Genomic DNA, 72,089 nt, shown 5'->3' on the forward strand with positions numbered 1-72,089 from the left:
TTGAACTCTTTAGATGTTATTAATTGATCATCTAATACAAAAGTGGTGTGGTCAATCATTCTGTCATCTATCTCTGCATTCAAGATTGTGATTAATTTGTCTTGTGCATCAGGCTCTTCTTCTCTATTAGGTACCTATAATTTTGATACAAATTCATTCTCCCCTGAGTTACTTTTTGCACATTCCTCTTCTTCACCTTGGAATTCCTCTAACCTTTGTTTTTTTCTCCTATAACCTTCTCTCTGAATCTTCCATGACATCAGCCAATTCTTCCACTTCCTTATTTCTACACAGATCTTCCATATCATTAGTAAAATGGATATAACCTTTCAGAGCCTGCCCTTTCCTACACATGTTTATATATCCCTCATGATCATAATTCTTCTTGGGTGTGTGTAACAACAAATTGTATTCATCTGCTAACTTTCTGTCAATGGCTTCATAAGCCCTAGTTGATACAATCCTGAAATCTCCAAACTCCAAACTCCTTAGAAAAAAGGTCTATTTATGTGCATCCCCAAATAGACGAGCATTGGAAACACTAAGCTATCTAACAATTTCTACAAATGCAATACGATTAGGTGCGGGTTTAGGCAATACATATGGTGAACCCTCAAAATTGAACACTCTAACAAAAGTGAAATTGGCACAGGAAAACCAATCACCCCAATTATGATTCACCTTGGTATTATGGTGCTCAAATGGCCAAAGAAACTTCTTAATGGTTTTTGAAAAAGATCCCCAATAGTCTCACTATACATTGTGAACAAAGGTTTGATAAAAAATTCTTCAAACTTCACATAATGGGAACCCACATACCTAGAATCACATAAAGAAACCCATAGTTGCATAGGTTGCTCCTATTTGTCCTTTCCAAACTTGTTTACTCTCAAACCCTCTGGCCATAGTCCTTTGAATTTACCATAAAATAATATTATCCACATTAACAGAGAATAATGCTTGAAATGCTTGTCAGGACTATTCTTCAGGTTCAAAAAACCCTCATGCAATCTATCAGCCAGATATGTATCAAAATCAAACACTCTTGGCTCATGCCTCTGGACATCAGCTGTCAAAACCAATAGTCCCATTCTTGCTACGTCTGGAGCCTTGACTCCTCCAACCTGTCCACAAGCAATGTAGGTATATTGGAAATATTTTTTGAAAATGTTGATATCATAAGGTGGACCATCTTCCTCCAACAGTCTTCCTTTCTCATTCTTATGAAACACCAAATTCCACCCTTGATATGTGGTATCCATCTTTCTGTATTCCTCATCCAAATCATTGAAAGACAGAGGCACCTCCACCTCAGAATTCAAACCAAAAAATTCTTGAATTGTCATTGCTACGAAATGAATAAAAATAGTCCCGTCAGGTAATAGGATGCATCATTTATTGGCATCATAATTTATGACCAGGAGCTTGAGCAAGTCTATGTTTACAAATACATTAGAGACCATGATTTTCCCTAGACTAGGGCTCCATGGGTTAGATATAGGCATCAGGTTGTTTCTCCTTATGTAATGAAATAAGAATAGTTCATGTCCTCGCACTATGGTCCATACATTGCCTATTTCCTTATACCTATCCTCCAGCTGATCATGAATTGGCAAATTTATCTTTGACCTTCTAGACTTAGCTCCCAGAGAACTCATCTATTAGATCATGTCCTGATTTAGCTTCCTCTGCTTCATAGCCTCTCCTGCCTTTGATTGTTTCAACATGTCACTAGATGTTTCTGTAACCTTCCTTTTTCCCTTCGCACTTGAACCCTCCATTTTGCAAATCCTTTGTTCTACACTCTGTAACTTCAATTAACACTTCAGAGATAACAAAATTCTTATGGATTACTTTATGAAAGATAATTTACATGAGACCCCATATATCAGTTTATATCCATCATAGTTAACATCTGAAAAAATTCCAATTAGATTTGCTTCGTGCGATTTTAGGACTACCCGTTGGATGCATTAAATAATGGTTGTCATGTCTGTTTTCACACCAGATTTCTTAAAGGCTAATCGGTGTAACTCTTCCTGAGAGCTTTAATTATTTGGAACCACTCGTAATGTACACTTCTTTAATTTCCCTTTTGTCCTTTTGATTGGCGTAAGTTGCCTCAATAGATCCACCTTTCTTTCCTCTATGGCATCCTGCCCATCAAAAATTGGCATAACTCACGAAACCCTTATCCGATAGTATAAGCTACCCTGATGAGTTCTCTTTTATGGTTCACACTTATTTCCTCTCAATTGCTTCATCAGGTGTCAAAAGAACCTAGTTGATGTTTTATCGATTTCCCGATGACACCGTCTTTTATTTTTGCAAAATCCTTCTACCACTCTCCTCTATCGGCATAGCTTTTCCCGACGAAGTCTCTACTTTAAATTCTTCATTGGTCATTGGGAGAGCATGTAAACATCTCTCACCAATGCATATAAGTTACCTCGATAAGATTCTGAACTCCACACTCAACACTTCTTTATCATCATAACTCCAGCCGATATTGTCGCCCGCCTAGCTCTCCTTTATCAGGTATCAGTGTAGCTATTTTGGTTCCCTCCCAAAAGTTAACATTTCTCTAATGAAACCATCCTATTTTCGATCCTCACCTTTTTCCTCTCAGCTCCCCTATTCATCCTATCGAACATTGGGGTAACCCCATATTCTTATTTCCCGATACTCTGATAACTAAAATGTTTCATCCATGCTCTTCCTTATCGGTGAGGGTTATACCAATAGCTCCATAAGCTATCAGTATAACAACTTCCTCGTACTTCTGATATTAAATTATTTTGCTGATGGATATATCCTCTTACTTACTCCTTGGTATAAGCTACCCCGATAACAACATCTCACTTCTTTTGCACTTGGCTATGCAGTCTTGTCGGGATAACCTATGTCGATAATTTAAATTTTACAAATTTTGAAATTTACCATAAATGTTAATGGCTCCAATTCTTCATATAGGGTGTATGTAAGCCAAAGGCACTTCTAATTTCATCATACTAACTCCTCTTATATCTGCCAGAATGCTGATATGATGGACTCTTTATGCAGTCTTTACTAAGTGCATACCCTTAGTGTGTCCAAGTGATACCTTGACACTCCTGAAACAACTGATCCTTAGATAACTTTACTCATGATAATAAGGTTCCTGCACATGCAAACCAGCAATAAATGCTCATATGATAGGAAAAAGGGCCTCCATATAGCACAAAATATTTTGTAAAAATATGTGCTAATAGTGGCTCTTTCTAGGGATGTATGTTCTCTTTAAGGACATAGCAAGATCCTAGTTATCTCTAAAAAACAAACCAAAATGAAAATTGAAAACAGAAAGCAAAAAGAAACTTAAACTAATATGATACAAAAATACTCCCTGCTCATCAAGAGAAGAAATGCTTAAGATACTGAGCATGAATCGGGAACTCATGCACCTAACCATCCATATCTTGCAATTAGTAATAGTTTTCTCCACTTTTTTTTGAAATGATGAAGGGTCCTAGCCAAAACGCATCGAATTTTCCATGATTCCCTTTATCCTGATCCTTGGTATTCCACTTTAACACCCACCTTCTTCAAATGACCTGTCATAGGCTTTCTTGTCATTTAAAGCCTTTAACATTTGTTGTCTTTGTAGATTTCTTTCCTAAGCCTCTCTTCTACATTCATCCAACTCAGCTAAAGCCTTTAATCTATCCCCCATAAAGTCTACTTCTTCTAAAAATTCCTTTGTAACAAATTTATAAACTAGGAGCAAATTACTCAAGGGTAATCTTGCTTCTTTTCCGTATACAAGTGGTGCAGGAGCACCTAGGACTTAGGATAAATAGTCCTTCTTCCATTTTGGCTTGTACTGACCTTAGCCAAGTGAGATTTCCAATAAGGACTCTAGGAGGGTCCAATGTGTGTGATTAGAGTCCAAGTTGAGTCAAGTGTATGCCTAATTTAGTTAGGTTCTTTCTAGGTTTGCACTTTGTGAGTAGGTGTTAGTTTGAGTAGTCAATGATGCCTTCAAGATGGTCAAAATAGGAATAGGTTGATTAAAGTGTTAGAGGGGTTTAAAATAGTCTTAGGAATGTTGAAAAAGACATGAATGATGATATGTGATAGGTTGCCTAAGTTAGAAAGGCAAGATATGTAAAATTGTAAAAGTTGTTGTCATGACAACTTTGGTCCTAAAAGAGCTTAGTGGTGGAGTTAGGGTTAATACATTGACCTAAGATGGCTCCACACATGGGTAAGACTATTTAAACCCTCTCTTTCATGGATACCAAGGTTGGAAGGATTGATTTTTGTGAATGACAATCTAAAACCACTCATTTTCGAACTTTTATTACTGTTTTGTCTCATTTTGCATCAAAGAGTGAATACAAATGGATTGAATCCATTGATCCAAACTTGGATAGTTGTTATTTGGTGTGTTCTAGTGTCACTCGGTTCATTTAATTCTCTATAGATAGATTTAATTGGTTCTTTTACTATTTTGGCTTGTAAATAGTATACCTTGAAAAAAATGGTTGCCCCATAAAATCCCATGGTGTAATCATCACGGCCTATTGGTACATAGTAGGAAACCAAATGTACATTGTAAATATGTAGGGAGGAGTTCTGGAGATGAATTTTTCTATTTTTGCCACCTTGCCCTAGGCAAGTCTTGTTGCAACCCGGCTAGGAAAGACAAGGTAAAAAATGATGAAAGAGTGCAGGGGTGAAACCAAAAACATAACCTAAGAATTTGGAATTTATCATGAGGTACATACAAATTTTCAGATGAAAGGAGAAGCCTTGAAAAATCCATTTGATGACCTTTTCACCAAGTTGAACAGTCTCAATCCTAGAAGCCTCTAAAACCCTAGCAAAACCTCATTTTTGGGTTAGGGAATTGTACGGACACTTGGGGGTCTGAAACAAACAAAATATCTTGGGGCTAAATGAGTGTTTGAAGAATCATAAAACTTTTTGTGGGCTCTTTTGGACTGGTTCACTCAAAACCCTTAAAAACTTGATTTAGGAGGCCTAATTGGGGCTCATCCTTGCAGCCCTATTTCTAAGCAATTTTATGAAATCAGTAAGGGAGTTGAAGATTGAAAAACCCCAAATGGATCTAGTTGATCTCATTTCATGGTAAATACCACCTCCACACCTCTGCAATGTCTCATAATAGTATGGGGGTTAAAAGTGAGAAGTTGACAAGTTGTTGTCAAGATTGCAAGATTGAGTATATGAGAAGCATATTGAATTGGCAGAGTCCCTAGTCAAAACACATGTTGAAAAAACCTTAAGATTGGAAAAGAGAGAGTCCTAGTAGATATTGAGAAGGACTTGGAGGTCTTTAAGCACAACTAGACCTGGTGAGGTTGGTGGAATTGAGCAACACCAACTAGGTGAAGTGTGAGCAAACTAGGAGATCCCTATCAAATTGCTATCAGAGCCTATAAGATTTGGGCTAGGGAAAGTTGATGTCCTTAGAAATGGAAGATTCTGTTGGAGAAAACATGGTGACCAATGCAAAGTTGGCAAAGAAAGTGGATGATCAGGAGGAAGAGAATAGACTCATGAAGGAAAAATTGGCAGAATTGGAAGCTAAGCTTGATGAAATTGAAACCAAGGGAGATGGAGTGTCGATAAAGGTTGAAGGAGTAGGAGGGAAGGGTACACAAGTGTCATAAGTAGACAAAGTACCTGAACCTGATCCTATTTTGGAACAGGAACCTTTCCTTAAAGCATTGAAATCCTTGAGTGGTAAATCACTAGAAGGATTGCCATTGTTCACTGGTAAGATGGAAGTAGAAGTTGTTCTAGAATGGATAGAGGGAATGGAGAACCATTTTGAATGTGAAGGTATAATTGAAGCTCAAGGAGTCAATGTGGCCAAGTCTAGGATGAGGGGAGCCACTCTCACATGGTGTAAATTTGTGCAGGATGAGAGGAAGAAAGTGGGTAAAAATCCCATCTCTTCTTGGAAAGGGATGTTAGTGAAAATAAAAGAATCTTATCTCCCTGATGACTATCAAGTGTAGATCCATAAGAAAAGACAAAACCTTAGACAAAAATATATTTATGTAAGTGGCTATATGGAGGAGTTTCATAAACTGTCTTAGATCTCATGTGGTGGAAGAATAAATCCTTAAGGTAGCTAGGTACCTGATGGACTAAGATGGAACATCTAAGAAGAAATCAATCTATTGAGCCCAAAGATAGTACATCAAAGCTATCATCTTGACCTTAAAGTGGAAGAAAAGCTAAAAAGGAAACATGATTCAAGTGGTAGTAGGGGCAGAGGTAGAGGAAAAGAAAATAGAGGCCATAGGGGAGGCTTTGGAGAAAGAAATTCAAAGAAAAGAACACAAGGTGAGTCTAAACTCACTGAGTAGCAAGAAGTTGGTTCAAATAGAGGAGGATCTAGTAGAGGAAGGGGTTCAAACATTGGTTTTAGAGGAAGGTCTAGTGGACAAGGTAGAGGTTCATCCTATTTTGCAACAATGAAATGTTACCATTACAATCATATTGGTCATCCATCATATAGGTGTCTAGAGAAGGGGTCATCATCATAGATTAGTGAGAGGAGAGTGAACTATCTTCAAGAAGGGACTTCAAGCAGCAAGACTTCAAAGGTTGCCTTAGAATCAGAGGTAGGTGACAACCTCATGATAAGAAGAACTTTGATAAAAGAACATGTCAGAGAAGAGCCTAGCCAAAGGAGATCATTATTTAGGATCAAATGCAAGATTATGGAAAAAGTTTGCAAAGTAATAATTAACTCAGGGTCAACAGACAACATTGTGTCAGAAGAGGTAGCGAGTAAGCTTAAACTACAAAGGATACCTCACAACAACCCATATAGGGTCACTTGGTTGAATAAAGGCCAACATGTCCTAGTGAATGAACAAGCATGGGTGGATTTTACCATTGGGAGGTATAAAGACAAGGTTCTATGTGATGTCCTACATATGGATGCATGCCATCTTCTATTAGGAAGACCATGGCAATTTGATAGACAAGTTATTCATGATGGATCCAAGAATGCATATTTGTTCAAGAAAGATGGAGTTACATTCAAGATACAATCTATCCTCGAAGGAGGTGAAAAGAGAGAAGCATGTCCTTATTTCCTTTTGGTGAGTGAAAAATAGTTCTTAGAAACACTAGAGGAAGGTGATGGTATAGGGTTTGCATTAGTGATGAAACCTAAAGAGGAAGACAATAAGGAGAAACCATATTTGCCAATAGAGGTACAAGATCTATTGAAATAGTTCAAAGAGATAGTGAGTGATGGACAACCAGCCACCTTACCTCCTAAAAGAGCCATAAGCCACTAAATTGACTTCATACTTGGAGCATCCCTACCCAACAAGGCGGCCTACAAAATGACTCCAAAACAAAATGTTGAAATTGCTAAACAAATTCAAGAGATATTAGACCAAGGCCTAATTAGGAAAAGCACTATCCCTTGTGTTGTACCTACTATATTAGCCCCAAAGAAAGGTGGTACTTGGAGATTGTGCACTAACTCTAGGGCTATAAATAGGATCACCATTAGATATAGGTTTCCAATTCCTAGAATAGAGGACCTAATGGATTGTTTAGGGGAAGCCAAATACGTTACCAAGATTGACCTTAAAAGTGGATACCACCAAATTAGGATTAAGGAGGGTGATGAATGGAAAATGACATTCAAGACAACAGAGGGTCTTTATGAATGGCTTGTAATGCCATTTGGCTTATCAAATGCCCCAAGAACCTTCATGAGACTCATGAATGAGGTGTTGAAGGACTTCTTAGGTAAATTTGTGGTGGTATATTTAGATGATATTCTCATTTTCAGTAAGAATAAGGCTGATCATATTAACCATTTGCAAATTGTGGTACAAAGATTGTATGAGGAGAAACTAACCATGAAATTGGACAAGTGTGAATTTTTGAACCAGGAGATGGTTTACCTTGGGTTTGTGTTTTCACATGGAAATCTCAAAATGGATACTAGAGAGGTTGAAGCCATAGTAAATTGGCCTACTCCCAAGTCAACAACAAAGGTGAGAAGCTTCCATGGTCTAGCTCAATATTACAGGAAATACATTAGACAATTTAGTGCTATATGTGTACCAATGTTGGACACTATTAGAGGTGGAATGAAGGAAAAGTTTCAGTGGAATGAACAAGAAAATAAAGGTTTTGAAAACTTGAAAGAAAGGATAGCCACTCAACCAGTTTTTGTGTTGCCTAGCTTTGAGAAACTCTTCACAGTGGAATGTGATGCAAGCAATATTGCAATAGGTGTTGTCCTAAATTAGGAAGAAAGACCAGTAGCTTTCCATAGTGAGAAGCTAAGTGATGTTGAGAGGAAATACTGCTCATATGACTTGGAGTAATATGCATTAGTGCAGGCTTTGAGGAAATGGAGACACTATCTCCTTCCTAAGGAATTTGTAGTCTACACGGACAATCAAGCTTTAAGCTTTCTAAACTCACAAGAAAAACTCAATCACAAGCACATGAAGTGGGTAGAATATATGCAAGGCTACACATTTACAATTAAGCACAAAAAGGGACAACTAAATAGGTTTGTTGATGCATTGAGTTAGAGACTCTTGACAGTCCAAGAAATTCAGTTGAGAAGCATAGGTGTTGACAGTTTTAAAGACCTATACCCAGATGATGAAGATTTCTCCAATGCCTACAAGGTATGCAAAGAGTATCAAAATCATTTTCATAGTGATTTTTCTGATTATACCTTGCAAAATGGGTTATTTTTTAGAGGAGGGCAACTTTGTGTGCCTAGAGGGTCAATAAGAGAAAATCTCATACAAGAGAAGCATAATGGCAGCCTTAGTGGTCATTTTGGAGTCAACAAGACTCAAGAGTTAGTCCTAAGGTATTACTATTTTCCTAGGATGACTCAAGATGTTAGGAAGGAATGAAAAAACAAATAAAGGTTTTGAAATCTTGAAAGAAAGGATAGCCACTCAACCAGTTTTGGTGTTGCCTAGCTTTAAGAAACTCTTCACAGTGGAATGTGATGCAAGAAATATTGAAATAGGTGCTATCCTAAGTCAGGAAGAAAGACCAGTAGCTTTCCATAGTGAGAAGCTAAGTGATGTTGAGAGGAAATATTGCTCATATGACTTGGAGTTATATGCATTAGTGTAGGCTTTGAGGAAATGGAGACACTATCTCCTTCCTAAGGAATTTGTAGTCTACATAGACTATCAAGCTTTAAGCTTTCTAAAATCACAAGAAAAACTCAGTCACAAGCACATGAAGTGGGTAGAATATATGCAAGGCTACACATTTACAATTAAGCACAAAAAGGGACAACTAAATAGGGTTGTTGATGCATTGAGTCGGAGACTCTTGACAGTCCAGAAAATTTAGTTGAGAAGCATAGGTGTTGACAATTTTAAAGATGTATACCCAGATGATGAAGATTTCTCCAATGCCTATGAGGTATGCAAAGAGTATCAAAATCATTTTCATAGTGAGCTTTCTGATTATACCTTGCAAAATGGGTTATTGTTTAGAGGAGGGCAACTTTGTGTGCCTAGAGGGTCAATAAGAGAAAATCTCATACAAGAGAAGCATAATGGCAACCTTAGTGGTCATTTTGGAGTCAACAAGACTCAAGAGTTAGTCCTAAGGTATTACTATTGGCCTAGGATGACTCAATATGTTAGGAAGGAATGAAAGAACAAATAAAGGTTTTGAAACCTTGAAAGAAAGGATAGCCACTCAACCGGTTTTGGTGTTGCCTAGCTTTGAGAAACTCTTCACAGTGGAATCTGATGCAAGCAATGTTGCAATAGGTGTTGTCCTAAGCTAGGAAGAAAGACTAGTATCTTTCCATAGTGAGAAGATAAGTGATGCTAAGAGGAAATACTCCTCATATGACTTGCAGTTATATGCATTCGTGCAAGCTTTGCAGAAATGGAGACACTATCTCCTTCCTAAGGAATTTGTAGTCTACATAGACAATCAAGCTTTAAGATTTCTAAACTCACAAGACAAACTCAGTCACAAGAACATGAAGTGGGTAGAATATATGAAAGCCTACACATTTACAATTAAGCACAAAAAGGGACAACTAAATAGGGTTGTTGATGCATTGAGTCTGAGACTCTTGACAGTCCAGGAAATTCAGTTGAGAAGCATAGGTGTTGATAGTTTTAAAGACCTATACCTAGATAATGAAGATTTCTCCAATGCCTACAAGGTATGAAAAGAGCATCAAAATCATTTTCATAGTGAGTTTTCTGATTATACCTTGCAAAATGGGTCATTGTTTAGAGGAGGGCAACTTTGTGTGCCTAGAGGGTCAATAAGAGAAATTCTCATACAATAGAAGCATAATGGTAGCCTTAGTGGTCATTTTGGAGTCAACAAGACTCAAGAGTTAGTCCAAAGGTATTACTATTGGCCTAGGATGACTCAAAATATTAGGAAGTATGTGGAAACTTGTATTGTTTGTCAAAAGGCCAAGGGCACATCTTCAAATGTCGGTTTATACTAGCCTCTTCCCATACCAAATAGACATTGGGAGTGCATTAGTATGGATTTTGTAGTGGGTTTGCCAAGGACAAAGAAAAAATTTGATAGTATTTATGTCATAGTGGACAGGTTTAGTAAGATGGCCCACTTTGTGCCTTGCAAGACCACTCATGATGCATGTCATATAGCTCATTTGTTCTTCAAGAAAGTGATAAGAATACATGGTTTACTCATGAGAATTGTTTCAGATAGGAACTCAAAGTTCATGAGTCATTTTTGGAAGACACTTTGACAAAAACTTGGTACCAACCTATCCTTTGGATCACCCTACCATCCACAAATAGATCGGCAGACCAAAGTGGTTAATAGGAGCTTAGGAAACCTATTGAGGTGCCTTACCAAGGAGTATGGTCAGACATGGGATCAAGTGTTATCACAAGCTGAATATGCTTACAATGACACTATAAATAGAACCAGAAGCAAGAGTCCTTTTTAGGTGGTCTTTGGTCTTCACCCAAGGGGTATTATAGAGTTAAGGGACTTAGGAAATGTAGCAAGGAGTGGATATGCTGAAGATTTTGCTCAGTCAATGAAAGAGGTACATGAATCAGTCAAGCAAGCATTGATGGAGAACACATGTAAGATCAACCAAAAGGTTGATGAGAGAAGGAAGAACCTACAATTCCAAGTAGGTGATCTTGTCATGGTGCACCTTAACAAGGCAAGGCTACAACAAGGAGTTCCTAATAAGTTGCAGATGAGGGTTGGGTCCATGTGCTATTCTAGCCAAGTATGGAGAAAATGCATACAAGGTGGAACTACCCAAGGATATAGCATTTTTGCCAGTCTTCAATGTGGCAGACTTAGCTGCTTACAAAGGACCAACTCCAGGTTCAGATTATAGTCACTCAGAGGTATTAGATGATGTAAATAACCTTCAAGTACTAGCAAAACCAAATCCAAAGGCTGAGAAGTTAATGAGTTCAAGGGTCGCTAAAAAGACTAGACACCAAACTTATTGGGAGCACCTTGTTAAGTGGCATGGGATGGATGATGCAGAGGCTACATGGGTGTTTGAGATAGATTTCAAGAAGTTTGGCTTTGATCGGAAATTGATCCCAAAATAGGTAAATTGACTTCTTTTTGTTTAAGAGAATGGTGCAGGAGCACCTAGGACTTAGGCTAAATAATCCTTCTTCAGTTTTGTCTTGTACTTACCTTAGCCAAGTCAGATTTCCAATAAGGACTCCAGGAGGGTCCAATGTGTGTGATTAGAGTCCAGGTTGAGTCAAGTGTATGCCTAGTTTAGTTAGGTGCTTTCTAGGTTTGCACTTTGTAAGTAGGTGTTAGTTTGAGTAGTCAATGATGCCTTCTAGATGGTCAAAAGAGGCATAGGTTGATTAAAGTGTTAGAGGGGTTTAAAATAGTCTTAGGAATGTTGAAAAAGACATGAATGATGATATGTGATAGGTTGCCTAAGTTAGAAAGGCAAGATATGTAAAATTGTAAAACTTGTCATGACAACTTTTGTCCTAAAAGAGCTTAGCGGTGGAGTTAGGGTTAATACATTGACCTAAGATGCCTCCACACATGGGGAATACTATTTAAACCCTCTCTTGCATGGATACCAAGGTTGGAAGGATTGATTTTTGTGAATGACAATCTGAAACCACTCATTTTCGGACTGTTATTACTGTTTTGTCTCATTTTGCATCAAAGAGTGAATACAAATGGATTGAATCCATTTATCCAAAATTGGATAGTTGTTCTTTGGTGTGTTCTAGTGTCACTCGGTTCAATTCATGCTCTATAGATAGATTTTATTGGTTCTTTTACTATTCTATTTTCAAATAGCCAGTTTTTGCTTGTAAATAGTATACCTTGAAAAAAATGGTTGCCCCATAAAATCCCACCGTGTAATCATCACGGCCAATTGGGACATGGTAGAAAAACCCAATATACATTGTAATATGCAGAGAGAAGTTCTAGAGATGAAGTTTTCTATTTTTTCCACCTTGCCCTAGGTGAGTCCTATTGCAACCTAGCTAGGAAAGACAAGGTGAAAAATGATGAAAGTGTTGGTATTATGGATGTGTTGCATTGGTTTTGTCATTGATGTCAACACTTCTCAACACTTATCAACACTAGAGATATTTGGTTATGTTCACCGGCATGTTCAGTGGCATGCACAGTCACCGGTATTTTGTTCACCAATAGGTTATATTGTTCACCGGCATTGAGGATGATCTATTATCATCTAGAGATTACTTGGTTATGTCAAAGACATGGTTTGGACACTTGGTTTTGGTTATTTGATTATTGGTCTAATCGAGTTTGCATATTTGTTGTTACCGGCAAATTGGTCTAGGTTATGGACCAGCAAGCGTTATCTATTCCAGATCAGCACAGCACGTTATGGAGATGATTTATTGATTGGTTATTATTGTAAATGCATTGAGCCGACATGATCCATCATATATTGATTCATTTGTAATTGATTTAATTGTAATATTCTTAGTGAGCTGACCTAAACATTTGGTCTTAGGTCTTGGTATATATGTAAGATCTCATTTGTGAGATTGATATAGGGAATGTAATAAGATATTACAAGGTTGTGATATTTAGTATATGTGAATATAAGCAAAGCTATACACATAGACATCATTTGAAGATTCAAGGAAGGTATGAAGAAGACAATTAGAGCTTAACTGGTATTGAATCCCGTATATGAAGATGCTATTTTGAGCAGTACATTATCATTGGAGTTAACCATCCAATTGTAATCAGTGTGACTCCCCTCTTGTGAATGAGCAATGAGCTCTAGGCAGTTGGCCTTTCTGCATGTGCAGACCCTATTTGTACACACATACTATCTACAGTAGTATCATCTGATTATGGGTAAGGTTTTCCACCATGGTTTTTCCCCTTATAGGGTTTCCATGTACAAATATCTATGTTATGTGTTGTGGATGTTATTTGTCTTTCTGTTTCATGCATTAAACTTTACCAATACTGTTATTAACTGTTAAACTGCCAACCAACATTAATTTTCATTTACCGATTTTATGCATCAAGTTTGATTAAGTTATATTTGGGTTGAAATCAATAGACAACTAGTTCACCCCCCCCATCCCCTCCCCCCTCTCAGTTGCTTGAGGGTCCTAATAGAAAGAGTGTAGGGGAAAAACCAAAAACCTAACCTAAGAATTTGGCATTGATCATGAGGTCCATATAGAGTTGCAGATGAAAGGACAAGCCTTGACGAATCCATTTGATGACCTTTTCACCAAGTTGAACAGTCTCAGTCCTAGAAGCCTCTAAAACCCTAGCAAAACCTCATTTTTGGGTTAGGGAATTGTATGGACACTTGGGGGTCTAAAACCAACAAAATCTCTTGGGGTTCAATGAGTGTTTGAAGAATCATAATACTTTTTGAAGGGTCTTTTGGACCAATTCACTAAAAACCCTTAAAAATCGGATTTAGGAGGCCTAATTGGGGCTTATCCTTGTAGCCCTATTTCTAAGCAATTTTATGAAATCAGTAAGGGAGTTGAAGATTGCAAAACTTCAAATGGACCTAGTTGATCTCATAACAATATGGTGGTTAAAAGTGAGAAGTTGACAAGTTGTTGTCAAGATTGCAAGATTGAATATATGAGAATCATATTGAATTGGTAGAGTCCCTAGTCAAAACACTTGTTGTAAACACCTTAAGATTGGCAAAGAGAGAGTCCCAATAAAGATTGAGAAGGACTTGGAGGTCTTGAAGAATATCTAGACCTGTTGAGGTTGGTGGTGTTGGTATTTTGGCATGGTTTTATCATTGATGTCAACACCTACTAACACTTATCAACTCTGGCACTTTGGAGAATCAACAACATTCACCGGCAAGCAAATGACTCATGCACAGTCACCGGTATCTGGTACACCGATAGGATATAATAATCACTAGCACTTGGAATGGCATGGAAAACACTTGGTTATTTTGAAGACATCATTTTGAAACTTTGTCTTGGAAATTTGATTATTGGCATATTCATATTTGCATATTTGTTGTTACTGGCAAATAGGTCTAGGTTATACACTGGTAGGTTTATCTTTTTCAGATCAGCATGACATGCTATGGAGATGATTTATTATTGTTGTAAATGCATTAAGCTGACATATTGAATCGGTTATTGCATCAAGTATTAATATCTTTTAGAGCTGACCTACTAAAATTGGTCCTAGGTTATGATATAAATGTAAGATCTTATTTGTAAGATTGGATGTGGAATGTGAAGAAGAATTGTGAGAAGGTATGTGCAAGAATAAGAAGAGCTATATGCACAGACATCATTTGAAGGTGAAGCAAAGTTTTTGTGAAAGCATATCAGAACTACACAGGTATTGAATCTAGTATATGAAGATGTTATTTTGAGCAGTACATTCTTATTGGATTTACCCATCCAATTGTAGTCAATGTGACTCCTATTTTGTGTTTGAGCAATGAGCTCTAGGCACTTGGCCTTTCTACATGTGCAGACCCCATTTGTATACACTTACTATCTGCAGTAGTATCATTTGATTGTGGGTAAGGTTTCCCACCATGGTTTTTCCCCTTATAGGGTTTCCACATACAAATATTGGTGTTAAGTATTGTGGATGACTTTGTCTTTTTGTTTCATGCATTGATATTTACCTGTATTGCAATAAACTGATAAAACTATCTACCGGTATAAAAGACTAGTTTTTCGGTATTAAGCAATAAGTTGGTTAAGTTTTTTTGGTTTGAATTTATTTGACAAATGATTCACCCCCCCCCCTCTAAGTTTCCTCTGGGACCTAACAATTGGTATTAGAGCCTAGTCCTCTTTTGAAGAAGTTTAACAGCTTGAGGAGATCCAATGACTACTAACTATTTCAGGAAGGACAGTCCTAAAATTGATGGAACCAACTATGGTATATGGAACATCAGAATGGAGACACACTTAAATTGCATTGCAAAGGACATCTAGGAAGTTACAAAGAATGGCTATACTGCTCCTACTCCCAATCAGCCTAATCCACCTACCTTAGCGAAAGATGAAGAAAATGATTGTAAAGCAAGAGAAGCACTTTTGAGCACATTAATAGATCAGCAAATCATGGGATTATTAGATAGATCCACTACTAAAGCTATTTGGGATCATTTAGAAACACTAAAGGAAGGAGATTCCATAGTCAAAATTGCAAAGCTTGAAAGCTTCTGGGTCAGTTATGAAAATCTGAAAAATGGAAGAAGATGAAAGGATTTTTGCTTTTATGGAAAGAGTTAATGAAATTTTTTTGGGTACTAAATGTTGTGGAGGAACCTTAAATGAAGAAGAAATTGTTTCAAAATTTTTAAGAGGATTTCCACTGGCATATAAAATGAAAGTCACTGCTATAAATGAGTCAAGAACAATTCCTAATACATCAGTAACTAGAGATACATTAATTGGAAAACTTTCAGCCTTTGAAATTGAGGAATTTGGTCCTATAGCTACTATAAAGATAGATTTAGCCTTTAAAGCATCAACATCATCTGCATCATCATTTGACAAATCTAATTGAAAAGCCTTTTATGCAAGAGAACTTGAAGAAAGTAGGAAAGAAAATGAGGAACTTGAAGAACTTAAAGCACTATTTGCAAGGAAAATGCCTAAAGGTCCAGTTGGAAGTAAGTATGAAGGTTAAGCTCCCTTTAAATGTTTTAATGGTAATAAGATTGGTCACGTGGCTTTAAGATGCCCTGATAGACATGCTAGACTAAGAGATGAAGCTAGAAGAACATACAAGCCTAACCCTGAGTATCAGAGATACAAATTTAAGAAGAATAAAGACAAATCTTGTTATCTTGCTGATGAAGGAGTGACTGGTGATTCTGATGAGGATCCGGTAGACAATGGATGGGTTTTTGTTGCTTTAATAGAAGACCAACTGGCACCTACCATACAACCAGTAGAGCAGGACTTGGCAACTAAAGTTGAAGTAAAGGATGAATGGATCATTGATTTGAGATGTTCACATCATATGACAGGAGATAAAGGTAAATTCTTGAACTTTCAAGAATATAATGGAGGTCTAGTGAGATTTGGAGATGATAAAGCTTGTCTGATCAAAGGAAAAGGTACAATATCTCTTGATGGAAAGCATAATACTGACAATGTTTACTATGTTGCAGGTTTAAAGCATAATCTTTTGAGTGTTGGTCAATTAGTTGAGAAAGGATTTCAATTACAATTCAAAAATGGAAAATGTAAAATCATGAATAGAACTGGTTTAGAAATTGCAACCGGTAATCAAACTAGAGGTAATATCTTTCATTTGAATAATAGTGAAAAGACATGCTTGATTGCACATATTGATGAAAGTTGGCTATGGCATAAGAGACTCTGTCATGTAAACTTTGATTGCATGGTAAAAATCAATACTACTAAGGCAGTTAGAGATTTACCTAAAATTATCAAACCTCACAATACAGTATGTAACGAATGTCAATTTGGAAAACAAGTTAGAGCCACCTTCAAAAGTATTCCAAAAAAATCCAATAATGCACTTGACTTAATTCGCACTAATTTATGTGGTCCAACTAGAACTAAAAGTTTACAATGTGATAAATATTTCATGCTAATCATTGATGACTATTCTAGAATGTGTTGGGTTACTTTTCTCAGAGAAAAATTAGAAGCACTTGGGAAGTTCAAACTGTTCAAAGCAATGGTAGAAAATGAAACCTATAAGAAAATCAAATGTCTAAGATCAGATCAAGGAGGAGAATTTACATCTAAGGAATTTAATGCATTCTATGAAGTGAATGGATTCAGAAGACAGCTATCAGCACCTCGGACACCATAGCAAAATGGAGTTGTTGAAAGAAAAAATAGAACTGTCTTGGATGCTACTAGAAGTATGTTATTAGAACCAAATCTACCACACGTATATTGGAGAGAGGCAGTAAGTACAGTAGTCTATACATTCAACAAAGTTCACATCAAAGGTGAAACCAGTAAACTCCTCATGAACTATGGTTTGGTATTACTCCTACTCTTAAATATTTCAGAATATTTGGAAGTAAATGCTATATTAGAAGGGATTAGTATATTGGAAAATTTGGTCCTAGAAGTGATGAAGGAATATTTCGCTAAGGTAGGTGGATTAGGCTGATTGGGAGTAGGAGCAGTATAGCCATTCTTTGTAACTTCCTAGATGTCCTTTCCAAGATGAAGAAAATGATTGTAAAGCAAGAGAAGCACTTTTGAGCGCATTAACAAATCAGCAAATCATGGGATTATCAGATAGGTCCACTACTAAAACTATTTGGGATCATTTAGAAACATTGAAGGAAGGAGATTCCACAATCAAAATTGCAAAGCTTGAAAGCTTTCGGGTCAGGTATGAAAATTTGAAAATGGAAGAAGATGAAAGGATTTTTGCTTTTATGGAAAGAGTTCATGAAATTGTTTTGGGTACTAAATGTTGTGGAGGAACCTTAAGTGAAGATGAAATTGTTTCAAAAGTTTTAAGAGGATTTCCACTGGCATATAAAATGAAAGTCACTACTATAAATGAGTTAAGAACAATGCCTAATACACCAGTACCTAGAGATACATTAATTGGAAAACTTTCAGCCTTTGAAATTGAGGAATTTGGTCCTGTGTCTACTATAAAGATAGATTTAGCCTTTAAAGCATCAACATCATCTGCATCATCATTTGACAAATCTGATTGAAAAGCCTTTTATGCAAGAGAACTTGAAGAACTTAAAGCACTATTTGCAAGGAAAATGCCTAAAGGTCCAGTTGGAAGCAAGTATGAAGGTAAAGCACCCTTTAAATGTTTTAATTGTAATAAGATTGGTCACATAGCCTCAAGATGCCCTGATAGACATGCTAGACTAAGAGATGAAGCTAGAAGAACATACAAGCCTAACCCTGAATATCAGAGATACAAATTTAAGAAGAATAAAGACAAATCTTGTTATCTTGCTGATGAAGGAGTGACTAGTGATTCTGATGAGGATCTGGCAGACAATGGATGGGTTTTTGTTGTTTTAATAGAAGACCAACCGACACCTACCATACAACCAGTAGAGCAGGCCTTGGCAGCTAAAGTTGAAGTAAAGGATGAATGGATCATTGATTCAGGATGTTCACATCATATGACAGGAGATAAAGGTAAATTCTTGAACTTTCAAGAATATAATGGAGGTCTAGTGAGATTTGGAGATGATAAAGCTTGTCTGATCAAAGGAAAAGGTACAATATCTCTTGATGGAAAGCATAACACTGACAATGTTTACTATGTTGCGGGTTTAAAGCATAATCTTTTGAGTGTTGGTCAATTAGTTGAGAAAGGATTTCAGTTACAATTCAAAAATGGAAAATGTAAAATCATGAATAGAATTGGTTTAGAAATTGCAACCAGTAATCAAACTAGAGGTAATATCTTTCATTTGAATAACAGTGAAAAGACATGCTTGATTGCACATATTGATGAAAGTTGGCTATGGCATAAGAGACTCTGTCATGTAAACTTTGATTGCATGGTAAAAATCAGTACTACTAAGGTAGTTGGAGATTTACCTAAAATTATCAAACCTCACAATACAGTATGTAACGAATGTCAATTTGAAAAACAAGTTAGAGCCACCTTCAAAAGTATTCCAGAAAAATCCAATAATGCTCTTGACTTAATTTGCACTGATTTATGTGATCTAGCTAGAACTAAAAGTTTACAACATGATAGATATTTCATGCTAATCATTGATGACTATTCTAGAATGTGTTGGGTTAGTTTTCTCAGAGAAAAATTAGAAGCACTTGGGAAGTTCAAACTATTCAAAGCAACGGTAGAATATGAAACCAGTAAGAAAATAAAATGTCTAAGATCAGATCAAGGAGGAGAATTTACATCTAAGGAATTTAATGCATTCTATGAAATGAATAGAATCAGAAGACAACTATCAGCACCTTGGACACCACAACAAAATGGAGTTGTTGAAAGGAAAAATAGAACTATTTTGGATGCTGCTAGAAGTATGTTATCAAATCTAAATCTACCACATGTATATTGGAGAGAGGCAGTAAGTACATCAGTCTATACATTCAACAAAGTTCACATCAAAGGTGAAACCGGTAAGACTCCTCATGAACTATGGTTTGGTATTACTCCTACTCTTAAATATTTCAGAATATTTGGAAGTAAATGCTATATTAGAAGGGATGAGTATATTGGCAAATTTGATCCTAGAAGTAATCAAGGAATATTTCTTTGTTATTCATCTAAAAGCAAGGCATATAGATGTTATAACAAAAGATTGCAGAAAATTATTGAGAGTACAAATGTGAAGATTGATGAACAATTCGGGGGAACTTCAAGGTATATAGACTTTGAACTGGCAACAAAAATTATAACAAATGAACCTACACTAAATCCACCGGTATAGAATAAAAATCCAGCTACACCGGTATCATCTGAAAATTCCACAATAACTGAGGAATAACACCAAACAAAGACACCCCGGTATGTAAGACTGGATCATTATGAAGATTAGATAATTGGAAATAAGTATAAAGGGGTTATGACAAGAGGAAGATTGGCAAATGAAGAGGTATGTCTTATTTCTCAAATTGAACCATCATTAGTTAATGAGGCATGTGAAGATAAACATTGGACTAAAGCTATGGAAGAAGAATTAGAACAAATTGAGAATAATAACACTTGGACATTAGTTCCCCGACCTAAAGATAAAAATTTAATTGGAACCAAATGGGTATTCAGAAACAAACTTAATGAAGATGGTAAGGTAATCAAAAATAAAGCAAGACTAGTGTGTAAGGGATATTCTCAGAAAGAAGGAATTGATTATAATGAAACTTTTGCACCGATAGCCAAAATTGAGGCAGTCAGATTTTTTTTTTCTTTTGCAACACATAAGAACTACAAAGTATATCAAATGGATATAAAATGTGCATTTCTGAATGGAGATCTTGAAGAAGAAGTTTACATTGAACAACCTGATGGATTTTCTTTCACAGATAACAAAGATATGGTTTGTAGGTTAAGGAAAGTTTTGTATGGATTGAAACAAGCTCCAAGAGCTTGGTATGCAAGATTGGATAAGTATCTTTTGAAGATTGGTTTTTCTAAAGGTAATGCTGAAAGAAACTTATATTATAAAGTGACTAATGATGACATCTTGGTTATAGAATTTTTTGTTGATGATATAATCTTTGGAGGAGAAGATGAACTATGTAAAGAATTTTCTATTGAAATGCAGCAAGAATTTGAAATGTCTATGATTGGAGAAATAAAATTCTTTTTAGGATTGTAGATTTCACAGACTGACAAAGGTATATTCTTGAGTCAATTCAAGTACTTGAAGAAGTTACTAAAGAAATTTGGGATGGAGAACTCTAAATTGGTAAGCACACCTATGACTACAAGTGACAAACTATCACTAAGGGATGAATCTACACCTATTAATCCAACTAGGTACAAATCTATGATAGGAGGTTTACTGTATTTGACATAAAACGGACCTAATATCATGAATGCAGTATGTATTGTTTCAAGATTTCAGAGTAATCCTAGAGAAAATCATGAATCGCAGTAAAAAGAATTTTTTGGTACTTACAAGGCACTACAAATCTTGGATTATGGTATCCTAGAGATGAAAACTTTGAATTATGTGAATACATAGATGAAAATTGGGCAGGAGATGTGGATGATAGAAAAAGCACCACCGGAGGTGCAATTTTTCTTGGAAACAGACTAGTTTCTTGGTTGAGTAAGAAACAAAGTTGTACATCCTTATCAATAGCAGAATTAGAATGTGTTGCAGTAGCAACTAATTGTACACAGGTACTATGGCTTAAACAAATGTTGAAAGACATAAAGGTAAGATGAAAGGAACCTATTATTATCTATTGTGACAACACTGCAGCAATTGATATATCTAAGAATCTGGTACTACATTCTAAAACCAAACATGTTTCTAACAAACTAAATTTTTGAAGGGAAAATGTTGAAGAAAAAGAAATAAAACTGGTTTATGTGAATACTAAAGAGCAGATTGCAGATATTTTCACTAAACCTCTGCCTAAGGAGACTTTTGAATATCTTAGAGATCAGCTTGGGGTCATACCTCCACCGGTAGATACTTAGAGAGTTGATGTTTGTCATCAACCAGGAGAATTAACAGAGAAATGTTTTACTCTGGCTTTGATGAGGAAGCTACTTCTCAAGGGGAGTAGTGGTATACTAAACTGGTTGGTATTTTGTATATGAACTTGGTTTTATAGTAACTTTGGCATTTGATGTCAAAGGGGGAGAGATTGGTACGGAAAAACAAAAGGAAACATATGTCACTCTCAGGGGGAGAGATTGTTACTTTGGGAGAGATTACTTGTATTTTGGTATTTGGCATTTCTATTTTGGCACTTTGATGGTTTTTCCATCTTGTGTTACCATCAATGCCAAAGGGTGAGATTGTTAGTATTTTGGTATAGTTTTATCATTGATGTCAACACCTACTAACACTTATCAACTCTAGCACTTTGGAAAATCAACAACATTCACCGGCAAGCAAATGACTCATGCACAGTCACCGGTATCTGGTACACCAATAGGATATAATGATCACCGGCACTTGGAATGGCATGGAAAACACTTGGTTATGTCAAAGACATCATTTTGACACTTTGTCTTGGAGATTTGATTATTGGCATATTCATATTTGCATATTTTCTATTACCGAAAAATAGGTCCAGGTTATACACCGACAGGTTTATCTATTCTAGATCAACATGGCATGCTATGGAGATAATTTATTATTGTTGTAAATGCATTAAGCTGACATGTTGAATCAGTTATTACATCGGGCATTAATTTAATTGTAAATTGATTTTATTGTAATATCTTTTAGAGCCGACCTACTAAAATTGGTCCTAGGTTATGATATAAATGTAAGATCTTATTTGTAAGATTGGATGTGGAATGCAAAGAATTGTGAGAAGGTATATGCGAGAATAAGTAGAGCTATACATGCAGACATCATTTGAAGGTGAAGCAAGGTTTTTGTGAAAGCATATCAGAACTACACTGGTATTGAATCTAGTATATGAAGATGCTATTTTGAGTAGTACATTCTTATTGGATTTAACCATCCAATTGTAGTCAGTGTGACTTCTATTTTGTGTTTGAGCAGTGAGCTCTAGGCGCTTGGCCTTTTTACATGTGCAAACACCATTTGTATACACTTACTATCTACAGTAGTATCATCTGATTGTGGGTAAGGTTTCCCACCATGGTTTTTCCCCTTATAGGGTTTCCACGTACAAATATTATTGTTAAGTGTTGTGGATGACTTTGTCTTTTTGTTTCATGCATTAATATTTATCGGTATTGCAATAAACTAATAAAACTATCTACCGGTATAAAAGACTGGTTTACCGGTATTAAGCAATAAGTTGGTTAGGTTGTTTTGGTTTGAATTTATTTGACAACTAATTCACCCCCCCCCCCCAACTCTTAGTTGCCTCCGGGACCTAACAGGTGGAATTGAGCAACACCAGCTAGGTGAAGTATGAGAAAACTGAGAGATCCCTATCAACAAGCTCATATGGAGCAAATCCTATGGACTTATTTATTGTCACTCTATCAGCCCATACTGCTAATATCAACTTCGAATCCCAAGCTCTTTTTTTATCACCCAACATTCTTTTGATAATCTTCAACAAGTTTTTATTGCTGGATTCTTCTTGTCCATTTCCTTGGGGATGGTAAGGTGATGAATAGGACAAAGTGATTCCATAATTTTCATGAAACTCAGAGAACTCCTTGGATTCGAAGCACATCCCATTTTCTACCACAATATTCCAAGGTACTCCAAATCTGGTCAAAATGTTTTCTAAAAGAAACTTTGTTACCACTTTGCTTGTAGCCTATCTTGTGGGAATAGCTTCAAACCACTTAGTAAAATAATCAGCAGCCTCCAAAATCCATTTATGCCCACCACTAGATTTATTTTCTATTTCCCCTATGAAGTCAATACCACACATCTGGAATGGTTCTTCTACATATATAGGTCTGAGAGGAATAGCTCCATTATACTTGAGCTTCCCTGAAAAACTTTTGACAAGTTTCACATTTTCTGATATAAGTATGACAATCCTTGAAAACTTCAGGCCAATAATAACTGGTATTAAGAATTTTATGAGCAGTGGTTTTAGCTAAGAAGTGGCCTCCACATACACCTTCATGTAAGTCTTTTAAAATGGCAGATGCTTGACACTCATCTAGACATAATAAAAAATACCATCTCTATTTTTTCAGTATAGATCTCCATTAAGTAATACATACCTAGATGTTCAAAGCTTTAAAGTTATTTTTTGACTATCATTTAACTATCTGGACATTTCATGTATTTCAATAAATAAACAATATTTGTATACCAAGGACACCTTTCAATGCTCATTTGAGCATCTTCCAACTCCATTTGATTTACTTGTGCTTCTTCAAGATTAGATTTTGCCATCAATTTTGCTAGACCCTGACCTCTTACCAACTTTGTGATTTGTAGATCAATATTGAATTCTTGGATCTGGTTTATCCATCTGTATCTCCTTCCAGTAGTTTCTGATTGTCTGAAGATTTCTTTAACAACAATATTTGGTACATAGGCAATAACCATGGCACCAACTAGATAGGGTCTAAAAGATTTCACAGCTTTCACAAGAGCATAGGCTTGTTTTTCATTTAAATCATAATTCAACTCAGATGCTTGCAATGTTTTGCTAAAAAATGCCACTGGTTGTTCATGACCCTCATCATTCTTTTGTAACATGACAGTAGTAATAGTATGGAATTCAGCAAATGAAAACACTTGAAAAGGCTTAGAGAAATCAGGTGATTTTAATATAGGGGCTTCCTTTATGGCTTTTTTTATTTTTACAAAGGCTTCAAGAGTTTCATTAGTCCATTTTATTTTAGCACCTTTTTTCAACATTTAATCAATAGGCTTTATGATTTCAAAGAAATTTGAAACAAATCTTCTTACAAAGTTGATTTGACCTAAAAAAGATTGAATTGCTTTAACTATTTTTGGGATTTGAATTTTATCAATAGAAGCAATCATTTCTGGATCGATTCTCACACCATCTTTTGAAACAATATGATCTAACAATTTTCCTTCAATAACCCCAAAATGACATTTTTTAGGATTCAAAGATATGCCATATTCTAATGCTCTAATAAAAATCTTTCCTAGATCATTACAATGATCTTCTACCTTTTCAAAATAAGCAGTCATATCATCCTGGTAAACTTCCAAGATATAATCAATCATACCCTCAAAGGCCACATCCATAGCCCTTTGGAATGTAGCTCCTACATTTGTCAATCCAAAAGGTATCCTAGCATAGACATAGGTACCCCAAGATGTAGTGAAAGCAGTTTTGAACTTTTCTGCTTCCCTAACTTTGACTTGATTATATCCTGAGAAGCCATCCATCATAGATAACAATTCATTTCCTGTGACTTTCTACAAAAGAGCCTCCATGTTAGGTAAAGCATAATTATCTTTTAAAGATGAAACATTTAAATTTCTAAAATCTATACACAGTCTAATGTCACCATTCTTTTTTCTGACTGGGACCAAATTAGATACCCATGTTAAGTGCTTTATAGGCTCAATAATACCAGCATTCCTCATTTTCATCAGCTCCTCCTTCATCTTAGGAGCCAAAGTAGGGTTTATCGGCCTTTATTTTTGTCTGAAAGGTTTTGCATCAGGCTTCAAGAGTATCTCATGCTAGAACAAATCTTCCTTGTATGCTTTAAGGTCATCATATGACCAAGCGAAGACGTGCCTGTACTTCCTTAGCAGATTAATCAATCCTGTTCTAATTTTTGGTGTGATCCTTTTTCCAATATATACTTCTCTTGGGTTGCTTTCACTTCCCAAGTTTATTTTTTCAACATCCTCACATCCTCCTGAATTAGGTCTGAAATTTACTACATCTTTATCATCAAACATTCTTTCAAGCTCTATCAATCCTTTTGGAATTTTATTTGTTTTTAGCTGCAATACCTCTTTCCCAAGTATAGTCCCTCTGCCATTAATTTCCTCCACGAGTCCATTCCAATCAATCTGCTGGTTTGCATACTGATCTTTATAAAAGAGAAATCTTAGCAGATCCTTGTCATCATCAAACACTTGCCAACTCTTAACATTATCAGGAACAGATGGTGTTGTTTTACTTTCAACTTGTGTAATATCATCAAAAGGGATATCATTATGTTTAACTGCCAGGATAGTCATAAAGTCCGCTAAAATATTATTGGACCTTTCAGACTAATTAATGGAAAAAGCATCAAAAAGTTTAATATAATCCCAAACCTCATTCCTATAACTTCTTAATTTTGTATTTTTTGCAACAAAATTGCCTCTAACTTGTGAAACAACTAACTCTGAATCACCATAAATTGTTAGTAACTTAATGCCATGCCTGTTTGCTAATTTTAGTCCTAATAAGAGAGCTTCATATTCAACAATATTATTAGTAGATTCAAAAGCCAATGAGAAAGAATATTGAAAGGATTTTCCATTAGGTGAAATAAATACAACTCCTGCTCCATTTCCATCCTTACTACAGGCACCATAAAAATATAATTTCCAAATCAAACTTTCATTGTGTTCAATAGCCTCTGCAATTTTTTCAATTTCTAAAGGTTTAGAAATACTTACCTGAAAGTTGTCCATATGGGAATGATAGAAGCAAGTTACTTGATCTAGATCCACTTCCTCTATGAGATAGGGAGATCTTGGTTCTATGTTGATTCGTACCTCTGCTCCTTTGACCGGGATTGTAGCATACGATAGATCTAATTGCACATATCCACCTACCAGGTTTGACCACTGTCTAGATAGCAGCATTCCATAGTTCACGAGCACTTGCATAGCTGTTACATTTATTTTATAGGTAGTATCTGGACAAGCTAGAAACTTGAACTCAATATCCTTCATGATCCCGACCATTGGGACTGACCTATTATCCATTGCATAGCATTTTCCAAAATGGGTATCTACCTTTATTCCTAGCTCTTTCATGACATCCTCTGGTATAATATTTACTGTTGCTCCTAAGTCTATCATGCAATTTCTTACCATCTATTGTTTATAAGTAGTGCTAAATAATAAGGATCTACTCGTGTGAGATTTTTGGTAACAGATGTGCCAAGATATACCACAGGAGGATCTTCTTTTGATTTAGGATCTTCCCTACTCACTTTTCCAACATTAGATATAATTTTTAAAGTCTCATTCTTGTAATCTGGAAATTTCATTACTTCTAGCAAAGGCATAGATATCTTCACCTAGGATAGTGCTTGAGACATGAATGAGTTACAATTTGAATTGGGCTTACTTACTTGTTACCTCTCTATAGGATTAACGAGCTTTGTCATTTCCATTTGTTTATTCTATTCTAGTTCTTTCCCTTTCTTGGCACTTGCATCCTTTCCCTTGGCTACGTCATTATTAGTCCCACCTAATTTTGTGACCTTGGAAAAAATACATGTTGGCTTACCCTGCTCATTGTTGACATTCCTATTTCTCAGCTGGTAATTGTTTTTCACTTGTTCTACAGTTGCAATAGTGAAAGATTTCTTCTCTTCTTCAGTCAAGTTTCTCAAAGAAGGCACTGCTTCCTCCTGAAACAATTTTCTCAAGGTAGGGTTATCTTCATCCTCATCAGAAAAAACCTGTTGTATGCTATATTGCAAATTCTCTCTTTTTTGATGCACATCAGAATATTCTTCTTCTTCAGATAAATCCTCATCTCTTCCCCAATATGAATCAGATGAAAGAGCATTCACAGTTGGTTCATAATCCTCATTTTTATCTTCCTCTTCTACCAAGCCCTGGGTAATCATACACTATTCTATTACATGAGGTAGATTACATACATCACACCATAGATTCTCATCTACAAAGTTTGTGGCTTTCTTTAATGAATCAGGAGTCTCTTTGTTTGTATTAGGTTTTACTGGTTTTCCATCCTTCCAATTTGTGTTATATGGCATGTCATGCAACCTTGGCCTATTGTGATTTATCTGCTTATTTTTTTTGTATGGTGGCCTTTCATTAGGATTTTTCTTACCCTTTAGGTCCTTAAGCATGTCCATGATCTAAGTAAGATCATCTTTCTTGGGAACCCTAGAGTTGTACAACTTTGGATCATCTCTCTTAGCAACCTTCCCAACAACCTTCCTATTATTCTCAATAGTAGCAGTTGTCTTGAATGCTTGTTGTAAGGTATCAGGTCTATGAGAAAATCTCATAATGGGTTTTGCTATCAAAAGCACTCAAATAAAAGTTAATCAGAAATGAATCAACAGGTCTGACATCTATGGGTATTCTATTTAATACTTTATTAAATCTTTTATTAAATTTAGCAATTGATTCATTTTGATTCTTCTTTATACTTGTTAATTCATGGGATGCAAATGAAGGATCATTGTGATCTCCAAATTCTTCCAAGAACAACATTACAAATTCTTGCCAGCTGCAAATAGATCTATCAGGAAGTCTTCTATACCATTCTCCTGCATCTTCTGTCAAAGATTGAATAAACAATTTCATGAATACGTCCTCATGAGGAACCTCAAATTCTTCAATGATATTTTTTACATTAACTACATGTTGTTCTGCTTAATCAATTCCATTTTTTGATAATTTGGGGATTGTTGATCTTAAATCATTAGTGATCTGATTTGGATAACCAACAATGCCAATGAAATCCAATTATTTGTATCTTTCAATGATCATAGACCATCTGCCAACATGATGGTTGTTTTGATTGTTCATACTTCCTCTATTGAATCCACCATTGTTGCCATAATTCCCATTGTTCCCATTGTTTCCACCACCACTATTATTGCCATTATTATTACCATTATTATTGTTCCTACCTCCACCATTTCCATTTCCATAATTGTCATTGTTACCTCTATTATGTCCATTATTTTGATTGTTGCCATACCCATTACTTCCTATATGGTTAACCCTATTTTTATTATTCCAATTCCCATCATTTTCCCCATTTCCATTCCTTCTTCCATCCTCCTACCTTTCTTCACTTTGATCCCTATGCACATCCCTCCATCTTCTACTTTCATTTACCAATGGGTTATCATAAGTTACAAAAGGTTTCTCTATTCTTCTCATATGAGGGGGACTATACTTGGGAACTACTTGTCTACTTGTTTCACCCCTCTCTTCTTCTACCTTGTTTGTCTTGGGGCTTGAAATATTATTTCTCTCTATTCTGAGTTTTTGTAACACCCAATCTGGTTGCCTTTTAAGTGCCCTCGCCATCTTGGCATCATTTGCGTTCATGTCAACCATTTAAAGAAGAAGTTAGTCCCACTATTTTGCTTCCTTTCCTCAATAGTTAGGATCTCCTCATGGCTATGTCTATTATCTTTTGCACTTATTTTATAGAAAGGATTTTCCTCCCTATTCTCTAATTTGCTAGCAGATGAAGAATCTTCCTCCCTACTAGGAAATCTCTTATATCCTTCAAACGCCATGTTTGATTTCTTCTCTTTGTTCCTTTTCTTGGGACTCAACTGAACAAAATCTTCTTGTCCTTTGTCCAGAGACCTCCTCCCCTGCATCAATTTTATTGATAGATGTCTAGGGGTTTCTCTTATTTTCTCAAAATACCAACTATTATTCATGTATTGAAATGTAGAGTTGCCACCTCCTAAGAGAAAAAAATTACCAACTTAACCAATCTTCTGGGATCCTCCCTCCACTAGAGTCTAAAATAAATTACCATAGATTCTGAAAACTTTATATAACAACTCCCTAGTAGAGTTGCCAATTTGTTGGTGCCCAAAACCATAGATTGGAAAACTTGAGGGTTCACCAAATCCTCAACTAATCCAACTAGCCTTGGCCAACAAACAGGAATGGTTGAAAACCAAATCCCTCTGCACTTATGGCTCCACTGAACCTAGGTAGGTATACCTTTCCCTCTCGAGCACAAAAAGAGTTATTTAAAGTGGATTTAAGCTTTTTGACTAGCAAATGATTGTTATGCAACTATGCTTTATTGTGTGCTTTAAGTGAATACCTTTTAAAAGAAAACAAAAATGATTACAATTATATATTAAGAATAAGAATTCTTTTAGGACTTGAAATAAATATGCAAAGATCGGTTCATATAGGACTTTGGAAGAATGCTTTCTTTATTAAGGACCTTAAATGCATAGCAAACCAGGACCTTAAAAGATTAATAATAGACTAGTGCCTCAATCCAGGGATATTTATGACACTTTGTGGACAAGAGATGTTATCAACTCCTGAGACAATATTAATCATCAACTATGAAGGTTTCAGTATGTGTTACACAAACAATGAAAACCCAATGTCACATTTAATGTAACAGCATGTGATGGCACATCATGGCAAATCAAATGACAGATTTATCAAGAGGACAAAGATAACTCATCAACACAAAAGTATGCACAATATTTGGAAAAGAAATAGTGAACCTTGTACATTAATCTTTAGGAAATTATTGAATAAATAAGTTGCACTTAAAGATACTCCTTTATAGTTTGTTTTCACAAAAAGATACTTCTTGTTCCTATAGACTTTCGTGATACATATAACTTATAGCCCTTATAGGTAGAAGTGACTATTTCTTTTTTTTGTAATTCTTCTAAAAATCCTAGTTCCTAGATGTTATCTACTTACAAAATGACTCTCTACAAATATGTGAATCAATAGAAATAGATGAAAGGACACACCTTTCATTTTGATAAACTAAAACCTAACAACTAACTACTTAACTGCTAAGATAACATAAGACATTTATAAAAGCATGAGAAATAAAAATTTCAATTCTTTAGATCCAGCTTCTTCCTTCATTTCCTAATGTGTTTAAGGTATCCTTCATCTTTGTAAGTAACTACATTAAATATTGTATCCCTAAGCACAATCTCTATCTTGATTAGGTTCTCTAACTGGTCCACTATCTCATTCATATCCAGGGCATCTGCTTGGGCGACACTGAGGACTGCACTAAGTAAAGCCTTACATTCTAAGAGCCATACAATTTTGTCCTTGATAACCCCTACATAACTAACCAAACTAGGAATATCACTTTGCAAAACCTCCTGGCACTCCTGGAACTCTTCCTTCAACTCTTTTGTATACTTTTCATGAATTTCAATTAACTTTGTTATCCTTCTAACAGTCTTTTCTTTCAATGTCTCATCCTATAATAACAGACTGAGTCTATAGGAAATCCTTTGGTTAGAGACTATATTATCCATGTTTTTTTTATATACACCCCAAAATTCATCCAAAACCTTTTCTAAATTTTCATATCTCCTTGTCATGAATATAAAAGAAGCATCTGTCGTGATAGTTCTCATTTTCTTCTTCATCTTATTTTATTCCAAGTCTAGTTTCTCAAACTTCTTTTTCCATTGCACACTAGAGTCAGTGATTTGTGGTACTGGATGTCCTCTTTTTAAAGCTTCTTCATACAATGCTTTGTATTTATGCTTTTCAACAACTTCCCATTTCAACTGAGCCTTATTAAACTTAGAAATGTCAATCCCTATATCTGCAATGACCATACGATCCACCTCTCCAAGTTTCAACCTCATGATATGACCAAAAGCCTTATCTACATCTATTATCTTAGGTCTCTTATTGGGAGGGTGTAGGGCCCATAGCAACATTTCTTCTTCATTTAGATCATACCTTGATCCAAGAAAAATATCTTTTACTCCTTGGATATCCAATTTCATATCCCTATTATCTGAGTGCAGCAAAGTATCAAAAACAAATGAGGCACTCAAGTCCCATCCTGGAAACACAATTATACCAGCCTTCACTAGCAATTGCATCCCCTTTTGTGGGGTCATATTCCCAACTTCTACATTGATGTCTTCCTTCAACCTCCTCTTCATTTCAGCTTCATTTTCAGGGGTAATATTTGGCACTGCTTCCCTTAATTTCTTACCCTTGAAGTGATACAAGAATGACTTGAACTCTTTAGATTTTATGAATTGATCATCTGATACAAAAGTGGTGTGCTCAAACATTCTATCATCTATCTCTACATTCAAGATTGTGATTAATTTGTCCTATGCATCAGGCTCTTCTTCTCTATTAGGCACCTATAATTTTAATACAACTTCATTATCCCTTGAGTCACTTTTTGCACATTCCTCTTCTTTACCTTGGAAGTCCTCTAGCCTTTTTTATTTCTCCTATAAACTTCTCTCCAAATCTTCCATCACATCAGCCAATTCTTCCACTTCCTTATTTCTGCACAGATCTTCCATATCATCATTAAAATGGATATAACCTTATAGGTCCTGCCCTTTCCTGCACATGTTTATATATCCATCATGATCATAATTCTTCCTGGGTGTGTGTAACAAAAAATTGCATTCATCTGCTAACTTTCTGTCAATGGCTTCATAAGCCCTGGTTGATACAATCCTAAAATCTCCACACTCCAAAGTCCCTGGCAAAAAGGTTTTCTTATGTGCATCTCCAAAGTGACAAGCATTGGAAACACTAAGTTGTCTAACAATTTCCAAAAATTCAATATGGCCAGGTGCCGGTTTAGGCAATACATATGGTGAACCCTCAAAACCAAACACTCTAACAAAAGTGAAATTGGCACAAGAAAACCAATCACCCCAATTATGATTTAGGTATTATGGTGCTCAAATGGCTGAAGAAACTTCTTAATGGTTTCCAAAAAAGATCCTTCATTAGTATCATTGTACATTATGAACAAAGGTTTGACAAAAAATTCTTCAAACTTCACATAATGGGAACCCACATACCTAGAATCCCATAAAGAAACCCATAGCTGCACAGGTTGGTCCTGTCCATCCTTTCCAAACTGGTTTACTCTCAAACCCTCTAGCCACAATCCTTTGAGTTTACCAGAAAACAATATTATACACATTAACAGATAATAATCGTTGAAATGCTTGTCAGGACTATTCTTCAGGTTCAGAAAACCCTCATGCAATCTGTCAGCCAAATATGTAGCGAAATGAAACACTCTTGGCTCATGCCTTTGGACATCAGTTTCCAAAACCAATGGTCCCATTCTCGCTACGTCTAGAGCCTCGACTCCTCCAACCTGTCCACAAGCCATGTAGGTATATTAGAAATATTTTTTGAAAATGTTGATTCATAAGGCGGATGGTCTTCCTTCATCAGTCTTCCTTTCTCAGCCTTATGAAACACAAAATTCCACCCTTGATATGTGGTGTCCATCTTTTTGTATTCCTCCTCCAAATCATTGAAAGATAGAGGCACCTCCGCCTTAGAATTCAAACCAAAAACTTCTTGAATTGTCCTTGTTGTGAAAACAATGAAAACAATCTTGTTGGGTAATAGGATGCATCTTTTAGTGGCATCATAATTTATGACCAGGAGCTTGAGCAAGTCTATGTTTACAAATACATTAGTGACCATAAGTTTTCCATGCTAGTGCTCCATGGGTTTGATAAAGGCATCGAGTCATTTCTCCTTATGTAATGAAATAAGAACAGTTCGTGTCCTCACACTCTAGTCCATACATCGCCTATTTCCTTATACCTATCCTCCAGCTGATCACAAATTGGCAAATTTGTCTTTGACCTTCTAGACTTAGCTTCTAGAGAACTCATATGTTCAATCATGTCCTGATTTAGCTTCCTCTGCTTCACAGCCTCTCCTACCTTTGATTGTGTCACTAGATATTTCTGTGACCTTCCTTTTTCCCTTTGCACTTGAACCCTCTATTTTGCAAATCCTCTATTCTGGACTCTATAACTTCAATTAGCACTTCAAAGATAACAAACTACTTATTGATTACTTTGTGAAAGAAAATGTACATGAGACCCCATATATTGGTTTATCTCCATCATAGTTAACATCAAAAAAAATCCCAGTTAGATTTTCTTCGTGCGATTTCAGGCCTACTCATTGGATGCATTAAATAATGGTTGTCATGTCTATTTTCACAACAAATTTCTTAACGGCTAATCGGTGTAACTCTTCCTAAGAGCTTTAATTATTTGGTACCACCCGTAATGTACACTTATTTAATTTCTCTTTTCTCCTTTTGATCAACGTAAGTCACCTCGACAGATCCACCTTTCTTTCCTCTGTGGCATCCTACCCATCAAAAATCAGTATAACTCAAGAAATGCTCATCCGATAGTATAAGCTACCCCGATGAGTTCTCTTTTATGGTTATCACTTCTTTCCTCTCAGTTGCTTCATCGAGTGTCAAAACAACCTAGTTGATGTTTTATCGATTCCCTGATGACACTGGCTTTTATTTTGCAAAACCCTTCTACCACTCTGCTCTATCGGCATAGCTTTTCCCAACGAAGTCTTTGCTTTAACTTCTTCATCAGGCATTGGGACAACATGTAAACATCTCTCATAGATGGATATAAGTTACCCCAATAAGATTTTGAACTCCACACTTAGCACTTCTTTATCGGCATAACTCTAGCCTATATTGTCGCCCGCCTAGCTTTCCTTTATCTGGCATCAATGTAGCAATTTTGGTTCCCTCCCGAAAGTTAACATTTTCTCTGATGAAACCATCCTACTTCCAGTCCGTACCTTTTTCCTCTTGGCTCCACTATTCATCCTATCCGACATCAGGGTAACCCCATATTCCCATCTCCTGATACTTTGATAATTAAAATGTTTCATCTGCACTATTCCTTATTGGTGAGGGTTATACCGACAGCTCTGTCGGCTATCGATATAACAAATTCCTTGCACTTTCGATATTGAATTATTTTGTCGATGGATATATCCTCTTACTTACTCCTCAATATAAGCTACCTCGATAATAACATCTCACTTCTTTTGCGCTTGGCTATGCAGTCTTGTCAAGATGACCTATGCTGATAATTTAAATTTTACATATTTGAAAATTACTATATACACATAAAAATTCGCTATGAGCAATTAAATAAATATTTTATATTTATTTAATAATTATTCTTCTATTAAGTAATTAATTTGAAAAGATTAATTTATTTAATTCATTTTCATGTCTTTCTATTAATTAATATTTTATAAATTAATTCATCTATCATATTCTTCTAGTTAATTAAATATCTAATATTTAATTAATCCTCTAACCAAGTTAATTAAATATCTAATATTTAATTAATCCTCTAACCAAGTTAATTAAATATCTAATATTTAATTATCTTCTCCAAGTTAATTAAATATCTAATATTTAATTATCTTCTTCAAGTTAATTAAATATCTAATATTTAATTATTTTCTCCAAGCAATTAAATATCTAATATTTAATAGTTATTCTCCTATCCTATAGTCTCAAACATTAAATAATTTCTTAAATTATTTAATTTGTTTTCCAACTCACCCTCCATCTCCACTTCATCTTCCCTTTGCCAACTCAACAAACATGTGGCTAAATAAATTAATATTTATTAAATATTAATTCATCATTTATCTTCAACTTCCAAAATTAATGAAAATTGTGTATGTACACATATTTCATAATCATTTCCTATATTCTCTCCAACACCCTCTACATCTTAGGGCAGACTTGAGTCCACTTGTCCTCTCATGCCTAAATTTCCTCCAACCATTCCTAGATTCTCTTAGTCAGCAACTCAGTCAAGGTGAGATGAGTGACACTTGTCTTCTCCTTCCCCCTTTCTCTCAACTTTCACCTTTGCTCACAGCCATCCAAATCTGTAGATATGATCATGACCGTTGATCTAAGCCACATCATCTAATCCTCTCAAAGTCTATAAAATCCAGAGCTTCAATTGAGAGAGAAAATCTTCAAGTTAGACTTCAAGTGCATTTTGCTAGCTAATCATATGCATCCATGAGTTTTAGTTTTGAAGCAAATAGAAAAATAGCAAATATCATATAGCATTATAGCATAATCATGTAGCATTGCATATCATAGTATCAGTTAACTACAAGTTATCAGTCCATTCTTCATATGCCATCTTGGAAGCCAATAGTGCATTGTCTGAGAGCACACCATCTGCAACCAAGAACAATGGAGTTAGGACACAATGAGACATAAACCATGAAGGTAAAAAATAGCATTTTTATTTCATATGTACTTCATGTAGTTTCATTGGTTGAATTTGGATTTCCTGTATGCATTTTTATTTGTATTTTGTGAAACTAACTTATTGCAGGTAACATTCTGATGATGAAATTCAAGCTCACACATTTTCGTGCCCACTGTGGGGCTCATGGACCTTGCATATACCTTTAAAAATCTCGCAAAAAGTGAAATTAATGCATTTGTAATTCAGATTCATGCATGTGTGAATTCTGACAGTGCTTTTATTTGACAGGTTAGCACATTTGCATCATAGCTTAGTGCATATGTCATGTAGGTTAGCGCTTTTGTCTGAAAAACTACGCATTTGCATCATAGGTTAGTGCTTTTGTCTTAAATTTTGTGCATTTGCATTATAGGTTCACGCACTTGTGTCTTAGGTTAGCGCATATGTCAAGGAAATCGCACTTTTGTATCCATAGAGTAGCGCTTTTGTAGTCTAGGTTAGCGCTTTTGATTTGCAAGTTAGCACTTTTGAGCAAAAAGATAGCGCATATGTTAGATTAGCGCTTCTATTTATAAAAATGACAAAATTTTCTTGCAGGTCCGAATGTCCAAGAAATCAAATTTTTCAGATTACTAACATGCATGTGCAGGATGGCATTTAAGGCAAATTTTATGTATTTTATCATCTAGCTAATTAAAAGTCTTCATTTGGGAAGTAATATATCATATCTTGTTCATCTAATTTAACTAAGAGGGTGAATTGACAGCATGCAACTTGCATTTTTGGTATTTTCTCTAAAATAGTTGCACATAGACTTTTAAAAAGGCTAAAATGACCACCATGCTTGTTGGAGCAACATCTCCAAATAGGACTTAGCCAACAATTGCTTTGAAAAGGTTAAAAAGAACACTTGTATTTCATGTCTCGAAAGTGGTAGGTATATGCTCTCCCCTTAATTGGGTGACCAAAAAGCCAAACCCACTCTTTTACGCTTTCTTTACTTTCAAGCAATTAAATCCTTTAGAGGGCCTGCCTTCTCGAGTTGCCTTGAGGGGGCCAATGAGAGGGGAATGACCTAAAGTGGAAACGGGCTAATACTGAGTCCTTCCAATCCACTATAAATAAATCATGTTTGTGATGAAAGTCACAAGCAACATGTGTTGATAAGTTCATACCGACACTATGTTTCCCCATAAACCCTATGGAGCATAACCTCTATAGGTTGGGAACCTTCTATATTTACATAGCTGAAAGTGCCGCATGTATGGCCACATGACTGGAAGCCTTTACTAAAAACCAGTTGTACTAGTTTCCAAAATCCTTCTACTTATTGACGTAGGAGGTCAGACCTTTGAAGTAGCTCACATACATATAGTCCCAAATAGAGATATAAAGTTTGCCATGGGGAGATTTCATGGAAACTGGTGCTTGGTTGCCCTGAAGAAGTGAGTGCCGAGGGTGGAGCTAGTGGGGTCAAGTATCTAAATATCTGCTTTGATTAGTGTAGCCTCAGGGGAAACCCCACATGAGATTCAACAACTATTGTCTCAGCCTACCATAGGGATTGTACTTGCTTGTGCATTTTTTTTATTAAACATTGTGTCTTCTATGTCTATAACATGTTCCAAATGGTCAAAAATTGAAGAAAATTATCATCTATGAGTGAGCAAGAATCCAACAAATTGCTGAAAAAGTTTGATCAAAAAGGTAATACAAAAGCTTTCCAACACTTGAAACACTAGATCAAAATCAAAGTGTCAAAACATCAATATCAAAATAGTTCTTGAAGTAGATTTGTCTTTAAACCATCATGTATTTTCAAACTAGCTCAAACAAATAGGTTGCTAATCCAATAGGTTATACTCAAAAGGTTCTGTAAACATCAACATTTAACAAGCTATCGATTCAACCATCTTAAGTGCAAAATCAACATCTTTGTCAAGTTTCTCATCAAGATAAACAAATCCTCTATCACGAAGCTTGATCAAATCTATACTAGGTTCTTAATCTTGGATATATCTTTCCTATTTTGAACCTAGGTTATATCAAAACCAAAATCATACCAACATTGGAATCAAACAAACTTGTGAATTATCAAATGTTTATATGACTTTTAAGTATCACCTTAAGAAAAGAAAACCCAGTTATAAAGATACTCAGAAAAGGATAAGATTCTTGTATATCAATCACAAGATCTTATTGAAACATAGGACATTCTTACACCGTTTTCATCACTACTTACGTGGATGCGGTACAGAATTTGACAGTGAAACTTTACAAAGACGTTATTTTCAACAAAGAGATGCTTTATCCTAATGAAAAAACAATATTGGTAAGATCAATAAAGCACATCTTCCTGAACCAATAATCACCTATTGACTTTGTCCTTTGGAACTTTCAACAACTTTGAAATAAACACATGCCAATTTGGACTAGAGCCCAACACGAACAACTTAGAAAACAACAACAAATGGAGGAAGAAGATACTTCTGTATTCCACACTTTTGGATTTACCATTGTTGATGAAGAAGTAGTCAATAGCACCATTAGAGACCTTGAGCAAGATTTCAAATTTGATAGACTAATAGAAAAACTGTGAAAAATATCTCTTGATGTTGGCAAAATATGGAGCTAAACTACCACAAGACTTTAACATAGAAAGTTTGAAACAAGATGCAGAGACAAGTAACACCCAAAACACAGACAAGCAAAATAATGAAGATGTGAACAAAGAAGGCAACGAAGAAAAAAGGAAAGAAAGGGATGATAAAATACAAGAACGTAGTGATAAAAAGACTCACGAAGAAACAAGGAGAAACCATGTAGATAATACCTTATCAAACCGTACTCAACAAATAAAAACTCTTCAACAACAGATACAAGACATGAAAAATGGGACAAGCTCCAAGAAATATTCATTAGAAGATATATACCCATATCCTTTTGATAAAAATCTGAATATGATACCATTTCCGCAACATTGCGAGATTCCTAAATATGACAAATACGATGGAAAATCTGATCCTCAAGATCACATTAGGGAGTTTTGGACTATGAGCATGGAATTTTCTCATGATGAAACTTACCTTATGCATCTTTTTCCTAGGAGATTAAATGGACAATCAATGGAGTGGTTTTCAAGATTACCATCCAGAATCAAATCCTTTGAAGAACTTGTGAATAGGTGAATGTTTGTTTGATGTTTTATAATGTTTGATTTTGTGAGATAGTTTTGAATGTTTTTGGATTTTTGTGAGATAGTTTTTCCAATGTTTTGGGATTTTGTGAGATAGTTTTTCAATGAAGATCTCAATGAATCACAAAATAATGTAGAATCCACTTCCATCAACTAGATTAAGGGCATTTCTGCTAGTGTAGATATGACTATGAAAAAGTGGGATGTGAGACACATAAAGTACTATCCTGGATTGGAGATTAATAACAAGCCATGGTTTGAACGAATGGATGAGCGCATGTAATGAATGTGATTGCAACAAGTCTGAAAGAAAATTGAGCCATGGCCTTTACGAGTGGCACCTGTTTGCCAGGTTTTCACCATCGCACTTACCCAAGGTGCCACCAGAGTGGTTGTTCACTATTTGGATGCATTTTTTTTTCTTTACTATTTTGATGTTTTTGTATTTTCTTCAGGTCATTTATCTAAATTTTTGTGGTGTTTCACCGGTTTGTATAACACTGATAATGTTATTCCATGAGGATGTTGGTGGTTCTTCCAATCCTACAAATAACATCATTTATCCTAATTCTTTACATAATTCTCATGATGTGGATTAATCACTAAGGTTTCTGTTGACCAATTGGCGAAGATTGACTATCAATTTGAAAATTTTCAATAATGGATGAGTCAACAATACCTAGAAAGTGAAGCTCTACCATTGATAGGTGGATTAAAATACACTCAATCTTTGAACTAAGCCATCTTAGTGAATTTGAATTCTTGGAGAAATAAGTGAGTAAGCATGGTTATGACAAAGTTCATTAAATTCTTTGTCCAGAGGAGGTGGAAAAAAGGGTGATGACACACAACGGACAGGGCTTTTAATGCGGGAGAATTACAGTTAGGATGTACATTTATTAGTATACACTGCCCGAATATTTGGCAATCTTCCTTCTTTATGAAGTTTTGAGCTGGCAAAGTGAGGGGCGACAGTACCCCCATCTTTTTAAAAGAATAAGTATTCAGTAGAGGAATCACCCTGGCACCAAAACAACAAAATAGCAACAACCAATTTTCAATCTATCAAGTCAAAACCCAAGTAATAACAATCCAGAAAATAATAATGCTAAGTCCTTTTTCTCCAATCCTCGAAGAAAATTCACAAACATTGGAGAATCTTTAGAATCAGCTCTAAAAACTTTACTTGCTAATAAATTGATTGTTTTGCCAAAAACAAGAAATTATGAACCACCAAACAAGCCCAATTGGTGGAATGACAATCATTTTTGCAACTATCATCGAAATAAAGGACACCTAACAAATGATTGTCAGAGATTGAAACCTTATCCAAGATCTAATCGATAATGGAACCATTACAGTGGATAGCCATAAAACAAACAAATCACACTTGGCTTTCAAAACTCCACTCCCAAATTATGACAAAGGCGAATCGTCCCAATTAAAAGATGACAAAGGAAAAACCAAAGTGAATTACACTTATACATACAATGATGTAGTAAATGTAATCATTGTTAATGAAAATTCATCTTTAGAACCAATCAATGTTATCACGAGAAGCAAAGCAAAGGTTACCTCTCCAGGTGTAGCAAAAGATCCAACACCTAATCCACAACAATACAATTTAGTAGAGCAATTACTGTGAATACCTGCTCAAATATCAATTCTAGAACTTCTCAAGATTTCACCATCTGCAACCATGAATAGTGGAGTTAGGACACAATGAGCCATAAACCATGAAGGTAAAAATAGCATTTTTATTTCATATGTACTTCATGTAGTTTCATTGGTTGAATTTGGATTTCCTGTATGCATTTCCATTTGTATTTTGTGAAACTAACTTATTGCAGGTAATTCGCAGTATCAAAGATGTGATAACTCAATGATGAGTGAATAGTACCAAACCGGTACTAAGAGGGGGGAGGGGGTGAATCAGTACAGGCAAAAAAAAAGAGAGTCCAAAACTAGTTTGACAGCAAACACTTCAAATGACTAGCGGATAGTGATACTAGTTTGAAACAGAGTGCAACTAGTAAAGCTAAGAATGTCTAAGTCAAGCATTAACTAGTTACTCACTTAGCTTTTCACTCAACTCGAGACTACACTACCATTACACCCTTATGCATAAACAGGTAATCTATCATCAGACCACAATAACAGCTAATTCAACATGTTTTATTGACAGGCATAAAACACAGAACCATCATGTGCTTAATAGACAATAGCAAAGCATCACACATGACACACATATTTTTCATGTGGAAACCCAACTGGGAAAAACCACGGTGGGGATGAATACCCACAAGCTATTTTTGAACTCTTTAGAAGTCTGCTCTATTAGAAGCCTTGTCCAGTTAGAGACATTACAATAGGTTCTACTAGGAACCGATCCTATTAGGGATCACCCGGTTAAGGGATGGCTACAATACCTGGTTAAGGGTTAAACTTTGTTAAAGGTCACCTTGTTAGAGGATTTCAAGAACTCAATAGCTAAAGAATTCCAAACTTTGTAGCTTTGAATTACCCTGTTAAAGGATTTTCAGCAAGTAGGTTAAGGCTACCCTGTTAAGGGATTTTCCAACTGTTGAGGTGGTTAGAGATCAACAGGTATTACAATGATCTGGTAACAGCACTCAATGCCAATGCAAAACTATTTAAGCTCCTCTTCACCTTTTGCATTTACACTCTGTAGGTATCACTTCTCTCCTTTTGGTCTGGCAAGAATCACGTATCCCTTCTCTTGGATACACAGACACAACATCAACCTTATAGGAAAACAGATAGGTCGGTAGCATAAACCCTAAACCCTAAACCTATTAGGTTAAGGAATTCAAACGGTTCAATCCTGACCGTTGAGCACACTGCATTAAATGCAGCAGATCTTGATCCAAACTCAAGACATTCTCCATCATCCATTTCCACCGATTTTATGGCAGCTGATAACCCATCATATGTTATCACCGTTTTACAGACTTTACACATTCCCGAGGTAGATAGGAACAATCTCCCTCATGCAAGATCCTTCACGCACATAGGCTTACGTGGCAACATGATCTATTCTTCTTTATAATGCTAACTCATCACACAATATCATTGGTTGAACCACACAAGCTTGAAGCACATCAACTGGAAACCCTAAAGTTAAGACTACCAACCGGTAGTCATACAATACTTCCATATGCCGGTTCCCATAACTATATGTCAGTTCATCATGAACAAGCACACTGCTTCACTTTGGCACAAATGCTGGTTCACAGTGTTATACCAGTTCTCACATATGTCAGTTCACACCTCTTCAACGTATTGACATCAATGACAACATACAATTTCATTATGTCCTCATACCAGTTCGCATAATGCCAACAATATGTTGATTTTTGCAATTAAGATGGTTGAATCGATAGCTTTTTAATGTTGATTTATACATAACCTTTTGAGTATAACCTGATTAGCAACCTAGTTGTTTGAGCTAGTTTGAAAATACGTGATGGTTTAGAGACAAACCTACTTTAAGAATTATTTTGATATTGATGTTTTGACACTTTGATTTTGATCTGGTGTTTCAAATGTTAGAAAGCTTTTGTATTACCCTTTTGATCAAACTTTTTCAGCAATTTGTTGGATTTTTGCTCACTCGTAAATGATAATTTTCTTCAATTTTTGACCATTTGGAACATGTTATAGACATAGAAGACACAATGTTTAATAAGAAAAATGCACAAGCAAGTGCAATCCCTCTGGTAGGCTAAGACAATAGTTGTTGAATCTCACGTGGGGTTTCCCCCGAGGCTATGCTATTCAAAGCTGATATTTAGATGCTTGACCCCACTGGCTCCACCCTCGGCACTCACTTCTTTGGGGCAGCCAAGCACCAGTTTCCATGAAATCTCCCCATGGCAAACTTTATATCTCTACTAGGAACCATATGTATGTGAGCCACTTCATAGGTTCAACCTCCTATGCCAACAACTAGAAGGATTTTGGCAACTAGTACAAGTGGTTTTTAGTAAAGGCTTCTGATCATGTGGCCATACATGCAGAACTTTTAGCTCTATAAATACAGAAGGTTCCCAGCCTATAGAGGTTATGCTCCATAGGGTTTATGGGGAAGCATAGTGTCAGTATGAACTTATCAGCACATGTTGCTTGTGACTTTCATCACAAACATGATTTATTTATAGTGGATTGGAAGGACTCGGTATTAGCCCATTTCCACTTTAGGTCATTCCCCTCTCACTGGCCCCCTCAAGGCAGCTCGGGAAGGTAGGCCCTCTAAAGGATTTAATTGCTTGAAATTAAAGAAAGCATAAAAGAGTGGGTTTGGTTTTTTGGTCACCCAATTAAAGGGAGAGCATATACCTACCACTTTCGAGACATGGAATACAAGTGTTCTTTTTAACTTTTTCAAAGCAATTGTTGGCTAAGTCCTATTTGGAGATGTTGCTCCAACAAGCATGGTGTTCATTTTAGCCTTTTTAAAAGTCTATGTGCAACTATTTTAGAGAAAATACCAAAAATGCAAGTCGCATGCTGTCAATTCATCCTCTTACTTAAACTAGATGAATAAGATATGATATATTACTTCCCAAATGAAGACTTTTAATTAGCTAGATGATAAAATGCATAAAATTTGCCTTAAATGCCATCCTACACATGCATGTTAGTAATTTAAAAAATCTAATTTCTTGGACATTCGGACTTGCAAGAAAATTTTGTCAGTTTTATAAACAAAAGCCCTAATCTAACATATGCGCTAGCTTTTTGCTCAAAAGTGCTAATCTGCAGATCAAAAGCGCTAACCTAGACTACAAAAGCACTACTTTGTGGATACAAAAGCGTGATTTCCTTGACATATGCGCTAACCTAAGACATAAATGCGTGAACTTGTAATGCAAATGTGCAGAATTTAAGATAGAAGCGCTAACCTACATGACTTATGCGCTAACCTATGATGTAAATGCGCAGTTTTTCAGACAAAAACGCTAACCTACATGACATATGCACTAACCTGTCAAATAAAAGCATTGTCAGAATTCACACATGCATGAATCTGCATTACAAATGCGTTAATTTTACTTTTTGCGAGATTTTTAAAGGTATATGTGAAATTCAAGGAAATTTTGCAAAAAGCTTTAGTGGAAACAATAGTTTCAAAAGATTTGGATGTAGATCAGTTCCAAAATATGGTAGGACACCTTATAGGTCCTCATTGCTTGTCATTTTCAAAAAATGATGATGCATCCTTACAACATCCTCACAATGCTCCCTTACATGTTGAAGTCTCCATAAATAAAACTCATGTCAAACGTGTGCTCATAGATGGAGGAGCTAGATTAAACATTTATGCGTTAAGTTTGATAAAAGCTTTGGGATATTCAGAGAATGCAGTAAATCCGAAAAATAAAATAACTATCAAAGCTTATCATGAAGCAGAGCATTCTTCTAAAGAAGCTGTTGTGCTACCAATAAAGATAGGACCTGTGGAAAAAGATACATTATGTCAAGTTTTATATTTAAACCTCTCCTACAACATTCTTCTAGGAAGACCATGGATTCACAAAATGCAAGCAGTTCCTTCTACATATCATCAATGTGTAAAATTTCCTCATGAAGGAAAAGAGATCACAATAATTGCAGATTCTAGTCAATATTGCAATAATTTGAAGCCAACACAAGATACAAGGGTTCCACATAATAGAGAATCAGTATATCCTACCAAAGAAATTTAGGCAAAGTTATGGGAAACTTTTGAAGAAAAGCTCAAGTTAAATGATGAAGGAATGGGAAAGTATTCTTTGAAAAATTTTCCACTTTCCCCTAAGTCATATGGGAAACCTACAGATATTCAATCAAAGGCATCAGAAAAATCAAAACATATGTTTAAAGGAACCTTTGTTAGTGCTGGAACTCTTGAAGAAGAAAATGAAGACAAAGACATTCTTAGTTGGTTGTACAAAGATGAAGATAAAACTATAGCAACAGTAGTAGAAGTCAATATTCCCATAAAACAATATAGCAAAGGATATGAAATTATGCAAAAGATGGGATATGAAGGAAAATGACCAATTGGTAAACAACATCAAGGTATTTCAAAACCCATTTGTCCAGACTCACAATCCATAGAAGATAAATCCGGTCTAGGATATCTGAAGTCTAATCAAAAGCAACATAATCATCAACAACAAAATTGGAGAAAGAAATCAGTTTCTAAAGAAGGAAATTGGCAAGAAAAGCTACATCAAGTGGCCGAAATAGTAGCCAATAAGCAAAAGAAGCAAGAAGAACATGAAAAGAAAGAAGGAGAGACTACCATCAAAGGTGAGGTAAAATCTTGTCAACAAGTTCTGAAGATACAAACAAAGGCAAAATTCAAACAAGATATTCCAGAAGTAGTAAAAATAGAGATGGCAGAAATCAGGGAACTTTTTGCACCACATGACATTCCAGTATGGAATAGTGGAGTAATCTTAGATCAGGATTCAGAGATAGATCCCAATGAATATGAATGGAGTCCAAATACCTTAACCACTACATTAAGTAAAGAACATAATGAAGATCAAACAACTATCACGAAATAAGACTTGTCTATTGCAGAGAAAAAGATGAAGTTAGAAAGAAGACAAGAGAAACTCAAAATTTAGAGAGAAGAGGCATATGCAAAAGGAAGAGGGAATGACAAAAACAAAGAAGCAATGCCACAAGAAGTACAAACAAAGACCAAATATGGAAGAACCATAGAAGAACTAAGATATAGTCAAGTTGGACTAACTATTAGTCTAGAAGAAGTTGAGTTTGAAAGGAGACAAAATCTATTAAAAGAATCCACTTTACCATGTGCACAAATATTTCAATTTCTAAATACAAATGAGGTCAATCAAGAAGGAATTTGCAGTATCAAAGATGTGCATGTGGATATAATCCATTCATTTAAGAGACAAACGTCAGTTGAAGAACCACTTGAGTGTGAACTACAAAATGCTAATATTAATTTTATTAAGACTAAATTGGAAATGCTTGAGACAGACAATTCTCAAAAACATTTAATCTATGATAGTACCTATTCTATGCCAAGTTGTGATCATTATGTCATGAATGTTGAAACACCTAATGATGACAGTGATTATGATTTACCCCTTCTACATCCTGAACTAATCGATTGGGATAATTTAGACAACCCCAAACTGAATGTCTTTTCCAATGATCATGACTTGGCTGTATACCTTAACATTGTTGAACCCATCCATCCTAAGATATATTCCATTGTAGAATCAAGTGATGTTTCTCATAATCAAGAGAATGCCAAACTTTCCAGTCGCAAAAATGAAATAAAACAAGGAAAGAGACCTATTGTTGAAAACCATTTCATGGCAACATTAGATCAATCAAAAGAGAAAACAAAGGGCGTATCTGATGGTGAAAACCTCCTTGAGGTGCCAGGAGATGGAAAGTTTGACATTCTTCCTACATATTTTCAATAGAGATCTGCTATCCTGATAGAACCAATAGAAGCAGTAAACATTGATACATCAAAAGATCCTAAAATACTTCATTTTGCTACCTCATTATCAAAAAGAGAGAGGAAAGAATACATGGAATTCTTTAAGCAAAGACAAATAAATTTTGCTTGGTCTTATGTAGATATGCTAGGACTTAACCCAGATCTTATCATGCATCATCTTAATGTGGATTTAAAAGAAAAAATAGTTAAGCAGAAGCTAAGAAAGATGCATCCGCATATTGCTCTTCTTGTCAAAACCAAGCTCAAGAAATTATTAGAATTGGGTTTCATAAGACCAGTTGCTTATCCAGAATGGGTCTCAGGTATTATACTAGTATCAAAGCCAGATAAGAGCATAAGAGTCTGCACAGATTTCAGAGATCTGAATAAAGCATGTCCAAAAGATGATTTCCCACTACCAAACATTGATATCATAGTGGACTTATCAGCAGGCCATGAGATGTTTTCATAAATGGATGGTTTCTCGGGATATAATCAAATAAGAATCACACCTAAAGATCAAGAGAAGATAGCTTTCACCTATGCATGGGGAACATATTGCTGGAATGTTATGCCATTTGGGCTTAAGAATGTAGGAGCAACTTATCAAAGGGCTATGATGACAATTTTCCATGATATGATGCATACATTCATGGAAGACTATGTCGATGACATACTTGCAAAATCTCACACAAGAAAAGAACATTTGAACATTTTAAGCAAGATTTTTTACAGGCTGGAAAGATATCAATTGAGATTAAATCCAAAGAAATGTGCATTTGGAGTAACCTCTAGAAATCTCCTTTGGTACATTATATTAGCTCGTGGCATTGAAGTGGATCCTAGAAAAGTTAAAGCTATCATGGAGATGGAGTCGCCTAAGAACATAAGTCAATTGTGATCTTTACAAGGAAGGTTGCAATCAATTAGGAGACTTGTTTCTCAATTGGCTGATAGATGTCTTCCATTTACCCATCTTTTACATAAAAATGTCCCATTCAAATGGGATACAAAATGTGAAGAAGCTTTCTTGCAAATAAAAGAATATCTTATGAGTCCTCCTATACTTATATCACCAACCAAGGGGAAACCATTGTTACTCTATGTCTCAGCAACAAGTGTATCATTAGGCACTCTCCTAGCTCAACATGATGATGAAGGAAAAGAAAGAGCAATTTATTATATCAGCAGAACACTTGTTGGCTATGAATTAAATTATTCCTCAATTGAAAAGATATGTCTAGCAGTTGTATTTGCAACTCAGAAGATGTGACATTATATGTTGATTCATTCTATAAAACTAATAGCAAAGATAGATCCTCTCAAATATCTATTGAGAAAGTCAACATTGATAGGGAGACTAGCCAAATTGCTTATGATACTGAGTGAATTTGACATAGAATATGTTGACCAAAAAGCTATCAAGGGACAAGTCATCATTGATCAATTGGCTGATGCACCTTTACAAAATAACATGCCTTTGCACATCGAATTTCCTGATGCAGATATCTTGAAAATAAGTACAAACTTTTGGGAATTGTACTTTGATGGTTCTTATACCCAATATGGTTTAGGCGCAGGAATCTTTTTCATCACACCTCAAGGACACACAATTCTGAAATCATATAGACTGCGATTTCCATGCACCAATAATACTGCAGAGTATGAAGCATTGGCTATAGGGCTTAAAATGGCTATTGAATGGAATATAAAAGAACTACATGTCTATGGTGATTCACAACTTATCATTAATCAAATAAATGATGAATATCAAACAAAGGATGATAAGCTTATGCCATACAAACAGCTAGTGGAGGAATTTAAAGAACACTTTAAAGAAATAACTTTCACCCAGATTCCGAGAAATGAGAATAAAGCAGTAGATGCAATGGCTACAATAGCATCTCTCTTGAAAAATAAAGAGAATCAACAGTGTTAAGAATTTCTAATGGAAGATATCTTAACCCCTACCATCCAATCTCAGCATACCTATCAAATTTGCCATATATCAGGAACCAGTCAATCCTTGTATGGTTAAACCTGCCAATATTTGAAAGATCATATCCTTCCTCTTGAATTATCTCATAATCAAAGAAGAAACTTTATCCGTTAGTCCTCTCACTATACCATTATTGTTGATATCCTATATAGGCATGGTCTAGATGGTACTTTGTTGAGATGTCTTGAAAATAATGAATCTGAGAGAGTTCTTAATGACATTCATGCGAGTATTTGTGGTACACACTCAAGTGGTTTAACATTGGCTAAGAAACTTATTCGTATGGGTTGCTTTTGGCCTACTATGGAAAGAGATTCATTCACCTATGTTAGAAAATGTAAACAATGTCAGATCCATGGAAATCTAATCCATGCACTAGCACAAGAGTTATATCCTATGACGAGATCATGGCCATTTTCACAGTGGGGCCTTGATTTGGTAGGAAAGATCAATCCCTCATCTTCTAATGGAAATAAGTTCATTCTAATAGCTACTGAATATTTTACTAAGTGGATTGAAACAGTTCCTTTAAGAATAGTGATAGGAAAACAAATATCATCATTCATCTTGAATTATATAATCTGTCGCTATGGCGTTCCTATGACCATTATCACTGATAATGGAAGACCATTCAAAAATTAAGATGTGAAAGAGCTATGTGAATAGTTTCATATCCAACATAGGTTCTCTACTCCATATTATCCACAATGTAATGGTCAAGTTGATGCATCAAACAAAACTATCTTGAAAATCTTGAAGAAAACAGTCAATGAAGCTGGAAAAGGTTGGCACATTCAGCTAAATCCTGCTCATTGGGCATATAGAACTAGCATTCACACTCCAACAGGGGCAACTCCATATTGTTTAGTCTATGGATCAGAAGCTATATTACCTATAGAAGTAGAGATTTCTTCTCTACGTGTATCCTTGCATGGTCTTATACGTGAAGAAGAACAACAAGTCTCTCGACTCCAAGAACTAGAACTGATTCAGGAACATCATCAAAATGCAATAGAACATTTGAAAGTATACCAACAAATAATGGCAAGAAGCTATAATCATAGAGTCAAGCCGCATATTTTGCAGATTAGGGATATAGTTCTAAGGGAGAATCCAAGAAATCAGCAAGACCGATAAAAGAAGGGAAAATTTGAACCAAATTGGCTAGGACCTTTCATCATAGTAGCAACATATGGACCAGGAGCATACAAGTTATCTACCCTTGAAGGTGATTGGTTTGATGAACCTATCAATTCTATCCATCTCAAGAAATTTTATGCTTGAGATATAATGTCGTGAAAAAAATCAATAAAAATGCAATAAATTTAGATGGTGAAAACCTGGTAACCAGGCACTATCTAAAACGTGAGTTCCTCCATCTATGAGATCACTTTGTGCACCTATCCACTTCATCCTATCACATCTATTGTTGCTACCTATTGCTATCTTATCCATTCCATCTTTCGCATCCATTGCTCTGAACCATTTAGCAAGAAATATGCAGCTTACCAATAGTTAACTAATCTTTGACATACTTGTTGTTGTCACTATCTTAAATCTTATCAAAATCAATCAATCTGCATTTATATTCCTATCATGCTTTGGATCTTGATCAATTCATACATCCATAATAAATTTTTGTTTCCACTAGGGGCAAAATCCTAATTCCTTTTTGATAAGGTGATCTTTTGAATCTTTAAAAATCCCAAAACATTCAAAAAACTTAGAAAATCCAAAAACACCTAGGATTTTGAATACAACAAAGAAAAATATCTTATTTTCTTCTTGAATACAACAATCAATTGGAAAGGGAATTGCTATATATCATGGATTTTAAATAGGGGGCAACCACCGTGCACTTACCTTGGCCTTCCCCTTATCAAAAGCAACGAAAATCAAGGCATTTCATAATAACTGAATCGTCAAACCTAGAAAATGAAGAATCAACTAGCAAGCTATAAAGGATTATCAAAGATCATTCATTAAGATGATTGTATCAATTAATGGCCATTAGAACATGTGAATGACATACAAGATTCAGTGTTTATATCTTGATTTTATTGCTAATCATGTACTCTATGCAACTCAAGGATGTCCATGACTAGAGAAGCTATGATGGGGTATGATTATTTTCTTTGATTGTTGTTTGTGGTTTCTCTTACTACGGTATGAACTTGTCTTAGGATATGATCAGCAAAAGATCAAAGAGGACATTCCAAGTCATGCATGAAAGGAGATACTCCTTGTCTGTTATGCAAGCAATACTCAAGTCAACTTGATCCATTATATCACATTGCTTGTATTAACTTGCTATATTAAAATCCATGTAAGGAATACTCAGGTCATCTTGAATCATTATGTCAAATTGCTTGTATTTTCTTACAACATTTTAAAGCTCAAAGATGAAATCAAGCACTATTACAAAGATAGCATATGAAGAATGGTAGTACAATTTTTAGTTAGATGATTTTGGATTAGCTCATTAATCGTCTGCATTATAAGCATTCATGGTCAGTTGCATTATAAGCATATCATTTCATTAATAGATCAACAATCATAAATAAAGATTAAGTATACTTGGACAAACAAATACAATTTGCATTTAATCATTATAGGTGCATTCATTTTTTTAAGAATCATTTTAATCATTATCCATTGCATTTAGTTGCATTTTATCATTACATTAATTTGCATTCAATTAAGTGCATTTCATTTATCATGTAGTGTATCATCATTATTATTTGCATTATCATTTTATAATGATCATTTAGTTGCATCTTTGCACTTAGATTCATAATCATCATAAACATTACATATAAAACCAAAAACATTCCATATAGATCATTGCATTCATATCATTTAAGTTAGAAATCATTTCCATTTGCATTTAAGATCATTGAAAATCAACAAAAACATTTATCATTATATCATCATATAAATTATCATCATAATAAAAAGAAAAGATCATATCATCATCCATATAATCATTGCATCCATATAATCAAAGCATAAATATCATCATCATATAGAATCCATGTCTACATATAGATCATCATAAAACAATAAAAGTCCAAGTATACAATGATATCAGATAAACAATACAAATGCCTCATGAAATACAAATCAAGTCAAGGATGTCCTATACCACTACCACTTGACTCTGTTCGTCTCTATGGCTATGGGTGAGAAGATCCTCTGGATGTTTGTCTCACATGATCACACTCCTCTGAGGAGGTCCCATGACCTCACCACTGCTAGTATCCATCAACACAGTGGTATGATAACTACCCACTCTCTGGCTCTCTGCAACTGCCTCCTCATATCATTGTCTTCAGTAGGAAGTCTCCTTCCCAGCCCAAAATAATGCTCTAATATTGTCCATCGAGAGAGTACCTGATCCAACCTGTTGAATGTGATCAAGAAGGCTCTAAATATCCTAATGTCTCCTAACAGCTCTATCCTGCTCAGTAATAAGAGTCTGCACCTATGCTCAAAGCTGATCAATCTATGCTCTCAGACTGTCAATAGTATTCTGCCCTGGCACATCATGCTCTGGTATAACCACATCTGGCATATCATGCACTAGTGCAACCTGCTCTGGTACATCTTGGTGTGGTGCATGAATCCCAATCCCCTCACCACCAACCTGTCCAACTACTAGAATCTTGGTCCAAGTAACTCTTCGAACCCATCATCTAATAAGGGAACATGATCCTTAGGATCCTCATCATCTCCACCATGTGTTGCAATAACTCAAGGATCTAGCTGAATCTATCCAAAATCAATGCCTCTCCCATAACCCCCATCCAGTCCAGTCACCCTACCTCCTGTCAATGGTAACCCTCTTGGTGATCTCATACCAGTCCTGCCATGCTCTCTCCCAATCCATCCAACATCTCTCCCACCCATAGGACATGGTCTCTCAATCCTGCTAGCCAGTCCAAATGGTCCTCCACAGACTCTCAATTGACCTCCCCTCTGTCCAGGTCTCCTACCACCACCACCTCCATCCCCACCATCATCTCCACCTCCCATAGCCTCATGAGTAGCTCTAAGATCTCGTATTCATCTGCATCTCCTAGTAACTAGATCATCTGAATCGTCATCATCATCATCATCTCCTAAACTAGGAGGAGGATATGCTAGATCAGTAATGCGAGGAAAAGGATGCGCTAATAAATACTGAGCATAATTTGTAGTAACCCCAAGATCAATAATGTGTAATCTCATATCATAAGCCACTCTCTGAGTAGCAACAAACTCTGCACAAGCAATCTCAAATGACAATGATGGTCCCCAATCTCACCAATCTCTGTACCATTGAGCATATATCATCACACCAGTAGGCATAGACTGGATGATACCAAACTATCTCAAAATTCGACCAATCAACTATCGCTCAACAATAAAAGGTGTCCACCCAATGAGATATCTACTCTGCATAATACATGGTAATGTTTGTGCATCATCCATCCATGGCTCACAATCAAGATATGGTCTCCAAGTGACGTTATCCAATGAATCAAGCACGCAAAACCAATACTCCATCTTACCCAGCTTATGATGAGTAAGGATACCTGCATAGAAATATACATATGGCTGCCTCTCTCCACGAACTCTGTGATGGATAGGTCGAGTAACAGCAATGTGCTCCCAGCACCAGATCTGCAATAAAGTGCATCTAGTAGATAAACTCACACTCTCATCATACACTACTTGATGAAGATCATGGTATAAATGTGCCAACAGGCAAACACCCCACGCATATCGAGTATGATGTTGCATCATACTAAGGAGAATCTCACCCCATCCAATGGAAAAACCTCGTGATCTCCTATCAGGACATATAAATCCTCCAATCAAACCAGCAAGAATAACAGGAAGAGCCTCGTAATACATCACCATATCTACCCATCGGATCTCTCCTCTACCAATGCTCTCATCAGCAAACACAACTCTGCAAGCCTCTATACCAACCCGATCCTGATAATCATACTGCATTAGCTCGCCAGTCAATGGGATATGCATAATCTTGTAGACATCCTCAAGAGTCACACTAATGTCACCCGTCGGTAGGTGGAAAGTGTTATGCTCACTGTGCCATCTCTCGGCCAATGCTGTCAACAAACCTCCGTTATGCGTAATCTCAGGCATATATAACAAATGGTGTAAACCACATGCGTCTATGTGTCTAATCTCAGCCTGGGTAAGATCTGGAACTAAATGACGCACCGCCGGTAATTTCTCCCGACACTGGAGAACATCAAGTTTCTCCTATTTTTTCAAGAGAAATCAATCAATCAATCAATCATCAAATCAAAGCTATCTATCAAATCAAACTAAAGCAATCTATGTTATCTATCTATAAAATCAAATTGAAGCAACTTAAGCTATCAAATCATTTTTAAAAAACCTATCAATCATGGTTTTCTATCAAACACTGAGTTTACTCAAAAACTCTGCTAAGCTCTTACATCATAAACTAAATCGGTTTCTTAGAGATACTCAATCAAATCAATCAAAGAAATCAAATCTATTAATCAAGCTAATCAAAGCAATCAAATATATCGATCTAATCTATCAATCAAAGTAATCAAATCAATCAATCAACCTATCTATCCATCTATCAGGCATGCAATCACTCAATCAAGTCTCAATTTCATCATCACTACGTATTACACATGTTAAATCTGCTTATCAAAGTGATTTTTAGCTTTTGCACTTATCAACAATATCAAATTTAAGCAAAAACACTATCCTATTGAGCATTTGCGCTAAACTACAATAAATGCATTAAAACTAAATGCAAATGTGCTAACTTAGTGCATATGCGCTATCCTTTTTAACAAAAGCGCAAAATCTACAAGCATACGTGCTAACCCATGCAAAAGCACTAACAAACAACACATTTGCACTACCCTATGCATATGTGCTAACATCTTGAATATATGCGCTAATCTAGGCATTTGCGCTAAACCTAATTACATATGTGCTAAAACAAATTGCAAAAGCACTAAAATAATGCCGAAAAAAATGAAAAAATTCAAAAAATCTAAAAAGCGCCTAAAAACATGAAACTTTGAACGAAAACTTGAAAACAAGGCTCGGGATAGGATACATACCAGATACCCATACTCGATAGGTCGCTGATAATGCCGAACATGCTCAAATCGATGACACTCCACCGAAATAACCATTTGGCCACCTCAGCAAGATTGTTTTCTCCAAAAGCTAACAAGGATAACAATGAAGTTAAAATTAGCCTTGGTTAATTTTATATTTACTATTTTGAAGAGTAATTAATTTCAATGGGGCAATTTAATTTGTTTTTTCCAAATGAATTTAATTGACTAAATTTTAATTAATTATCATGAGATTAATCGTTCAAACCAAAATTTTCAACAAATTCACAATCAATCTCCTGAGAGGGTACACAATCAGGATTTTCAATCTCTATCAGGCATTATCGAGACTTGATTTAATCTTTGAAACAATGTTGTCTTGACATCATTTCAAAGAGGGACAAAATGTATACACATAAAAATTGGCTATGAGCAATTAAATAAATATTTTATATTTATTTAATAATTATTCTTCTATTAAATAATTAATTTGAAAAGATTAATTTATTTAATTCATTTTCATGTCTTTCTATTAATTAATATTTTATTAATTAATTCTATTCTTCTAATTAATTAAATATCTAATATTTAATTATCTTCTCCAAGTTAATTAAATATCTAATATTTAATTATTTTCTCCAAGCAATTAAATATCTAATATTTAATAGTTATTCTCCTATCCTATAGTCTCAAATATTAAATAATTTCTTTTCCAACTCACCCTCCATCTCCACTTCATCTTCCCTTTGCCAACTCATCAAACATGTAACTAAAGAAATTAATATTTATTAAATATTAATTCATCATTTATCTTCAACTTCCAAAATTAATGAAAATTATGTACGTACACATATTTCATAACCATTTCCTATATTTCTCCAACACCCTCTACATCTTAGGATGGACTTGAGTCCACTTGTCCTCTCATGCCTAAATTTCCTCCAACCATTCCTAGATTCTCTCAGTCAGCAACCCAATCAAGGTGAGATGAGTGACACTTGTCTTCACCTTCCCCCTTTCTCTCAACCTTCACCTTTGCTCATACCCATCCAAATCTTTAGAACTGATCATGACCATTGATCTAAACCACATCATCTAATCCTCTCAAAATCTATAAAATCCAGAGCTTCAGTTGAGAGAGAAAATCTTCAAGTTAGACTTCAAGTGCATTTTGCAAGCTAATGATATGCATCCGTGAGTTTTTAGTTTTGAAGCAAATAGAAAAATACCAAATATCATATAGCATTATAGCATAATTATTTAGCATAATCATGTAGCATTGCATATCATAGTATCAGTTAACTACAAGTTATCATTCCATTCTTCATATGTCATCTTGGAAGCCAATAGTGCATTGTCTAAGAGCACACCATCTGCAACCAGGAACAGTGGAGTTAGGACACAATGAGACATAAACCATGAAGGTAAAAATAACATTTTTATTTCATATGTACTTCATGTAGTTTCATTGGTTGAATTTTTATTTCCTATATGCATTTCCATTTGTATTTTGTGAAACTAACTTATTGCAGGTAACATTCTGAGGATGAAATTCAAGCTCACACAATTACCATAAATGTTAATGGCTCCAATTCTTCATATAGGGTGTATGTAAGCCAAAGGAACTTCTAATTTCATCATACTGACTCCTCCTCTGATATCCACGAGAATGTTGATATGATGGACTCTTTATGCAGTCTTTACCTAGTGCATGCCCTTAGTGTGTCCAAGTGATACCTTGATACTCCTGAAATAGCTGATCCTTAGAGAACTTTACTCATGCTAATAAGGTTCTTGCTAATGCAAACCAGCAGTAAATGCTCATACGATAGGAAAAATCCTCCATATAGAACAAAATATTTTATTAAAATATGTGCTAACAGAGCTCTCATGGCAGTTTGGGGGGGGGTGCTTGCTTCTGGAACCCAAGGAAAGTTTCCCCTTTGTGGTTGTTTTCTAGCAGGTCTTCCATTTCAATGGTCACTTCTAGCTTTGAGTCTAGATAAATATGCCTCTTCTCTAATATTTATGCTTCTATTGATCTTGTGGGTAAGTCACATCTTTGGGCTCACATCAATCTTGTTCAGGCTCAAGACCCTTTTCTCCACTAGATTTTGCTCAAGATTTTAATGTCATTACTAGTTCGGAGTTAAAGCAAGGTGGGTTATTCAGGCTTGATCCTTCCTCAAATTTACTCAGAGATAATATTTCTCTCTTGAATATCATTGATGTGAATCCAATTAATGGTGTATTTACATGGAATAATAGGAAGAGTGGTGTTGAGGCTATTTCTGAAAGGCTTGATAGATTTTTGGTTTCCTGCTATTGGGTGCATGATAGGTGGTCCACTAGTTCATAAATTTTTGATTGGAGGGGTTCTGATCATCAGCCTATTAAGCATTCTATTACACCTTTTAGAACCTCCAAAAATCCCTCTTTCAAATTTCAATTGATGTGGCTTTGTGATCATTCGTTGAAGGATCTTATGGCTGATTGTTGGTATGAAGGGATGCCTACCCACGGGCGGGCTATGTACACCTTTGGGAAGAGATTACAATATGTGAAATATAAACTAAAGAGGTGGAATAAACAATGTTTTGGGAATCTTCATAGACACAAGATGGCAGCTCAATCCAAGTTGGATGTGGTTACACATCAAATTAGGGATCAAGGGATGACTATGGAGCTCAGTATGGCTGAGTCCCTTGCTCGTAAGGACTTAGAAGAGTGGGAGTTGTGTGAGTAGATTTTATAGAAACAAAATTCTCATGTGGATTAGCTCCAAGAAGGTGATAGAAATACAACTTTTTTTCATAATTATGTTAAGGCTTGGAGGTATGGTAACTCTATTACCTCTCTCATATCTTGAGAAGGAGTTCATCTTTCATCTAAAGAAGAAATCGCTATGGAAGCTATCAGTTATTTTTCTAATTTTTTTAACAAAGAGGATCCTAAAGCTATGGTGGAAGAGAGGGCCATCTTGAACTGTATTCCCCGTCCTCTTATCTCTGTTGAAATGAATGATGCTCTCTTGCAACCCATTTTGTTGTCTAAATTTGAGGGGGTTGTGTTTCAAATGAAAAAAGGCAAGGCTCCTGGCCCTAACAAGTTTCCTATTGAGTTTCCAATAATTTTGGGGGATTATAAAGTATGATCTTCTAGATGTGATTCAGGAATCTCATAGGAATAAACAATTGCTCAAATCTATGAATTCTACCTTCTTGGCTCTCATTCCTAAGAAGGAGGGGGCAAATAGCTTGGATCAATATAGGCCTATTTCCTTATGTAATGTTGTCTACAAGATAATCACTAAATTTATTGATGAATGATTCAAACCTCTCCTCTGCACTTTAGTTTCTAAGGATCAAGGTGGTTTCATTGATGGAAGACAGGTCCTTGATGGATTTGTGATATCAATGGAGGCTATTCATTTGATGGCATCCTCTAAGGAGAAGGCTATGTTTATTAAACTTGACATGGCCAAAGCTTATGATAGGGTGAGTTGGGATTTATTACAGAAGATCATTTTGGCTTTTGGTTTTGGAGAAGAGTGAGTGAATTGGGCTCTTAGTTGTGTGGCTTATACCTCTTTCTCTATTCTTATTAGTGGGAACCCTCAGAATGATAATTCAATGATGAGCGAATAGTACCAAACCGGTACTGAGAGGGGGGGGTGAATCAGTACCGAAAAAAATACAGTCCTAAACCAGTTTGACAGCAGACACTTCACATGACTGGTAGACAGAGACACCGATTTGAAATAGAGTGCAACTGATAAAGCTAAGAATGTCTGAGACAAGCATTAACCAGTTACTCACTTAGCTTTTCACTCAACTCAAGACTACAGTACCATTTCACCCTTATGCATAAATAGGTAATCTATCATTAGATCATAATAATAGCTAGTTCAACATTTTTTATTGACAGGCATAAAACACAGAACCATCATATGCTTGATAGACAATAACAAAGCATCACAAGATAAAAGCATCACACATGACACACATATTTTTCACGTGGAAACCCAACTGAGAAAAAACCATGGTGGGGATGAATACCCACAAGTTGTTTTGAACTCTTTGGAAGTCCACTCAGTTAGAAGCCTTGTCCGGTTAGAGACGTTACAATAGGTTTTGCTAGGAACTGATCCTGTTAGGGATCACCTAGTTAAGGGTTAAACCCTATTAAAGGTTACCTTATTAGAGGATTTCAAGAAATCAATAGCTAGAGGATTTCATTAACTCAATAGCTTCGAGTTACCCTGTTAAAGGATTTGTAGCAAGTCGGTTAAGGCTACCCTATTAAGGGATTTTCCAACTATTGAGGTGGTTAGAGATCAAAAGGTATTACAATGATCTGGTAACAACACTCAATGCTAATGTAGATCTGCTTAAGCTCCTCTTCACCTTCTGCACTTACACTCTACAAGTATCACTTCTCTCCTTTTGGTCTGGCAAGAATCACGTATCCCTTCTCTTAAATACACACACACAACTTTTTCCAACAACCTCAGAAAGAGTCACAACATCAACCTTATAGGAAACCAGTTGGGTCAGTAGCATAAACCCTAAACCCTAAACCTATTAGGTTAAGGAATTCAAACAGTTTAATCCTGACCATTGAGCACACTACATTAATCTCCATCATTTGTTTTCCATCGATTTCATGGTAGCTGATAACCCATCACATGTTATCACCATTTTATAGACTTCACACATTCCCGAGGTATATAGGAACAATCTCCTTCATGCAAGATCCTTCACGCGCACAAGGCTGATGTGGCAACATAATTTGTTCTTCATTACAATGCTAACTCATCACACAATGTCACCGGTTGAGCCACACAGGCTTGAAGCACTTAAACCAGAAACCCTAAAGTTGAGACTACCAACCAATAGTCATACAATGCATCCATGTGCTGATTCCCATAACTAGATGCCGGTTCACCTTGAACAAGCACACAACTTCACTTTGGCACTATTGTCGTTTCACAGTGTTCTACTAGTGCTCTCATATGCCGCTTCTCACTTCTTCAGCATATTGACATCTGACAACATACAATATCATTATGTCCACATACCAGTTCACATAATGCCAACACAGAATTGTTTAGCTCTTTGTGAGGGCTTCGGCAAGGGGACCCTTTATCTCCCTATTTATTTATTCTCATGGCTGAAGGTCTTGATAGATTTCTCACTTCCCAGGTGAGACATTGTCTTATTCAAGGCTGGAATTAGAGTAATGCTCTACCTCCCTACTCTCACCTTCAGTTTATGGATGACACGGGTTTGATGGGCAGGGCCAAAATCAATGAGGCAATGAATTTCAAGAAAGCTTTGGATATCTACTACAAAGCCTCAGGTCAAAAAATTAATGAAGATAAATCATCCATATAATTCTTTAATACTCCTCGGCTTATTCAGAATAGGATTTCCAAGATCCTCAGATTTTAGATGGGGTTCCCTCCTTTGTTGTACCTCAAGATTCCTTTAGATTTGGGGATTCAGCGTGAAGATTTTTGGTAAGGAATTTTGGATAAATTTCATTGCAAGGTTAATCATTGGACTTGTAGGTGTTAATCCTCTGCTAGAAGAGTGATTCTTCTAAAGACTATGGTGCAAGTGCTTCCCATTTATAGGTGTTTTGTGCAGGCTCCCCCCTCCAGCTTTATGAGAGAGTTTGATGCTCATTCCCATCAATTTCTTTGTTCTGGTAGTTTTCTTTCTTCTAAGTGGATTTTAATTAAATGGGACTCTGTTTGTAGACCGAGACATGCTAGGGGTCTTGGCCTCAGATCTATTTCTTTGGTTAGCAAGGCCTTGGTGACTAAGTTGTATTAGAGGTGGTGTAACACTCAAGATCAGATCTATTGGTAGCTAAGTTGTTTGTAGACCAAGACATGCCGAGGGTCTTGGCCTCAGATCTATTGCTTTGGTTAGCAAGGTGGTGCAGGAGCACCTTCACAATTTTGGCTTGTTTGATCCTGATGGGATCATGAATTGAATAAAGGACTATTGTAAGAGTCCAAGTGTGTTTTTTAGGTTTCATTATGGTTTAGGTTTATCTTAGAGTGGTTTAGATAATTTTACTCAAGTTTTCTTTCCAGTTTTGGCCCATAGCGCCTTTGTAAGGAAAAAATGGCATTATAGTGAAAATGTGTTAAAAACCTTGTAACAAGCTTAGCAAGGAATTGGAGTAGGCCTATTTAATGATTTGACACCATCTCAAATGGTTAGGTGGAAAATATTTGTCTTGTAGGGCAAAAATGCACTAAGAGTCAAAAATTGTTAATGTTGTCAAGCAACATTTTGACAAAAAGTGAGAAAAGTTGTAAAATCACTCTACAAGGTAGTTGTGGACACCATAAGGGTTGAAATGGTTTGAGTGTGACTATATAAGGACACTTAAAACATTGTAAATAGGTTGGGCTTTGTATTGGCAAGAGGAAGTTATTAAATATGACTATTTTTCATGCTTTTTAAGCTTAATATACTGTAACAATCCATACAGAGAACTATTTCCATACTGTTCTTTCATGGGAGTTTGTGTCATGGTTTTATAAAGGTTTTTTATTCTTTGTGTTAGGGTTTTTACTATGTTTTGATTTATCAAAAGCAATCTTTTAGTTTTTGCCAATTCACTACCCTGAACTAGGGTTTTGAGGAAAATGGGTTGAAACACTTGGTCTCCATGGGTAACCAAGAAAAAAATGAATGTTGGAGACCAAGTTGGACCTTTGTACATATTTTATTTTAATTTTTTTCTATCAGACATGATAGAAATGATGAATGGGACCAAGTTCTAGGCGAGTGCATGATAGAAACTCAGTTAGAAGCAAGCAAGTGAATGGTCTCAGTCAATTTTTAATGAGTTTTAATTGTCAATATTCCTAGTTGAAGGTTTATTATGTTGTTATGAAGTTTTTTTGCATTGTGAAGGAAGAAAGCCAAGTTACATTTCCTTCAATGAGCAAATTTAACAGTGTTGCAGCAGTAAACAGTGAGTTTGTTGTCAAAATTTGCTTTCTTGGTGTTTGTTTGCCAAGTGTTTGTTGAAATGTTTGTAGGGAAGATATAGGGAAGAGTTATAATTGGTGTAAAAGAGCTTTATTGATAGTTTGGGAGCTTGATACAGAATAGAGAAGTGATTTCTAATGCATCATGGTTCAAAACCCTCACAAAAAACCTTGTTTTAAGGCTACAAAATAGGACAGTCATAAATTGACCTTGCCAAGACCTCTCTTGGCACTAATTAATGATTTTGGCCAAAAGGGTACTCAAAACTATTTGCCTTTTTCAAACATTCCAAGTTGGGAGTGAGTAATGACCAAAATAGTGTTTTAGGAGGGCTATAAAGGGCTTATTCATTGTAGCCCTATTTTGAAGAAAATTAAGAATCCGATTGGAGTAAGGATTGGTGACCTTGTAAAACCTTTTTTAATTAGTCCAAAACAACCTTGGAAACCTTTTGAAGCCCTCATAACTCCAGTTTAAACATTTGGGGTTTAGACCTATAGTAAGGGTTTGAGTAAGTGTTGAGCAAAATGAGAGCATGGTAGTTTGAGTTGAGCAAGTGTATGAACAAATGATGGGAAGAACTCAAGGAGGAAGTGTTTGGTTGAGTGAAGCTTGTGAACATAAAAAGTGGGCCCTATCAAGAAAACCAATACCTTTCCTCTCTCATTTGAAGGAGTCTCTTAACAAGAAGATTATACTTAGCTTTAATTGGTCCTCCTCTGGGTTTCTCCCTATCACAAGGCCTTGGTGGCTAAGTTATATTGGAGGTGGTGTAATAGTCAAGATCAGGAATGGGCCAAGATTTTAACCCACAAGTATCTCCCATGTGCTAATGATCATGAGGTGCCTCATCTTAGTTTACTGGGCAGGGGCTCTTGTATTTGGGATACTCTTAAAAAAGGTGCCCAACTTATTAAAGATGGCCTTTTCTAGATTTGTAATAGAGGCTCTAAAGCTCTTTTTTGGTAGGACTCTTGGGATGGTCACCCTCCTATTATGTCTAGTTATCCACAACTTTAGCCTCTTTGCAACATTTTCACTGATGTTGGATGGGTTAAGGTGGAGAATTTTAAAAAGATTAGGTGCATTGGACAAGTTGAGGTGACCTGTTGGAAGGGTCCTTTTGAATGGCCCTTGGGTGGCTCAGATGAGGATTGTGTGGTGTTGGTTAATATCTTGGAGGGTAGGTTATGTAGTTCCCTCAAGGAGAGAGATATTTTGGCTTGGGGTCCTAACCCAAAAGGCAAGTTTTCTATTGTTGAAGGTTATGCTCAGCTTGATAGGCAATTGCATGGCCTGACGGATGTTCCCTGGTGGAAGAAGGTTTGGAATAGCTTCTCTTGGCCGAAATGTAATTTTTTCTTATGGTTGGTTGCTCAGAGGAAATGCCTCACGTGGGAGAATCTTCGTAAGAGAGGCTTCCAGGGACCATCTATTTGTTTTCTTTGTATGCACAATGAGGAAAACTACTCCCACTTGTTTTTTCTTTTCCCTTTCTCTAGGGAGGTTTGGCACAAGTGGTGGGAGGCTTGGCAATGTGCTTGTTTTCATGCTACTTCCTTAATTGACTTTTGGGATACCCTAGGCAGACCCCTAGCAAAGACTTGTTTTCTTCAAGTGGCCTGGGCTATTGGGCCAACCCTTATTATCTAGAATTTGTGGTTAGAAAGGAATCAGAGGGTCTTTTGTAATTCACATATAGGGAGTCCTCAGCTATGGTAGAAGATAGTTAATAGGCTTCAGGAGACAATCTTGGCTAAGTGCAATTTGTTTGAAAATGTTGATCTAGGTGATCATGCTATTGTAAGGAATCTGCAATTGGAAAGCATTAAAACAAACTATGTTGTTGGAAATAGATCTGGACATGTGAAGTAGTGGATAAGCAGAGATAGAAGTTGGATTCCCCCTCATGTGGGAATCTTAAAAATTAATATAGATGGCTCTTCCCATGGGAATCCTAGACATGTAGGTATTGGAGGTATAGGTAGAGGTGATGATGGTTGTGCAATTTTTTTCTTCTCTATTTATATTAAGTAGCACTCTAACAATATTATGGAGGCCCTAGCTATTAATATTGTTGTTGAGTGAGGCTATTATTTAGGATGGAGGAAGATTATTTTTGAGTTGTATTCTTAGATTGTTGTGGACATGTTGAACAAACAAAATTTGAATGATGTGAGTTGGCAATTAGCTTCTGTGGTCAGACAGATTTTACAATTGTGTAATACATTGGAATTTATCTCCTTTTTTCATATTCCCAAGGAGTGGAATAGACTGGCCGATTGTTTCGCCAAGTGGGCTTCAGAGCATGTTGATGGTGGGGATTTTAGTTGAAGAGATGACCTACCTCCTAAATACCTTGAAACTTTAGACAAGTTAATGCTAGAAGACAGGATGATGCAAGAGCACCCAATGGTGTAGGATCATTTTCCCTTTTATGTTTTTTTCCTTTTCATTGTCATTTTTGAAGCCCTTCGAGGCTCTGGATGAGCCTGGTTTTTGGTGTAATTCCAAAGTAGTTGGCCTTTGATCCCACTTGGTGCCACGTTATCTTTCTGAGGACTTTCTGAAAAGGTATTATCATTGGAAAACCAACAGTTGGATCTAATGCTATGGTCACTACACTTTGTAGTGGTGGTGCTAATTGATCTTTTTGGATACTTTTAGTTTTTGTTGTTGTCTTGGTGGGCCTAAGGCCTAATCTTGTATTTTTGTGATTTCTAAATAGATAGCAATTTTTACAAAACACAAGTTCAATTCCAATTTTAACAACTAGGGTTTTGAATGAATTAACTACTTAATTTTACAAAAAATTTAAACTTGTAAATGAAAAATATGCAATAATGTGAAATGTCAAGCATGTAAGACGTCGGGTTCACCAAAATCTAATGGTGAAAAAGGGTTAATGAGGAGACCAAGCGGAAAGCCTTACCCACCTCAAGAAAGGAGTGAAATTTTCACAAAGGATCCTCTTCAACCTATTACACACATTACATTAAAAGAAGGTGTTGAATTCACTAGATCCAATATCAATGGAAAGAGATTAAATGCTAAGTGAATTGACAATGAATTTGAAAGGTAAAGTAACCCCTCTTTTAGAATGGACAAGTTGAATCAAGCAATTTGAGACTAAGTGTAAAGATGGTAAAAAAATTATTATAACTTGAGATAGAAATGCAAGATGACTGTGCACTTGGAATTAGCAGTAAAATGCTGAGACGAAGCTCCCCTGTAAATTTGAGAAAAATTTATCGGGATCTAGTTGAAAGTGTACTTGGTCCTCTGAAAAATCTGTGTGCTAAAAAGGGTTTTCCCGTCTTTGAAAAATGAAGTCTAAACCTACAAATATAGTTGCGCACCTGCAACCTACACACATAAAAGAGAGGAAATGTTGTTGGGATTGGGGGTTTGCCTTTAGGTCAAACTTTGGTTTTGGAATTAATCAAATGATGAAAAAGTACTTGCAAGTAAATGAAAGTAAATGATTGAAGTAGAATTCACCTCAAGAGAGGATGGAATTGAAATGTTGATAGATTTTTTTGAAAGGATATGTAGAATTTAATGTCAAAAGAGATCTCCACTTCAATGGTTGAATCCTTGACTTGAATGCAACACCTAACCTTGAAAGGAATGCTTGAATGCTTGAATGCAATTTTTCTTAGGATCACAATTTCCACTTGTTGAACTCGTCTATACCTTATTGACCTATGCAAATAGGATGGAAACATGTGTCTTATATACTCGCCAATTAGTGTTTGTAACTAATTTTTTCATCTTAGGATGACATAGAAAACCTTTTCCTGCTTCTCATTTGACAAGCCCAATGCAGGATTTAAGTGGAGGGGGCCCAAACTAGGGAAAGGATAGGGGTACCATGCCCCTATCCTGCCCTAATTTAGGACAAAAAGCAGGAATAAGCAGTGCAAGATGTGAGGAAACGTATGTTTCGGGAGGTGCGAGCATGTCTCAAGTCTCCAATCATGCTGAGGGATTTGTTTATCCAATGTGAAGACCCAAATGCAGTAAAAAATTGCATTGGCACAATTTTATGATGTTATACCATGTGATGTAACCATTGCTCAATGTATATTCTCTTGGCTATGTATTTTGTATCATGTTCCTTTGTATAGGACAACGTTTTCATATTTATGTGGTTTCTTATGTCTTGGTATGTTTAGTTTTGGTTATCCTTAAGTGACATTGTTGTGGATCCTTGAGGAATGTTGCTAGCTATTATTTGTACTTATTATCTTAATCTTGTTGTATCTTTTTGCTCAATGCAAATATATGGTATTTATTTTAATCAAAAATAATTATTCACATTTTATTGATGTTTATTTTGTTTAAGTCCTTTGGGCCTCATAGTGGGGTGTTACAACCATTAGTATTTGTCCTCAAAACATCTGGAGGTGCAAGAGACCATCATCCCAATTGCTCAATCTTCCTCATAAAGAGTCTATCTAATCCTATTAACTTTCTTAAAACCCACACCAAGAGAAGAATCAACCCTGTGGACACCAAAGTTAAGCCTCCTAGAAACCCAAAACTCACTAGGATCTATAACAACAAAAAGCTCATAGTTTGCAGAAACAAACTCTTGAAGAGTTTGAACAATTTTCCCTACAATTGTTGAACAAACAATTTGGCATCTTGAAAGATCCATCGATTTGGTTCTAACCAAATATACCAAATAATTAAAGTAGGCCCAAGAGCCTATGCAACTAGAAGAAAAGGGGTCTTAACTACAGGCCTACCTCGCCATTCCCATAACTCAATTAGAGATGTGGCATGTCAACAAGCCCAATTCCAAACACCCACTAGAAATACCAAATCTCCCTTGATAAAGAACATTGAAAGAAAAGATGGGAAATACACTTAGCACTACAATGACACAACTTACAAATAAAAGGTCCTTGGAAACCTTGCTTTCATAAATTATCCCAAGTAATACATCTATTTTGACCCACAAACCACACGAGAAAATTGCATTTGGGCCATTAAAATTGTTCCATGCCTGTTTTGACCATGGAACTCCAACACTCCCAAATAATTGACGATCAAGCTCCAAGTAGCCTAAACCCACAAAGAACTTACCATAAGAGTTCAAACCCCATGCTAGGATATCCTGCTCTATAAGAGCATTGTAGTACCTCCTACCCAGAATCTGGGCTAACCAATCTTGAGCCTCCTCTAATCCTGTTGTGGGCCACTCATGGGGAGGTTTCCATTTGCAAAGATCAATCTATCCCAAATGTTGAATCCTCTTATAATTAGCCACCTTGCTCCATCTAGTTGCAATAAAATTGTCATAAAGAGGCTATAAATGAGGATACATTGTGAGGATTGTAGGGTGACCATCCCAAGAGTCAAGCCAAGAAATATCTTAAGAGCTCCTAAGAGAGATCCAACCTAGTAAGACCACCCCTTTTTCCTCCAAACTAACCACTGATCTAAAGTCCATAGCTAAACTCCAAGGAAGAAAAGGAGCTAGAGAACGAACATACCGTACATGATCCAAATGGAGAGATTTGCAAAGAAGACTAGTCTGAGCATAAACATTGGTGAGAAAAATAGTTTCACCATAATCCAAGCCAAAATCTATCAAAGAAATATATTAATGGTCCTAGAAATCCACCACAGTGGAATAATATTTTCGAGATCCAAAAATAAGCCAACCCCCTAGAAGAGCCACTAGCCCCAACACATAGACATTGACCAAGCCACAAAATACAAGGGGCATATGAAAAACATAACACACACAAATAACTTAGTCTCCTAAAGAGAAACAAGATGCTGACAATGAGCCAAAACCAAATCTTGAATAACCTTTTGTCAAGGGATGCTATTTAACCCCCTAACATTCGAAGATAAAATAATCATTAATGAGATTGAGAGAAATGAGAATCAATGGGTTGCAAAATCCCTGATTCCACCAACATCTCCCTTGCCAATTTAACTTTATCTTGATCCTACTTCTGACTAACCTTAGAGGCTTTCACAACAAGAGCCTTTTTAAGGGAGCATTGTTGCATCCCGAGAGCGGGAGAAGAATCCTTGTATTTACTAGATTCCAACACCTCCTTAGCAAGATCAACCAACATTATATCCTTATTCATGTCTAAATAGGCATTCCACACCAATATATCAAGGCCCAGAGAAGACTTAGGAACAATCATCCCATCAAAAGGTAACTGGTAGTGAGAAATCTCTTGCTCTTGTAAAACATCCATATGCATGTTAGAAGCCTCAAAATGAAATCAACTAGACTCACTTTCTTAGGAGACAGATCATCTAGTATCTCTAAGTGGTTAAGGCCCTCTTCACTTGCCCTATCCTTGAAAGGTCTTTTCTGACCCCGCCTCTTATGTCAAGGCTTAACCAAAATAAAACCTTCCTTATCTAATGGAGGTACTTAATTTGATTGACATGAAACTATCTAATTGTCTTTACACTTGAAATAATCATTGATGTGGAAATGATGCAATTTTTGAGCAACTAGATAAGTTTCTTGTCTCTTGATTTTCGGTGGGGGATAATTGGACTACCAGTTCTGAGATTTTGCATTAGCGGGGTTTTGATCACTAGCCAATTAAATTTTATGTTGCCTTTTTTTAATGTTCATAAGAACCCTTCTTTTAAGTTTTAGCTAATGTGGCTTTGGGACTCCTCGCTCCAGGATTTGATGGATCAATGGTGGCAGTACGGAGACTTGGTGGTAGTAGGGACACTTGATAGCAGTTTGTGAAATACAAGCTCAAATGGTATAATAGGTAGTGCTTTGGAACCTTCATGCCAATAAGGGGATACTTCAATCCCAACTCAATGACATCACCCACCAAATCTAGGATAATGGTTTAATTATGGTATTAAGTAGAGTCAAGTCTCTGGTTATGAAGGAATTAGAGTGGTGGGAGATTCATGAGGAGATTTTTTGGAAGCAACAGGCATAGATTGATTGGCTTTATGAAGGTGTCCAAAACACAACTTTTTTTCATCATTCGGCCATAACTCGTAGGCTTAGATGTTGTATATCTTCCTTAGTCAACTTGATAGGAACCCATCTAACATTTTTGCAGATGTCTCATGAGGCTACAAAATTCTATTCTACTTTGTTTATTTAAGAATCACCTCCTACTATAGTTGAGGAGAATTTGATTTTGGATTGTATTCCTTCTTTAGTTACTAATATGATGAATGAGGCTCTCCTTTGGTCAATCACTCTCTGAAAATTGGAAGTTGTGTGGTTTTGGGATGAATAAAGAAATAGCTCCTAGTCCTAATGGGTTTCTGATAGATTTTTTTTAACAAATTAGGGATATTCTTAAATTTGACCATTTGGAGGTTGTCCAAGAATCACAATGTAGCAAACAAATGCTTCGTGCCTTGAACTCCACTTTTCTTATTCTTATTCCAAAAAAGGAAGATGTTGATCATAAAAGTCTATAAAAGTATCACTAAATTGATTGCAGAGAGACTTGAGCAGTGGCTTCCTCTTTTGATTTTTCACTAGTAGGGGGATTTGTTGTTGGTAGATAAATTATGGATGGAGTGTTGATTGCCATAGAAGTTATTCATTCTATGGCAAGGTGTAAGGAAAAATTTATAAACTTTAAACTAGAAATGGCTAAATCCTATGACAAAGTTAAGTGGAAATTCTTGCAAAAAGTTCTTCTAGCCTTTGGTTTTAGTAATGATGGGTGAGTTGGACAATGAGCTGCATTACTTCTTCTTTCTCTATCATTATTAATAGTGAGCCTTCTGAGTTATTTGGAGCTTCCAAGGGCCTTTGCCAAGGGGATCCTTTATATCCCTATTTGTTTATTATTATGAAAAAGGGCTTGGGTTGATTCATTAAGTCTCTGGTTTCCCAAGGTCTAATTTAGGGATGAAATTGGAATAATGACCAACTCATTCTCATTTGTAGTTTGTGGATGATATTATTTTAATGGGGGTTGCTTGAATTAATGAAGCAGAGCATTTCAGACAGACTTTGGACATTTATATAGCTACCTTGGGGCAAAAATTTAATGAGCATAAATCCTCTATATATTATTTCAATGCTCCTAAGCGTATTCAATGAAGGATTACTCATATTTTTAGATTCGAAATTAGTTCCCTTCCTCTAGTTTATTTAGGTTTTTTTGATGATTTTTTGAACAATGATAAGAGGTTTAAAATTTAAATATAAAATTCTAGATGTCAATTATGAAATATAAATTTGTAATAGGGAAAAAATAAACAATGTAGATACAACATAATTTAAATATTTTTGTATGTAGTAAATATAATTTAAAGCGAAATATAATAATTTTAAAGAAAATAAAATAGTTCAAATTGATATCTCTTGACATTTCTTTACATAGATCTATTAAACATATCTATGCTAGTTATAAATCAATTATAACCTAATTTTATATCAATTATAACATAACTTCTCATTAATGTCAACTTACAATTAAAAAAATAAATTACGATTTAACAATGCAACAATGTTAGCAATGGTCATAAATCAATTATAAACTAATTTTAAATCAGTTATAACATAATTTTATATAAATTTTAACCTAAATTCTGTTAGGATAATTGATGGACAACTGAGAGGGTGGGGGGTGAATCAGTTATCAATAGATTATAAAACTTTAAGCACACAAAACCTTTTACCAGAATAACAGATATAACAATTAAGAACAAACATAAATCATAGAATAATTACCAACCATCCATAACATGTCATGCCCAAACTTTTAGGCAAAAACACAAACAACAATTTTTTTTATTTTTTTATTCACTTAATTATATGCAATCTATGCTTAAATAGATGTGACCATTCAACAAGTTGTTCCAAACGAATTCTTAAATGAAATTAAAATGGGTTCCTAAAGTGAGCAATGAAATAAGAATTAACTAGGAACCTTATGATTCCAATAAAACCCATAGGCGATAGAATAAGAATATTACTTACATAACAAATGCGATAACACCTATTAACAAGTGGAACAATTAATTTAAAAATCAATAATAAATTCACTCAAATGCCCTTTCAATTTTAGTTGTGAAATAAAATACTTAATTAGATCAACTTTTACTACTTAGATATTAATAAATTTACTTGATTCAATAATTATTCATCCAGGTAGAGGTATATCAGGCATTCCCCATTACACTAGTATTGTAACCTCTTCATTTATAACTTAATTAATTTCTTAAATCTATTAATTCAATATTAACACGATTTGCAAGGTATTAATATTAATTATTAGAGCAAATAAAATTTAAAGTGTCAAACGTTAATGTGTTAATTAATTTATTCAATACAAGGATCCATCAGCATCAAATAAGTTTGCAAGGACAAGTTCATTGACAAAAAAAGAATAATATTTTACACCACTACAATATCCTCTTAAAATACATATTTATTATCTTGTATTAAATTATTCCATTTAATTATAAATACCATTAAAATCTCCAAAATATAAATTATATAGCTTAACTCAAGATGTTGTATATTACTCCTCCAAGCATTAAATATTAATATTTAATACTCGATATTTTCATTACCCCTTGGTTTAAATTTAATCATTCAATTAAATACATTTCCAATAATAATCTTCTTTAATGATACTCCCCAACTATGAGGATAATAATGCTAAACAATAATTAATTCCCACAAAAAACTACCCCCAAAAAAAATAATAACTTGAATAAATGGGAAATTCCCCATTTCAAAATTTAAAGAGGAGTCTTTTCCCCCCCACTTTATTATAATTAAAATCTCAATTCCTCCCTCAATATTTTATTCTTTTTATAAAAAGCACATGTTGGTATAACCCTATTTAGGGTTTCCCTTGGTTATTGAAAAAAAAAAAAATCTATTCTAAACCATTTTTCTTTTCTTTTACCATTCCCCAAACCCTAAGTCGAATTTAGGGTTCCACCATGAAATTTCATGGTGGATGGTTTGTTGCAGGCATGAATCGAGCCATGGTGGTGGAGAGGAGCGATTGAGGAGGCAGAGGGGTCTGCGTGTCGAGAAGAGGGCGAACGGGGTCTATTACTAGGTGGAGAGGCTGAGGTGATGGAGGGTCGCAGCCCACACAGTGGTGCGACCCACTGTGTGAGTCGCGACCCGCACAAGGGGTGCAACCCATTGTGAGGGTCATGGCCCACACAGAGGTTGCGGCCACTATGCGGTCACGGACCACGATGGCCCCCCCTTTTTTTTAAAAAAATACAATTTTTTTTTGTTTATTTAAATTTTATTATTATTATTTTTTTCCTATGTTTTTTAAAAACAACAATCTATATATATATATATATATATATATATATATATATATATATATATACTCTCTATTTTTTATATATATTCAAATACTCAGTATTAAGAATATTTTGATAGAAAAATGCATGAGCGTAAGTTTATTAAATGACCATAATATTTTAAGTTTATATATATATATATAATTTACAACATATTAACATTAAAATATATATGCACATATATTTTAAAAACAACCTATTCATTCCTTAATATATAGATTAGTCTTTTATCATTAAATGTATATGTTTATACATTAAGATAGCTAAGCAGTCATTCTTTCTCTTAGCATTAAATAATGTACATACTTCACTGTTTATA

This window comes from Cryptomeria japonica, chromosome 5, assembly GCF_030272615.1.
Source record: "Cryptomeria japonica chromosome 5, Sugi_1.0, whole genome shotgun sequence".
Lineage (NCBI taxonomy): Eukaryota > Viridiplantae > Streptophyta > Pinopsida > Cupressales > Cupressaceae > Cryptomeria > Cryptomeria japonica.